Source organism: Marmota flaviventris, chromosome 1 (genome assembly GCF_047511675.1).
Source record: "Marmota flaviventris isolate mMarFla1 chromosome 1, mMarFla1.hap1, whole genome shotgun sequence".
NCBI lineage: Eukaryota > Metazoa > Chordata > Mammalia > Rodentia > Sciuridae > Marmota > Marmota flaviventris.
This window is the reverse complement of record NC_092498.1, coordinates 207,070,436-207,140,943: the sequence shown is the minus strand read 5'-3', so window position 1 is coordinate 207,140,943 and position 70,508 is coordinate 207,070,436. Positions and strand designations below refer to the sequence as shown.

The 70,508-nt window shown below is 45.9% G+C and overlaps 3 protein-coding genes, 2 long non-coding RNA genes and 1 pseudogene across 6 annotated transcripts; 4 read left to right on the top strand and 2 right to left on the bottom strand.

Annotated features, from left to right (window-relative positions):
* The first annotated feature begins 1,170 nt into the window (after window positions 1–1,170).
* LOC114090371 (zinc finger protein 709-like) lies at window positions 1,171–13,154 on the top strand. 2 transcript variants are annotated; one of them, XM_071601538.1, is made up of 4 exons: window positions 1,171–1,252; window positions 9,377–9,503; window positions 9,704–9,761; window positions 10,475–13,154. In XM_071601538.1, exons 2-4 carry the CDS (start codon window positions 9,452–9,454, stop codon window positions 11,970–11,972), a joined length of 1,608 nt encoding a protein of 535 aa, XP_071457639.1. In that variant the 5' UTR covers window positions 1,171–1,252; window positions 9,377–9,451; the 3' UTR covers window positions 11,973–13,154. The 2 variants fall into 2 exon arrangements, with proteins under 2 accessions (XP_071457639.1, XP_034491203.2); XM_034635312.2 differs by having other exon boundaries at window positions 1,177–1,333.
* Window positions 13,155–15,252: 2,098 nt separating this feature from the next.
* Window positions 15,253–15,939, bottom strand: LOC114090165 (protein-L-histidine N-pros-methyltransferase pseudogene; annotated as a pseudogene).
* Window positions 15,940–23,329: 7,390 nt separating this feature from the next.
* On the top strand, window positions 23,330–30,823 carry LOC114090282 (zinc finger protein 14-like). The gene is made up of 4 exons (XM_027932427.2): window positions 23,330–23,440; window positions 27,005–27,131; window positions 27,338–27,398; window positions 28,460–30,823. The coding sequence occupies exons 1-4, from the start codon at window positions 23,438–23,440 to the stop codon at window positions 29,667–29,669; spliced, it is 1,401 nt and encodes a 466-aa protein (XP_027788228.1). The 5' UTR covers window positions 23,330–23,437; the 3' UTR covers window positions 29,670–30,823.
* A 15,601-nt stretch (window positions 30,824–46,424) lies between these two features.
* LOC114090348 (uncharacterized) lies at window positions 46,425–51,825 on the top strand. The gene is made up of 4 exons (XR_003582326.2): window positions 46,425–46,960; window positions 47,435–47,685; window positions 50,127–50,291; window positions 51,430–51,825. It is a non-coding gene; the product is annotated as an uncharacterized lncRNA (long non-coding RNA).
* A 778-nt stretch (window positions 51,826–52,603) lies between these two features.
* On the bottom strand, window positions 52,604–55,020 carry LOC114090386 (uncharacterized). The gene is made up of 2 exons (XR_003582330.2): window positions 54,928–55,020; window positions 52,604–52,867 (listed from the first exon to the last, which is right to left on the bottom strand). It is a non-coding gene; the product is annotated as an uncharacterized lncRNA (long non-coding RNA).
* A 9,524-nt stretch (window positions 55,021–64,544) lies between these two features.
* On the top strand, window positions 64,545–65,588 carry LOC114090164 (olfactory receptor 2Z1-like). The gene has a single exon (XM_027932235.2). It carries the CDS (start codon window positions 64,545–64,547, stop codon window positions 65,586–65,588), a length of 1,044 nt encoding a protein of 347 aa, XP_027788036.2.
* Window positions 65,589–70,508: the final 4,920 nt, after the last annotated feature.

Here is a 70,508-nt window from a genome sequence, read left to right as displayed (position 1 = left end):
CTGAGGATTGAACCCGGGCCGCACGCATGCCAGGCGAGCGCGCTACCGCTTGAGCCACATCCCCAGCCCTGTTTTTCTTTACAGAAATATTTTTAATCTTCTGAATCTAAGCTTTTCTTATGGCCTCATGTGGAGCAGGCTGGTTTCTGAGTTCAAATGTTTCTTCCTATTCCCTCTTGATTCCTTTGTAGAACGTTGCTTCCATATAGCTCCATTGCCCCCTGAATTGAATAACTGTACTTCCCTGTAGGTATGTTTTTATATTTTTAGGCGAAAATGGGTAGATAGACAGCAAAGGCATACGAAAGCCTTGGCTGTGAAGCCAGCTGTCTCATCCCAAATGTCTGACCTCTGACAATACGAGGCACTACCTCACTCCCTTCTGTTCCATTATGTCCTGGCAATCTGAGTAGATGACCTTTTCTTTTTTGGTACCAGAGATTGAACCCTGCGTTGCTTAACCACTGAGCCACCTCCCCAGCCCTTTCTTTCTGTTTTTATTTTGAGACAGGTTCTTGCTAAGTTGATGAAGGTGGCTTGAACTTGCAATCCTCCTGCTTCAGCTTCCAGAGCTGTTGGGATTCAGGCGTGTGCCACCGCTCCTGGTAAGATGTCCTTTTCTGAGGTGGGGTCTTATCTCATGGGACATTGCCTCTGGAACTGCCTAAGTACACTTGTTCCCTCAATTACAGGGGCAAAAAAACAGGAAGAGCCCACCTAATACAGTGAGAAGACAACACCAGTTTTGAAAGGCCAGGATTGAGATTTGCTTAAACAATTAAATCCCAATTTTTCAATTCTACAATGAATTTAATTTAATTATAAATAACAATTAATATCAGTTAATACTATTAATATCTTATATGGTTACATTTAAAGTGCTCTTTTATAAAGTTATATTACATATCATTTACCATATTCAGGTGTTCCCAGACCTGGGAGGTTGGATCTAAATGGATACATGCAATTATCCCTCACGTTAAGTCAGGTCCAGGCCCTGGGAAGTTGCTGGGGCTGGGAGGGGCAGGAAACCATCTCTTGGGTTCCATTCAGCCAGGTAGAGGTTCTATCCTGCTGTCACTCAAGATTCAGGGGCGGGGCCTGGATCGCTAGCCAATCAGAGACATGGGGTGGGGCCGCAGGAACTGTCCAATCAGCACCGCAGCTGGAAGAAGATGGAAACCTTCCACTTTTGTGGAGCTTCTTCTAGGGATCGCCATAGAGTGTCCAGAGGGTCTTGTGAAGAGAACTTGTAAGTGGCTCAGCCTCCTCGCTGTGACCTCCGCCCTATGCGGGCTGAGGCGACCCCGGGAACCCTAGAAGGCGGGGAATGGTGAGTGTGGAGGGCGCCCTTCCCGCAAGGGGAGCGGGTCGCGGTGAAGGGGACGGGTGAGTCGCTGTGGAGGGACCCGGGCCTCCGGCGGCAGCTGCGGCGACTGCGGTCGGAGTCCGGCCGGGCCCCGGGTCCTGCGCGGCGCTTTGCCGGCCGGAGCGGTCTGTGGGCAGCGCGGCCGCCCAGCCCCGCGTCTCCCCCTCTGCGGTGGCGGCGGGAGGGTCGCGGGGAGACTCCCGCCGCGGGCGAGGCGGGGACTGGGAGGGAGGTGTGCGCGTCCCAGCCCCCCTGCTCCTCGGGGTCCCCTGGTTACTCCGAAGTCTGCAAAACTGGGGAAGCCGGTCCCCAAATCCGCGACTGACCCTCATCCCCGGGGCTTGTGGGCGCAGGAGGCGGACAGATCTGTAGACCCTTCTGCCAGGGCCCCCTGACTGGAAATCAGCCCCCGCTGGACATTGGTTTAGAAAATGCGGATCGAGGAAGGCACAGCTGCATTTAAGAGAACCGCAAAGCAGGGAAGCCCAGCTGTGAAGTCTGCAGACCTCTCAGTGGTTGGCAGAAAGGACTTTTCTTTGAGAAGAGGAGCAAGCGGGATGCCAAGAAGGCGCTAGTGATGGGGGACAGGAGAGGTTGGGCACCTGGAATTCTTGGGAATTTTCGGGAAGCAGGTTTATTGACTGCGGGGCCCAGAGAGGCCGTTGCCTAAAGCATTCTGTGGGCGTTAGAGTCTGGAGTTCTTGACTTTGTCCCTCTGAGAGGAGGGGTTTGAAGGTTTACAGGACAAGTGCTTTTTGTTCCATTTTTTGAGACTAGAGGTTTCACAAATTTTTTTTTTTTAATTTGCAAACCTACAATTTCCAAAAAGAGGAAACTACCACCACAGTGCTGCTATATGCCTCTATGCAGAAGTTTGTTTTTGTTTTTGTTTTGTGTGGTTTTTTTTTTTTTTGTTTGTTTGTTTGTTGTTGTTGTTTGTTTTTGCTGACATCCTGTTTGAAAGGCTTTCTGAGAAGAATAGGAATCATATGTTGTATATATGGTGGGGGTTTCTGCTTAAATATGGTAAGGGTTTCCAGGGTGGGAGGTCTCTGGCCTGTTTCCCTAGATTAAGGGAGGATGGAGGGTGGCAACCTAATTATACATCTGAGAATGGTTCACCCTGCTGTCAGCCTTCTTTGTTACCTGGTTGTTGTTTGTTTGTTTTGATACTGTCATTGAACCCAGGGTCCTTAAGCACTGAGCCATATCCCCAGCAACAAACCTTCTTCTTTTTTTTTTGTATTGGGGATTGATCCCAGGGGTGCTTCACCACTGAGCTACATCCCCAGCCAATTTTGTTTTTATTTTGAGACAGGTTCTCACTAAGTTGCTGAGGTTGGCTTTGAACTTGAGATGCTCCTGCCTCAGCCTCTTGAGCCATTAATATATATCTTGCTTTTATTAATTACCTCTGGCCTTGAGCATTTTTCTTTAGTGTCCTTCATTTTTGTGAAATTGTTTATCTCTTTGTCCAACTTCTTGTTCTGTATAAATAGTATTGTTTTAAATTTAAAATTGATTTTTTATACTTGATATATAGAAAAATGATGGATTTTTGCATATTAAGCTCATGTGTGTGTTGCTACATTCCAGTATTAATTCCCAGAGTTTTTGTTGGTTCTTTGGGGTTTTGTAGGTAGGCCATAATGGCATGTATGAAGAGTAATTTTTTATTTGTTTCTTCTCAGTCTGAATGCCTATCATTATTATTTCTTATGCTTTCTCTGTACCCATTGATTTTATCTTAGGATTTTGTTGTTTAGCCGGTTGAGGTGATCAATTACATGAGTTGACTTTTAAATGTTTGGTCGTTTTTAAATACTTACAGATTGTGGATCAAATGTAGATGCTTCGTAGGATATATGAAACACTGGGTTTGATTCTCAGCACTGCGTTTCAATAAATAAAATAAAGGTCCATCAACAACTAAATTATTTTTTGGAGGGGGGTTCTGGGGATTGAACACATGCCCTTATGCAAGGCAATCACTCTACCAGGTGAGCTACAATCCTAGCCCAACAACTAAATATTTTTTAAAAACTACTTATAATTCCTATTTGTTTTTATTGGATCATTCTGTGTGTTAAAGGATAGATGTAATTTGCCATTATTCGTTCAATATTTTTTCTTTTTTCTTATTTATTTATTTATTTATTTATTTTTGCAGTGCTGGGGATCAAAGCCAGAGCCTCACACATGCTAAGAAGATACTATACCACTGAGCTTGAAAATTCTTTCATCTTTATTCTTAGAAGCAGTTTGTCTTCTCCCACCCCTACTCTGTACTGGGATTGAAACTCAGGGCACTCTCACTGAGCTATGCTCCTTTCCTTTATTTATTTATTTTTGTTGTTTCTTATAATGTCTGTCTCATTTTGTTTCTTGGCACTGCGGACCTCATACATTATGAAGTAGTACTTTTGCATCTCTTACCTGGAAGACATTGTAATGATTGATGTGCTTAAATGTTAGAATAAGCCCAAAAGACAAGGTGGGCCTGGTTCTCCCTGTTTTTGAGTTGCTATTGTTTCAATTTGTGTAATGCATAGAGCCTTATTTACATTGTTTATCTTTTCTCATGTGAGTTTTTCTGGATTGTTTCTTTCCAGAAATTGTTTGACTTCTTCCAAGTTATTTTTCTGTGCTTTATTTAAAATTATCTTGCTCTTGTTCTGCCAGTTATCCAATGTGGTACACCAGACTGTTTAGTTGAGGTCTTTTTTATTTTCTAATATGAGCATTCATTGTTGCAAATTTCTCCCTATGCACTGCTTTTTCTGTGTCTCACAAGAGACATGTTTGTTCATTTTCACATATTTTGAAATACTTAAGTTCCTTTGATGTGTGGACTATTCAGCTATGTATTGTGTGATTTTTGGACATTTTCTAGCTATTTTATGCTATTGATGGCTGGTTTCTTTTCAATATGGTCTGAAGGTGAGCAACTGATTTCTTGCTGAGACCCATGCAGCATCAACAAAGGATCTCAAGTTGGCAATGGGAGATGGAGAAAAACACAGATACAAAGAGAACAGAGACATTTTTAAGCACAGCTGGGGCCAAGTTGGACACTGCCCTCTGATAGTGGAACAGTGACCCAGAAGTACCTTGGCAAGTTGATTATGTAGGGTTTTCTAATCAGGAAGTTTAGCTATCAGGGCACTGTAAATTGTTCAAGGCTTGTGAGTTATTAAGAGGCTTCTTTGTGCACTAAAAAGTTATAAGCTAGAAACTCTTTGCAGCTATCCTGCTGTGCCCAGAAAACGCACTGTACTGGAACATTTGATAACTGTTAGCATCAGAGCCAAGTTTCAAGGCTGTTGACATGCATGCGTTTTGGCAAGGAATGTTTCCCAGGCTTGGCTTTTACCAACCACACAGGATAAGAAATGACCGGGGCTTGGCCATTCTCCACAATTTATGTTCCTTTGGTTTGTTAAGGTGTGTCTTTTAACATGGTCCATGTTGGTAAAGAGCAAAATGGGAACTTTGGCAGTTTAGGAGCTGACAGGCTGTGGTTTTGCCTGTGGACACACAGAAACTGTCTTATTGACATTTAAACATAGAGGCATGAGGTGGCTAACAGGTACCTGTAAATCATAACTGCAGTAACTAAAGCAGTAAACCAAGCAACAGGGACAGAACAATCCTATTTTAGGTTTAATGCAGTAAAAGTCCCTAAGCAGTAAGAGCTAAGAGTCCCTGGGATATTGACAAGCTTGCATCCATATAAAAAATGTAGAATGCACCTTCCAGTAGGATTGCACCAAATCCCTTGCCTTAATGTGCCCCAAATGTACTTATGTAAAAAGTAAAAGCCCTGCTGTGCTCAGGGCTCAGACTTTGGGAATTATCCCTCTGGGCTGTGGCAACAGGAACAATGTATTGCTTCCAGATCTCAGTATCCTGAACCTCATTTCCCACTATAGTGTGATCTTGACAAGAATTTGTACTGAGGCTTGGGATGGGGTGTAGTGGTAGACACACATAGCTAGTATTTGCAAAGCCTTGGATTCAATCTCCAACACTACAAAAGGAACAGGCAGAAGAACGTGCACTCCATAGTGGTTCTACCTGAGCAGATGTCTCTAGTTGATGTCTGATGCTGTTGATTTCAACTATTCCAGTACTGATTTTCTGACTTCTTGATCTGTCCCTTGCTGATAGAGATGAGTTGAAATCTGAAGGTACAATTGTGATCTGTGATTTTCCCTTCAGTTCCATGTTTTGCCTCATGTTTAGGAGTATATATATATTAAGGATTGTTATGTTTTCTTAGAGAATCAACTGTTCTATCATTATTTAGTCCCTTTATTCCTTATTTTGTTTGAGATACAACTTGATTAGTACAGCATTAAGAGAACTTTTAAAGTTATTTTTGGATCAATACAAGAATGGGCATAACTTTATAATTAATTCATCTATGTTTTCATATTGATCTATTTTGAAAATATCTATATATTGTTAATAGATAAAAATGGAATTTATTTGTAATTTCGAACATGGTGCTTTCAGTCAGATGTCATGGGGCATACCTGTAATCCATCCACTTGAATGGCTTAGGAGGAAGATAGCAAATCCAAGACCAACCTATGCACCTTGGACCCTGTCTCAAAATAAAAATTTAAAAATGGCTTGGGGATGTAACTTACAACTGAATGTTCCTGGTTTCAACCCATGTAAACACCTCTCCCCCCGCCTCTCTTTCTCTCTCTCCCTCCCCACCTTCCTCCATCTCTCTCTGACACACATACACAAACACACACATCCACACACACACACACAATGTATCCTTTTTTGTGCATGTGTGAGATGGTAGGCATTGAACCTAGGGCCTTGTGCATGTGAAGCAAGCACTCCAGCAGCTGACCTATATCCCCAGCCTTTAACCATTGTTGAATGGCTAAATTGAGCTAATTACCAAATACATTGCTTCACATACATTTTTTTGTGGGGGGGGGGAGTGAGGGAACTGTAAACATACTTCTCTAATGATTACTCACAATACTAGATTTCTTGAATTTATTTCTCATATATAAGAAAAGTTTTGACTCTTGACCTGATGTCTTGATAGTTAAAACTTTTTTTTTCATAAAGTGCACAAGGGTGGATCTTGTTTTCTACCAGTCTGTCTGTAGAGCATTCACATTTAAAGTGATTATTGATATGGTTGGATTAATATATACCATATTTGTAAACTACTTTCTGTCGTTTTACATCTCTGTTCCTACATCTTTTTGCTTCTCCCTAAAGAACTTCTTTCCAAAAGGTAGACAAGGAAACACACTGGTAAAACAGTCTCTAAATTTTTTTCTTGTTCTTCTTCAAGAAATTTAAATCATTTAACTTCATCTTAACTGATTCTTTGTTCTCTTTGCTCCAGTATGCCATGGAACACCTATAATGATGGTTTCATATAATTGTTTTAATTGGAACCTGCAATTTACTCTATAGTCTTTTTTGTTTGTTTGGTTGCTTTTTTGTTTGGTGGGACTGAGGATTGAAGCTTCATCATAGAGCTATACCCCCAGCCCTTCTTCATGTTTTGTTTAGAGTTACAGTGTTGCTGAGTTGCCAAGGCTGGCCTTGAACTTATGATCCTTCTGCCTTAGTCTGCTGACTCAGTGGGATTACAGGAGTGCACCACTTGCCCAGTGAATGTCTTTGTCTTCCAAATTGTGTGGCTTCGAAACTTGAAATTACAGTGTCAGTGATATGCATCAATTTATCCTCCATTTATGTATAAACCTCTGTTGTTTTGCTATGATCTTCAATATTTATATGTATTTGGCTTTTTCCTCAAACAAGGACACAGCTCTCTTTTTGGTGTTTTATATTGAGTTAAAATGTTTACTTTATGTAAACAAAATAAATGTATTCATTTATTTTTGTTCTGCATATCAATCTTATGTCTATGTTCATGGTGGTGTTAAGTGGGGACTGAACCCAAGGCTTTTCACATGCTAGGCAACTGCTCTCACACTGGCCTAACATAACATCTCCAGCCCTTTTTCTTTTTGGGTGGGGATATCAGGGATTGAACTCAGGGGCAGTCAACTACTGAGCCACATCCCCAGCCCTATTTTATATTTTATTTAGAGACAGGGTCTCACTGAGTTGCTTAGGGCCTTGCTGAGTTGCTGAGGCTGGCTTTGAACTAGCGATCCTCCTGCCTCAGCCTCCCAAGCCGCTGGGATTACAGATTTGTGTGACTGTTCTTGCCCCGCTTTCATATTAATTTTGAAACAGGGTCTCCCTGTGTGCCCAGGCTTCTCTGGAATTTGGGCTCCTCTTGCCTCAGCCTCCCAAGTAGCTGTGATTACAGGTGTGTGCCACAAAGCCTTGGAGCACGCTGTCCTTTTTCATGCCATGTATTGCAAAAATTTTTGTACGTTGTTGTCTTTTACCTTCCTCTATTTTCATAGATGTAAATTGTTCCACTTATTTTTTAGGAAATATTACTTTTTAAATTTGGAAACACTATTTTCTATGTTTAAAAGGTATTTGTGGCTTCTCAAACTATTCCAGTATTGTTTTTCTGGTTTTACTGTGTAATCTGTATTTCATCCTTGGAGTAGAGGGGAACACATTGCCTGTCCAGGTAAATAGATAACTTTTTGTCCCTGTCTCAACTATAGAGAGAATGAGGTGTCTGCCACAGTTGTGCAACGCCTGCTGTGTCATGAATCAGTTCTCTGTTCACATGTTGGATGACTGACTGTTCTTTTCTTTTTCAAGATCTGTTAGGTAATCTTTCTGTTAATAGTGTAGTCTTCCAAATTGTGTGGCTTCAAAATATTTTATGTATATTAGCCAAATGATCAGTTTCTTATTCTAATGAGTTTAAATGTTGTTAGACATTAAGTACACCTAGAGGATTTGATAAGCTGGTTATTTTCCTGTTTTCTTTCCACTTTTTTTTTTTCCTTCGGTTTGGGTAATGATTGCTACAGGCCCTAAAGCACTGAGCAATATCCTTACCCTTTGAAAAAAAATCTATTCATTTTATTTATTTTTAATTATTTAAGACAGGGTCTTGGTAAGTCCAAGTTGCTGGGATTATACATGTATGCCACTGCAGCAGGCATGAACTGTTTTTGGTTGTCCTAGTAAAAGTCTTGTTATTGACATTTTGCAATTTTATACATTCATTTACTAGTTACATCTTGGTGACAGTGAAATCTTTCTAAGAACATGTACACTTTTCCCCTTATTTTATTCTGCTCTGAAATTCTCCAACCAAAACTTTAATGATTACCTATTAGTCTACTGAATTATAATTCATGAGTCTTATTTAGTATTTAATTCTGACTGACATACAGAACCTAAGGTACAGGCTTTCAGTTGTGGTCCCTTTGTACAATCCCAAGGATGTACTGGATTCCCTAAATAATGAGTTGTAAAAAGAGGTTTCAAATTTGATCTGACATACCAGTCCACTAGAGATTCATCATCCAGAGTGTGTTTTGAGGACTGATGAGATGGACAACCTCTGTCAAGCATACAGAATATTGAAAACATGTAGAGGACCAACAGGACTTCCTGGCTGCATTTTGTTGGGACAACCTGCTTGGGAACCCCAAATCCCTCCTGCAGTTAAGCTGGTGAAGTCCATCCCAACAGTAGTTCCAGAGAGCGACATAGATCAAAGTTTGTTCCCAAGTATTTCTAAGAATATGCTGTCTCAGGACAGCTACTGTTATTATGTGCAGTACATGTTGGACTTTGATGTGAGAGGTACTGGAGACCATTGTACAAAGAGAATTGGAGAGACCCAGCAGCACAGCCAGTGTTCCTGTTCTCCTTGTTTCTCTACCAGTAGGTGCAATTCAGCACCAGAATTGCTGTGTGAGAAGATGTGAGCCTGGCTGGAGAGTAAGAGTGTGATACCAGGTGATGGAGTATTGGGAGGACATAATATCATGTGAAATTCTCACACAGTGAGTGCAGGTCTCCAGTGCTGTGTGTGTAACCTTCCTCCTGGGAATATCTGGGATGTTTTAGGAGTCAGTGACCTTTGAGGATGTGGCTGTGAACTTCTCCCTAGAAGAGTGGGCTCTGCTGGATCCTTCCCAGAAGATGCTCTTCAGAGATGTGATGCAGGAAACCTTCTGGAACCTGACCACTCTAGGTAAGGGTGACATTTTTTCCCTCACTTTGTCAATCAGAGAACTGTTATTACTTGCTTATGAGTTCTGTTCCATGATCTGGAATATGGAAAACCCACATGCTATACTAGCATGGTGACATTATACAACAGATCTGCAAGACTCTGATAGTTTTTTCTGTAATGTTGAAATAAGTCATAATGTTTCTGGGTCTGCATTTTAGGAAAACAATGGAAAAATCAGGCCATCGATGATCACTACAGTTCCAAGGGAAATCTAAGGTAATTGAACTCACAAGTGAAGGCAATGTTCCTCACAAATCTGGGAGTAACTTATAAAAAAAAAATCATAAAAAGAAGGAAATGATACATGCCAAGGTTCAAATTAATTTAATCTCCATTTTCTTATAACAGTCCATATAGGTTGAGCATGCATAATTGGAATGTTAAAAATCCAAAATGTTCCATTGCAGGCAGCATCTGGAACAGACTTGATGTCATAAGTGACACTTTCTGGTAGTTTATCGTACACAGACTGTTTTCCATACACAATTTATTAAAAATGTATGAAATTACCTTCAGGTAGGACCCATTTTGAAAATATTTTACTGTGTATATGCAAGTATCACAAATCCAATCTGAGTTTTGTCCCATGCTTTTCACATAAGTAGTAGCCAGTTATATTCACAAGTGATAAACATCTTCAGGGTTAATAAAATCTTAACTTGACAGGATTATTTAGAAACCTGAACTTGGTGGTGGTGCAGACTTCTAATCCCAACAACTTGGAAGGCTGAGGGAGAAGGATCACAAGTGGAATGCTAGCCTCAACACTTTAGTGAGGCTCTGAGCAACTTACTAAGATGCTGTCTCAAAAAAAATTTTTTTCAAAGGACTGAAATGTAGCTCAGTAGTAAAGCTTACACAGCATAAAGCCAATTCTTCTGCTAAATCATTAAATAAATCCTTAGTAATGTTATTTTCATTCTTTGCAGAATTCAAGTGTTAGAGAGATTCTATGAACAGAAAAAAGATGGTCAATGTGGAGAGGTCCTCAGCCACATCATAGATCCTCTTGAAAACAAGATACGTTCTTCTGGAGTAAAACCAAGTGAACATCATGTGTGTGGAGAAGTCACCATTGCTGATCCATCCCTAGTTGTGCCCCTGACAGCTCATACTGGACACAAAGCACATGAGTATCAGGAACATGGAGAGAAGCCATATGAATATAAGGAAGATGGGAAAGCCTTGCATGATCCCCAATGTTTCCAGAAGCATGAAAGAACTCACACAGGAGAGAAACCCAATGTGTGTAAGCACTGTGGAAAAGCTTTGCGTTGTCTCAAATCTCTTAAAAGACATGAAAGAAATCACATAAGTGAGAAACCCAATGTGTGTAAGCACTGTGGAAAAGCCTTTCGTTCTTCCAGCTACATTAAAATTCATGAACGAATTCACAGTGGAGAGAGACCATACAATTGCAAACAGTGTGGAAAAGCCTATCGTTTTTACTATGACCTTCAAATTCATGAACGAAATCACAGTGGAAAGAAACCCTATGTGTGTAAGCAATGCGGAAAAGCCTTTAGTTCTTCAAGCCGCATGAAAGTACATGAACAAATTCACAACAGAGAGAAATCCTATGTGTGTAAGCAATGTGGGAAAGGCTTTAGTACTTCTAGATACATGAAAAGACATGAACTAATTCACAGTGGAGAGAAACCCTATACATGTAAACAATGTGGGAAAGCTTTTCATTTACATAGATCCCTTCAAATGCATGAGATAACACACAATGGACAGAAACCCTATGTATGTAAGCAATGTGGAAAAGGTTTTCTTTCCTCCAGCTCCATTATCAAACATGAACGAAATCACAGTGAACAGAAACCCTATACATGTAATCAGTGTGGGAAAGGTTTTCCATTTCTCAGTTCCCTTCACATGCATGAACTAATTCACAGTGGAGAGAAGCCCTATACATGTGAACAATGTGGGAGAGCTTTCACTCATTCCTATGCCATCAGAAGACATGAAAAAACTCACACTGGAGAAAAACCCTTCATATGTAAGCAATGTGGAAAAGGCTTTAGTTCTTCCAGCTCCGTTAGAATACATGAGCGAATTCACAGTGGAGAGAAACCTTATACATGTGAACAATGTGGGAAAGCTTTCAGTCATTCCAACGCAATGAGAAAACATGAAAAAATTCACACTAGAGACAAACCTTACATATGTAAGCAATGTGGAAAAGGCTTTAGTTCTTCCAGCTCCATTAGAATACATGAGCAAATTCATACTGGAGAGAAAATCTATGCCTGCAAACATTGTGGGAAAGCTTTCATTCACTCCTATTTAGTCAGAAGACATGAAGTAATTCACACTGCAGAAAGACCCTACATGTGCAAGCAATGTGGCAAATCCTACAGTGATCCCCATACCATAAGACAACATCGAAGAATTCACAGTGCCATGAAAACATGCATGTGAGCAGTGCGGGAAAGCCTTTAGTCATTCCTCCACCCTTAAAATACATGACAGAATGCACACTGGAGAGAAACCCTGTGTGTGTGTGTGTAAAGAATGCAGAGAAGCCTTCACTCCATCCAGGTACCTTCTTAAACATCAAGGAACTCACACTTGAGAGAAACTCCATGAGTATAAACTATGTGAGAAAGCCTTTCCTGGTTACAGTTCCCTTTCATACCAAGAAAACATTCACAGTTAGGAGGAACCTTAATGATGTCAGCAATGTGGGAAAGCCTTTATTCTCAGGTTCTTTCAAGTACATAAAACAGCACACTGGAGAGTAACCCTGAATACAGAAAAAATGAGAAGTCTTTATTATCACATGAACTTGTGAGCAAACATAATAATGCAGCTGCAGTAACTTGTATTTTTGCGATAGATATGGGGACACTTGTTGCCATCTTGGTTCAGTGGGCCCATATAAATGAGCACAGTATGCAGTGGAACCTGCAATAGAAGACCTGTGAAATGATCTCTCTTTGGTTCATATGTAAGAAATTACAGTGGATGAAAACCCTGTGAATGTCTGTAATCCCAGTTTCTTGGGCAGCTGAGATAGGAGGATTGGGAGTTCAGATCCAGACTCAGCAATTTAGTGAGGCCCTAAGCAACTCAGTGGGATCCTGTCTCTAATAAAATGTAAAAAAGGGCTAGGGATGTGGCTGGGTGGCTAAGCACCCCTGGGTTCAACCCCTGGTACCAGAAACCAAACAACAAACCCTGTGAGGGAAAAATTCTTAGAAAAGAGGTGACAGTTGCACATAGTTTCAGAGGAGTATGAAAATTCCTCATATAGCAGAATCCTTTTTTTAAAAAAATATTTTTTTAGTTGTAGATGGACACAATATCTTTATTTATTTTTTATGTGGTGCTGAGGATCAAACCCAGGGCCTCATACTTGCAAGGCAGGTGCTCTGCCACTGAGCTACAGCTCCAGACCCATAGTAGAATCCTATACATGCAATTAATATGAAGAGCATGGTGTAAAGAAATTTGATTAGAAGTTTCCAGAAAATGTAGTACTTGGAGGAAATGTCCCCAAACTTATATTGTGTTCACCAGTAATTCATTTTTAAAGTAGATCTCTGCATTGTGTGTTTCTGATTTGTATTCTTGAAAATAAAGATTGAGGTGAAACACTTGTGCAAGTTTTGTTTAGGCTGTGCTATCTGAATTTCCTAAGTAGTGTATTCTTAATCAAATCAGGTAGTGAACCCTCTAACACTTTGAACCATGTTGGATCAAAAGCAAATTGAATTTTATTTCTAATATGCAATTAGTCTTAGTTTGTATGTTGTTTTTCAATATTTGTGGCTAACATGCCACTGAAGAATGAGTCTTTGTTCATTGTTGCCAACATCCTACTGACCTCACATGATGGGTTATGCGTACCCCCTTATTTATATATACATACACATACGTGTACATGTATACATGTGTATGTTTCTTTTCAGGGGAAAAATGACATTTTTACATGGATTTTATATTTTTCACAGTGTGATGGCATATTTTTCCATCTTATTGCTGCATCATAATTACACGTAATGGTGAAATTCATTTATACATATTTGTTCATGCCCATGATATGACAGTAGATGTATATTTTCAAATCAGATTTCTGTGCATACATTTTTAGTGTTTGTTAAATGTTTCAAACAAATTATAGATTAACACATATTAGCTTTTTCTTTTAAAAATTTTTATTGGAAACATTGAAAATATTGTGATGAATACAAGTTTTTGTAATACAGATCAGCAACTGAGAAGAATGAAATTCTTTTTCAGTGGGATAGCGATTCTCTGTAATTGGAAATTCATGCTAGACTTCCCTATCAAATTAATTACAGTTATCATCTCTACAACATTTTTTTAAAATATTTATTTTTTAGGTGTAGATAGACACAACAAATGCCTTTATTTTTATGTGGTGCTGAGGATCGAACCCAGGTCCTGCCCGTGCTAGGCGAGTGCTCTACCGCTGAGCCACAATCCCAGCCCACATTTCTTTTTTTTATATTTATAAAATATAAATATTATTTATATTTATTTTTTTATTTTAGACATATCTTTATTTCATTTATTTGTTTTTTTGTGGTACTGAGTATGGAACCCAGGGCCTCGCACGGGCTAAGCGAGCACTCTGCTGCTGAGCCACAACCCCAGCCCTCTGCAACATTTCTTACAGCTAAGTCCAAGAAAATCAATTGCTGTGTCAGGCCTGCAGACTAGTTCAGGACTCAAAGAGACCTTTTCCTTTCTTTTACAGTTCTGGGCATTGAACCCGGGGCCTCACACTTTCTAAGTAAGTGCTCTACTGTTGTGCTGTATCCCCAGCTCCATTTATTTTATTTTGATAAAGAGTCTAAGTTGGTCTAAGTACAAGGACAATGAAATATGAGGAACGATAGCACATGAATATATAAAGAGCCGAATTTCCAGATTTCCCTCTCTCCATGCTTAGTACATCCTGTGCCTTTGTTTCCTCTGCAAGAATGCTGTTCTAACACTGCTTGGGGTGGTTGTGGAGGTACACACCTGTAATCCCAGCAACTCAGGATGCTGAGGCAGTAGGATCCCAAGTTCAGGGTCGGTCTCAGCAACTTATAAGGCCCTAAGTAACTTAGTGAGATTCTGTCTAAAAGGAATCTCAATGGTAAAGTGTCTCTGGGTTCTATCCCCAGTGCCAAAAGAAGAAGAAAAAAGAAAACCTGCCTGGGAATCTCTTTGTCCTTCAAAATCGTCTAGGGAAAGTGCCACTTCTTCTGTGAGCCTAGTCAGTTTCACGATCTTGTGCTTTATATTCCTTTTTTTTTTTTAATCTCCAAAAAAAAGTTTATTAGCATGATTAAAAACATTTTCTTGAATAACAGAGTTTCTAAACATGAAAGAATATCAGTGGCTATACCTTACAAGTAATATTTGGAATTCAATGGACAATTTTATTACCAGCCTTCATTTTATTAAAAACGATCCATTTATTGGCTCCATGAAGTCATGACTATTGCTTTGTCTGGGAGTGAGTCCCAACTGCAATTAAATATAAAAAATATCTTCCATCATAACTGGAGTGTGACCTGCATTGAAGAACAGCTCTAACTGAGTAAAGAGTTGATAAAAATCCAGAGTTGGGTTTTTGTTGTTTAAAAACATTCCTTTTACACACTACAGAGAAATAATTAGTATTTTGGCTTTTTAAATTCCTACATACTGTTTAGAATGGCTTTCCCCAAAGGTCCTCCCATCACATAACTGTGAACCCTCTTCTGAAGGATAGATCCTGGGGCAGATTCTGCAGACTCTGGCCTCCGCCATTCTGTACTGGTTTGAGAACAAAGTAGTCATCCAGAACATAGTAGTTGTTATACATGTCACCTTTGCACAGGTATGGCAGTCTGGTGAAAGCTTCGATAATAAAACCAGCTTTTCTGAACACCCCAGGCAGGCTGTTCACTTGTTCTTCCCAATTCTGTCCCTTGATTTCCAACATTTTTGATGGTTTCTCCCACTTGCCGCCATTTTCCACATAGGGGTGAAAAGGAAGGACAAGGGCAAGAATGACTCTGCCTCTAGTTGGTCCAAGACGCTTCTGATATCTTTTAACAAAGTCAGGGGCTGATCACAGTGGTCCAGCAATTCCAGCAGTTGATGACATCATACTGAAACCCCTGTTCTGCCATTCATTGATTCCAAGCACTCTGCATTTCTTCTCCTGAAGTTGCCATATCATAGTTTCAGGGAGTTCAGTGGCATAGATTTCTTCAAAATGAGGGCTCATGATTTTTGTGACTTCTCCATCTCCAGCACCTAAATCAAGAAGTCTGTGGGTTTTCCAGTCTGGATTGATTTTAAGCAGTCTCTGAAACTGATCTGGTGAGAATGCAAACATTGAACCTCTTCCTAGCAACCCACTGACGGATGTTCTAGACATCAACAGGCTCAAAACGGATGACACAAAAGAATGATGTAATTGGATAAATAGCCAGCCCGATTTCTCAATGCTGCTGTTAAGAAGATCTGTGTTCCTTGATCAAGGTGACTCTGAACGAAGACAGCCTGGAGTCATTCACAGGGCCTCTCTGTCGCACACCCCCCCCCCCCCCCCCCCCCCCGGTGGTTGTCCTTCCTGCCGCCCAGGAGGCAGGACCCGGAGCGGGACAGCGGGCTCCGCAGCGTCCTCACCCTCCGCGCCAGCCGCTCGGACTCCGGCTCAGGCTCAGCCAGCCCACCACAGGCTCATGGGGGCCGCGGCCGCTCGCCCTGACCACCGCCCGGATGACCGCCCGCGCCGGGGAGGAGGAGGAGGAGGTGCCGCAGCCTCCAGCCACTACCGCAGCCTCCAGCCACTACCGCCGCCGCCCTGGCTCGAGCCACCGCGTCCATCCAGCCCCTTCAGGGCCGAGGCTTGTGCTTTATATTCTCATGACATCTTGTCCTCTTTTTCTTCACAGAGTCAGCACATGTGTCTTTCATGACCACTTGATATGGAAACGTTCTAGGTGCTGAGAGTCAGCAATGACCAAAAACAAAGTATTGTGCTGCTCTCAGGTTCTCATGGTTGTTTAGGAAACTCTTATATTCCCGGTTGACACAGTGGTCAAGAGTATGTTAAGGGAAGCCAGGGTTCTTCCAGAAACCTGTAGTGGAAGGCCTAGAAGGTGTCTGGAAGTGGTGAAGAGTGAAGTCAGACCTGCAGCATGCTCAATTGTGACGCAGTTGAGGCGTGGCTTTCCAGGTGAAAGGAACAATAAGTGTAAAGGCTCAGAGTGACAGAGGCATGGTGTGTTCAGGCATGGTGTTGTGTCTGCTGACCCCTGGCCACTGAGAATGGCTGAGGGAGTTTGGGGACATGAAGGCAGACAGGTGGGAGGACAAGGGAATGCAAGATTAGGAAAGCCATTTGAAGAATTTGTTCCTAGGGCAATTCCAAATAGTTTAGAACAAGCTGCATGATCTTCCACGGAGTCAATATATTCATAGATATTTCAGTCATTTTCATTTAGGGTTCCCATGAATCTCTAGTACAAGTCCACACAAGATGATTTTTATGGATTCTTTTGTGTCTACACTTAGGGGTATAATTTTGGGGACATAGAGATGGCTTCCATCAGCTTGAATAGATACTGCCAAACAGTTTTCCAAAATGTTTGTAACAATGTCTTGGTTTTATGCATACCCTATGAACAGATTCTGTGAGTTTTCTTTGCTGATATGACATCAGATTGTGGAGGATAAGGGTGGGGTTCAGAGACTAAGGGAAGGTGGAGGATGGTTCTTGGAGTGGGGTGGGATAAGTGGTCAGATTTGGGACTAACTCCATGGATGGAATAGACAATCTTACATTTTTCACCCAGGGAGAGAGGAAACAAATTGTTTTTATTCATGAAACTTCTGATACCAAATATGGAGGCTCTTTGCACACCTATGACCAGTTCTCCAACTCTAGAAACCAAGTAATGTTCAACTCCATTGATTCTGACATAACCTGAGGTAAGTGTCTCACTCCACAGGATTAAGGGTGCAGTCCCCCAAGATGGCCCTTACATCAGATGCCAGTCAAAATATTGGGTGTGCAAGGTACCCATCTTTTTTTTAACAACTTTGCTACCAAGTCAAGTTCCCACAGTCTCTCCATCCCTTTATATTTTCTTGTATGCTGATGACTCACAGGACTCCAGAGACCACATTACTTACTATTACTTTATTATGAAGGTACAACCCAAGAACGCCAAATGGAAGAGGTACATAAGGTTGAGGTATGGGGTAAGGGGCTGTTGGACCTTCCATGTCCCAACTGGAGGACCCACAGCACCTCCCTGTGTTCATGACCTCAGAATTTCTCCACACCTGTTGCTTATGATTTTTCATGTAGGTTTCTGGAATGTTCACATGATTGATTAGTTCATTGGCCCTTCATGATTTACTCAATCTCTATACCTACTTCCTGCCAAGAGGCCCAAGGGGTAGGTTTCCACATTTCAACCTTTTTGTCAATTACAAAAAAGAAATATTTTTAAAAATGTTCATCAGTAATCATGTTTGGGTCTTTCTGGGTGCCAGAATCTACTTAGGGGTCCCCAGCAGTCATCTCATTTGCATGCAAAAGAAAGTATTTTCATTTCAAAGATTCTAAGAGTCTTAGAAGCTTTGGGGTCAGATACCCTAGACTACCCCAAGAATGTAGTTTTCCATGTGCCTTCAATAAAGAGGTGACTGGGCAGGTTATGAAAAATCACAAGACACAAAATGTCATTAGTACTCACTCAAAATACCACCATCTATTCTGTGAGACCATTAAAGTGTTACATGTGTGCAGCTGCTGAATTTGGTAGGTTGGGTTCAACAGACAATAAAGACACTCTTTATACAATACTAGATAGCATTTATTTTAGTAAAAATATGGAAGCAAAAGCCAAAGTGATAGGCAGGAGAGAAAGAGAAAAAAATACGTCACCAGATTGGGGAAAACACTATAAAGGGACAAATAGGTGAGGATGGTGAGAACACAAGGTTAATTCTGTAAAATGAGCCCACTGTACTGACTCCCCACATGCTTTCTTTGCCAAACAGCAATCTGCCTGCAGCCCTGCCCAGTCTGAGGAGACAGGATATGTCACATTCCTCAACAAACTGAGGCGGAGGGCAAAGGTCTGGCAGTCAGTGGAGATAATGAATGAAGGCGGATGATTACTGGTTAGCAAACAGAAGGCAGTGAGTTGCTGATAGCTAACCTTCAGGATCGGGATTGGTTTGCACTTCCTGCACAATATGCTCCTGCTCCTTCCTGCCCTTGGGCACTGATGTGGAGAAGAAAGAGAAGGTGAATGATTCTGGGGTCTATAAAAGAGCAAGGCGTACCCACAGCCGCACACTCCCAGCTCAGGGCCCCTTCTCTTTGGAGGAGTCTGTTGCTATCTCTTAAATAAAATTTGCTTTCTACACTTGCCTGGGCATTTCTCAGGTATTTAATTTTCTTTTTTTTTTTAATATATATATATTTTTTTTAGTTTCAGGTGGACACAATATCTTTATTTTATTTTTATGTGGTGCTGAGGATTGAACCCAGCGCCCCGCGCATGTCAGGTGAGCGCGCTACCACTTGAGCCACATCCCCAGCCCAGGTATTTATTTTTCAACACTGGGGAACAAGGACCTGTTCCTGATCTCTGAGACTGGTATCAGCTTCAATATCATGTAGCTCCCCAGTTATGTAGGTGGGGAGTCCTGGGGCAGCCTTTCAGGGTCCCAACTGGGAAGTCCCAGGCAGAAAGTCCCCTCCACAGGTGAGATTCCAAAGTCTCATGCCCAGTGGGGCTCCTTAAATGCAAGTTAGAACAAAGAAACCTCCATTCTAACAACCTGCATGACCTAGTGATCCCCTCAAGGACACTTTAACCCCCACAAGGACTGGCTAGATTTCCAAAGGAAGGGAGTGAGAGACATGAGATAGGTGAATGACTCTTAAATTCTTGTGAGTGAGCCAAGCCCATGAGAAGTCAGCATTCCTTCGATGTTCCATTAAGGATGCGTGAGATCAGGCAGGCAAACGGACAGGGAAGACCTTTAATATTTTCCTTAGCTCTCTCTTTTTTTTAACTATTTGTTTTATTTTATTTATTTATTTTAGTTGTAGATGGACACGATACCTTTATTTGTTTATTTTTATGTGGTGCCAGGGATCGAACCCAGTGCCTCATTCATGCTAGGCAAGCGCTCTATCACTGAACCACATCCTTGGCCCTTTCCTTAGCTCTTAAAATGGATAACTAAATGGAGAGGTGTGAGAGGGGCTTAGGAGGGTGCAACCTGGAGCCAGATAAAACTCTTGAAGGGAAAAGTGTTCCTGGCATGCTTAAGATGTAGCTGTGGAGTAGAGTGCATGGCTTAGTGAGGATGGGGTCTGGAAACAGCTTCAAAACTGTAAACAGCACATGTCAGTCCCCAGGCACTGATTACCAGGTTGCACAAGGGAATGAGAGTACATGGGAAATGCTGGAACAGATGCAAAAGGGGCTATAAACTTTGATTGATTGGTTCCATGTTTGTTCACATGAAAATAAGTTGGCGGGCATCTTTGCTTTCTCAGAGAAAGTTTATAAATGTGTATGAAGTATCTTAGTGTTCTCCTTGCCTCCTAAGGATTCCAAGCTGAGGTCAGACTTTAGCCTGCCAGGGAGAGCAGTGAAGTTCCCCTTAGTGCCGCTGGGTAGCTGCCTTCCACTATTCCTGACCAACCTCCTGGTGCTCAGTATGAAATACACTGTATTTTGAAGCACCTTCCCTTCTCCATGTTAGGGGAGATACACATGCTAGCCCCAGGAAGTGCCAGCTCCTTTTGATGTGATAAGGATGGTTCCTGGATACAAAGGAGTCACAACCCGTGAAATTCTTTTGGACTTTAATGACTATGAAGGGAAACCTGTGAACTTTGTCCTAATGCACACTTCCTCTTTTTAAAAGCTTTCCTCCTCTCAGAGCTTTTGGGAGATGAAACTTTCAAAACTATGAAGAGCCTTTCATTTTCCTTCAAAGCTGACTTTGAATAAGACCTCTTTTCATACCAATTTGACTCTGAATTTTTCTGGAACAGAGAGCATTATGTCCAAGCCTCTTTTCTTCCCAGGTAGGATCTTTTTTTTTTTAATATTTATTTTTTAGTTTTCAGCGGACACAACATCTTTGTATGTGGTGCTGAGGATCGAACCCGGGCCGCACGCGTGCCAGGCGAGCACGCTACCGCTTGAGCCACATCCCCAGCCCCCCAGGTAGGATCTTGTACTGTTATGCTCGAGTTCGGGACCCCCCACTGACCACCAGAGACCAAGATCGATGTAAGCAACAAAGAGACGTTTATTGCAAGCTAGCTGGGTCCTCCGTGCACACAGCAACTGGTGATGCTGAGAGGCCCGAGCTCAGGGTTTGCAGAAGTTTTATACATTCTTTGGAGAAGGCAGGGACCCCACATATAGCATAGCATCTCTTAGCAAATCATCACACACTGCGGGAAAATCATAAAACAACTCTAAAACATGATTAGCACATTCACTGGCGGGAACAAGTTGGGTAAGGGTGATTGGTTAGTACAAGAGGGGGATTCATTTGAACTGATTGGTTTAAGCCAAGAGGGTGTTCGTGCTGAACTGCATGGTTTCCCAACATGTTATCAACCACTACTGGGAGGGTCATCTGGCACCCCAGGTATTTTCCCTGTCTCATGCTGATTGGTGGTTGCCAGAGGGTTGCTATGGGTCCTTACCTAACCCTAACCCTAACCCTAACTCCTAACCCCTAACCCCTAACCCCTAACCCTAACCCTAACCCTAACTATGCTATGGGTCCTTACCTAGCCTGACTGAGTCAGGGACACCTGGCGCCACTGATCTCTCTTATTATTTGTAGATAAACAATTCAGCAGGGTGAGTATATGCCTAGGAGTGCTCTGTGGATTTTTCCAAGGACAAAGGTCACACCCCCTTCCTTGGACAGGCTTTGCTCTGAGGTAGAGAGGCTGGTTTCTCAAAAATGGAGTCACATCAGTTTCTCAGTACCACCCAATAACTAGAACAGCTGCAGAATTAGTGTCAACAGTGAGCAGCTTCAGAGCAATGGAAAGCAGGAGACTCACATGCAGATGAATTTGGGGATACTGTCCTTTTGTAAGGGTCCGGCCAACGTCGGAGGAAGAGACCACCAAGAGACCGCGGCTCATGCAACAGCAAAAGGGGTTTATTGAGGATCCAATCCAGCGCGCTGGGGATCCATGCTCACTCAAGAAGGGAGAGCAGCCCAGAGCCCCGAGCAGGGGCTGAGCACTGCTTAAGTACACTTTTTGGGGAGGGCGGGGACTTTACATACATCACAGTCTCCTTTAACAAATCATCATACACCGTGGGAAAATCAAACAACAACTCCTAAACATGATTAGTTCATTCATTGGCAGGAACAGGTCAGTTGGGAGTGATAGGTCAGTTCTAAGGGGGGAGGTACATTCAAACTGATTGGTTTAGGCCCTGCGATGTCTAGGTGCAAAGTCATACAGGGTCCTAGGTTATCAAACAACCAGGCCATCAGGGGAAATATTTACTGGGCGGTTCCAAGTATTGTCTTAACAGCTACAGGAATTTCAGGTTTTGCGTGTAGCATAGGAACTTAACAATACCTGGTCCTTTACATTTTAACTCAGGCCTTGCAGCTTAGAAACTTTACAATGCCCGGTCTTTTACACTTTAACTTCTTTTACCCTTACACTTTTAGAGGTTGGTAAGTTTGATTGTTAGGCAGCTGTTTTATGAAGAATGTTTTGGTTTGTGGATGCTATAGAGGATTGCTGTGCTCAACCTGTAATTTCTACATATAAGTAAAATCTGTGCAAGTCAGGCTTAGAGAAAGACTCATTTAGGCAGTCTCCTGGAGACAGAGTTTATGAATTTGACATCTTGCTGGCACCAGGTGATAGCTCCTGTCTGGTGAATATCAAGGTGTTGAAGTACAAGGGTTTCCATACTGGCAATAGGAGATATCAGGGCATTAAACTCCCAGAGTTTAATCCTTAGGTGTACCTTCCTCAACACCAAGTGGTGTTCCATTATGGCCCTGAAATATGGGGATATGTTTAACTTATGAGTTCAGGTTCTCCTTGTGACCCCAGACAAAGCAGTGTTCTTGCCTGAGGCACTCCAGATGTTTCCTTCACTTCTATCTTGATTTCTTCGTAGAGTATTGCTGCCATATGGTTCCAGGACACTCCTCACCCGCCTCCCTCCCGTTTAATGATGCTATTCTCTTACTGGCATCTTATTATAGAGTGAGAAAGCCTTGACCATGAAGTCAGTTGTCTTATTCCAGGGTCCTCTCGTGTGACAACAGGCCCTTCCTTCGGTTCCAGTGAGGCCTGTCCTGGCCTGTCCTAGGCACCCCTCCTTCTTGAGAACAGGGTTGTCTGCATGGGACACTGAGTTTGGAATCCCCTGAGCACACCTGTGGCCCCATTTCCAGGAGGAACAAGAAGGGCCCACTGAAGAAGCAGCCAGAGCCGCCGTGGAAAGCCAGGAGCAAGTTGTGCTTCTGTGCACCGTCTTCGGGCTGCTGCTGGTCGAGGCCTGGGAGCAGTGTGGCCTGGGGAGAGCTCTGGTTGGAACTCACCGAAGTTCCAAGCAGAGAGCGAAGGGGATCTCCGCTCGGTTCAGGCGGCGCGCTCAGGGCGGGTCTTTGACGGACAGCCAACCGGGGGGCGGGGCGGGGCTGCAGAGCGGTCCAATCAGGAGCGCCGGCGGGAGGCGGGTCCGCTCCGAACCGCGGGACCTTCCGTTCTGGCTCCGCCATCTTTGGGACCCTGTGGGCTCCCGAGGTTGCTCTTCCTGTTTGGCCTTGTGACCTCTTCTGACTTCGGCCGCCGTGAGGCGGACAGCAGGACACCCAGAAGCAGGGAGATGGTGAGTGTGCGGGGCCCAGGCGTCCCGGACTGTGACGGGGGCCCAGCGAAACCCTCTCCACCTGGCACCGCGCTCGGCCCTCGGTCCCCTGGTCCCTTCTGTCCCGCGGGGCGGGTCCGGCCGCGGGGACCTGCGCGGCGCCTTTACCTGGTCCGAGCCCTGTGCGCGGCGCAGGCCGGTCTCCCCAGGCTGTGCGGTGACGGCGGGGGGCGGGGACCCCCACGTCTCCTGGGACTCCCCACGTTCTAAGCTCGGTGGCGAGGGCGTCCCGCGGACTGGCTGGGAGGGGAGTGCCCTCCCGTGTCATTGTTATAGACGGTTCCAGACGTTGTTTTTAAAAAGGAAACGCTGACTGAAGTTGACATAAAGTTAGTCCGTCCACAGGCAGCTGGGAGAGGTCCGGGGACGGGAGGAGGAGGAGGAGGAGGGGACTGGGAAATCAAGCTGCTGACCCCAGCTCGTCCTGGCCTCGGGGACAGCGCCTTAACTACCCTTAGCCATCGGCCGCACAATCTCTGAAGCACGTGAGGCAACAAACCCCAGCCCTCCTTATGTTAAGGCTTGAAAACTACTCTCCCCAGTTTTGTCCAAAGAAGACAAAATAGAAATGATTGCCCTCTTTCTAAATCCTATATTTACATGCCATCCCACCAGGTTCCTATAGGGACCGATCAAGCCCATAAAAACCCCTAGAAGACAGGCCAGCCTTTTTTGCTTTACATGAATCTTGCTACTCTCCGCTTGTCTGTGGATTTCATTCTTTGAACTCGGGAGACACAGAATCCACCTGACACTACTCCCCTTGTTACAGTGGGACATGACTTCATTTGAAAGGAGTTTGCAGTAGGGGAAACCAACTGTAAGATTGTAAGCTAGTCTTAAGGGTTAGGAAGAAAAGAACCTTGAGAAGCCTGAGGGAGTAGAAACCAGGTGGGCGAGGAAGGGAGGGTGGAGGGTTGCTTCTAGAAGCAACCTTTTCCCCTCAGGTTCCCCTGTTCTTTGGGTGATTATGAAGGAGAGATTTTGTCCTGGGTCAGGTTTATGGTTGGTCAAAGATTTCAGGCCTGGAGGAATGAGAAATTTTAGGGAAAGTTTGCTGATTTTTACTGATCACTTGAGCTGATCATTTTTGAGGCAAAAAGTGGGAATTTGGAATCTGTGTGGTCACCTTTGTCATAGGTAACCTAAAGGGAGCATCAGGTTAGTGCAATGAGTAGGACGTTGATTGCACTAGGCTGCTGGAGTTTGTTAATCACCACTGATTTCTAGGATTACATGAAATTGAACCTTTGCAACTACATAGTTGGTCTTGTCATAGTATAATTTCTGACAGAGGCGGTCTGGGAGATATCTTTGAGTTCTTCCTGCTGGAGAAAAGTTTTAATGTGTTTTAGGGTTTATGAATTCCACTGTTTATTTGGATGTATGGCAGAATTTTTTTTAAAAATTGGTCTTTGTCCATAATTTTGGCACAGAGAACCTAAAACCCTTGGAATTTCGTGAGCAGTAGGAGAATCTCTGGGTGCTTATCCTCAACCTCTTTTAGGCAGTACTTGAATTTGTGCCCAGGAGTTGACTCAGGCTACCATCCCTCTATCAGTTCAAAATAGAGACTGTTGATCACACAAAGCAAACACCTGCTTTGTATTCACATCTGCAGGGGGGTCAGTGTGCTGGGACTGACGCCTGAACTTGCAGGGACTCTAAGTCTAGGTGGTATAAGAATTGTTTGACACCCAGTTGGTACTGAAAAATTGGGTGGTGTTCAGCAGACACCACAGATTTAGTGTAAGATAATTTCAGAAAAAGATACTACAGATCACAACCTTCAAATGACTCTGGATAAGTGCTCACTAGAATTGAGCCTGTGCACAAGGGATCCTTTCCATAGTGGGAAGAGTGGAAAGTCAGGTGTGTGGAGGTCCCAGGATTTATTTTTCTGCCTATTCAGATTTCTCTGCCTCACTTCCTGCCTGTGAACACCTGGGCTGCATCTGCAAAGTGACAGTGTTCTGTAAGCTTAGGGATGTGTTTGACCTCTGAGTAAAGATCTCCTTGGGAACTGTGGGTGAAGCAGTTTACTTCCCTGAGCTGCTTCTCTTTTGTTTCATTTGTAGATTCTTGTTTCTACAAAATAGCTTTGGAGCTGGGTGTGTTGGTGCATGCCTGCAACCCAAGCAACTCAGGAGGCTGAAGCCAGAAGATCACAAGTCTAGGCCAGTCTCAATATTTTAAAAAAGGGAGGGGGGCTGGGGACATAGCTGAAGGTAGCATGCCACGGGTTCAATCCCCAGTACTGCAAAAACAGAACAAAGCAGTGAGTTGGGTGTGGGGGCACACCTTAATCCCAGCAGCTCTTAACACTTAACCACTGAGCCACATCCCCAGCCCTTTTTTGTATTTTATTTAGGGTCAGGATCTCACTGATTTGCTTAGGGCCTTGATAAGTTGCTGAGGCTGACTTTGAACTCATATCCACCTGCCTCAGCCTCCTGAGCCACTGGGTTTACAGGCTGGCATAATATAATGTTACTTACTATAACTACATTATTTAATAGAGGTTGTGAAATAATTTATCCTATTTAATTAAATTTTATAATCTTGAACAATATTTCCCCCAATTTCCCCCACTCTCTATGTTTATCTATGTAATAGTTTTTCTTGGAGAGAACACAAAGTTGAGTCTTCCTTTTTTCTCTACGCAGTCTTCCAAGAGATGTATGCAGATTATTTACATTAAAAATGATTTGATAATGTTTGGATGAATAAGTACCATATTTGTAACATTTTTGTTGTTCTGGGTTTTTGTATAAAATTCCCATATTTTCTGGCTTGTCATTTTAGTTGTATATTTGATATGTGTGAGAGGTGGCATTGTGCTCTTTCCCTATTCATGAATTTTATTTAGTATTTGTTCAAGTTTGGTCTGTGAAAAAAAAGTGCAAGCTTGCAAATATTGTCTCTTAGTGTAGTAGGAGAGGATGTGCTCCATTCCCAAAGAAACAAGTTGTGACAAGTGATATTAAATTGTGTCTGTCAGAGCAGCTCATTAGAGATTCATTATCCAGAGTGTATTTTGGGGGCTGATGACCATTCAGAATATTGTAAACATTCAGGGAGACCAACAGGTTATGAACTAAGAGCACAATCTTTGGAAACCCTAAGCCCCTCTCTCCAGTTAGGCTGGTGAGGTTCATCCAGGAGCAGTTCTGAGAACCAGCATAAGATAGATTTGTCTCAAAACAGGTGGTACTTACTGTCTTGGGTGCACTCAACATTAAGACTTTGTTCTGAGAGGCATTACAAACCCTACTGCACAGCAAGATGTTGGTGTGACCCAGGAGCACCATGTGTGTTACTGTTCTGCTGTTGTGTAAACAGTTCCAGACTAGCATCAGAACTGCTTTGAGAGGATGTGAGTGTGAACGGGACGTTCAAGGTGATGACAAAACATGGAGTGAGTGTGGAGGCACACAGCATCGTGTTGGCTTTTGATGAAATGATTTCCCATCTCTGGTACTGAGTCTTACTCTTCCTCTTGGAAATATATGTGGGATAATTTAGGAGTCGGTGACCTTTGAGGATGTGGCTGTGAACTTCACCCTGGATGAGTGGGCTTTGCTGGATCTTTCCCAGAAGAAGCTCTACAAAGAAGTGATGTTGGAAACCTTCAGGAGCCTGGCCTTTCTAGGTAAGAATGACATCATTTCCCTTATTTATTTAATCAAGAAAAAAAGTTTCTTCCTCATAATGTTTCCTCTATACATGAAATATGGAAAGGGAATGTTTGGTGATTATACCAAGCATGGTCACGAAACACCAGGAACCTAGCTAGAATGCAGTAATTTTTCTATATTGTTTAATTATTCATACTGATTTTCTGGGTCTGCATTTTAGGAAAAGGAAGCGACAACCAGACCAAGGAAGGTGTGTACAAAAATCTAAGCAGAAATCTAAGGTAATCTATACTCAAAGGAGAAAGCCATGTCACTCAAGAATTTTGGGATGACAGGAAATTTTTAAAACAAGCAAACAATGCAAATAAACCCAGCTTCAAGTTGATCTGATCTAAGGAAATTTTCTCTAAACTTGAAAAGATTAACGACCTTAATCAGAATATCAGAAATCCAAAGTGTTCCAAAAATGAAAACATCTTGATCACTAATATAATGTCTTACGTGGCACTTTTCTGATGGCTACACACAGAGAGACTGTTCAGTGCACAAAATTATCAAAAATGTAATTTAAAAAATTTAGGGTTTGGAAATAAGGTGTTTATGATACAAAATTGAGTTTTGTGTTTAGATTAACACCCAGGCTATCTCATTATATATATGAAAATATTTCAAAATCCAAATGCTTTTGATCCCTATCCTCTCACATAGGAGTATTCAACTGTATTTAAATTGAATATACTATTGTATATCACATTGTACATATAATACTATATTCAGTATTTGTCAAATAGTGTCGTTGGAAACAATATTAATACTTTGATAATAGTATCATTGTTTTGCCAGGCATAGTGATAATTCCAGCTATTTGGGGGAATGAGATGGGATGATCACAAGTTTGAGGGCAGCCTCAGCAATTTAGTGAAGCCCTCAGCAACTTAGACTATGTCTCAAAATAAGAAATAAAAAAGTCTGGGGATGTAGCTCAGTGATAAAGAGCTCCTGGGTTCAATCCATAGTATCCAAAGCAAAACAAACACAGAAACACTGTCTTGATAATATCTCTCTTTGATCCATCCTGCAGAGCATAAAATCATTTCATGTTCAAAAATTCATACAAGCCATAAAACCAGTGTTTCTCTTTGTAAGTCATTAAGAATTAAAACCTTGGGGCTGGGATTGTGGCTCAGAAGTAGAGCGCTCGCCTAGCGTGGGCAGGACCCGGGTTCAATCCTCAGTACCACATAAAAATAAAGGCATTGTGTTGTGTCCATCTACACCTAAAAAAAATATTTTAAAAAAAAAGGATTAAAACCTTAATAGTATGCTTCTCATTTTTTTCCAGAAGTCAAGTGTTAAGGAGACTTAGTGAATGTAAAGAAGGTAGTGGATATGAAGAAATCTTGAGTCAAACTCCAGACTGTATTGAGAACAGTGCAGCTCTTTCTAAAGTAAAACCAAGTGAAAGCTATGAATGTGGAGAAGTCCTTATTGGTGATTCATCACAAAATGTGCTCCTCAGATCTCATGCTGGACACAAACCATATGAGTATCAGGAACATGGAGAGAAACAGTACAGGTGTCAGAATCCTGGCAAAGCCATCAGTTATCATCAGAAGCATGGAACGTCCCACATTGTAGAACACAAGCAACATGGGAGGATCTTAACTCGTTCTAGTTCCCTTCGAATACGTGAAAAAATCCAGAATGAAGAAAAAGAATATGCATCTGTGCAATGTGGTAAATCTTTCACTGATCACAGTAGCCCTCCACACCATGAAGGGATTCGTGGTGGCAGAAAACGCTACGGATGCAAGCAATGTGGGAAAGGCTTCAGTTGTTTCAGGAGCTTTGAAAGACATGAGCAAGCTCATGGTGGAAAGAAACCCTATGTATGTAAGCAATGTGGAAAAGCCTTCTTTTCTTTAAAATACTTGCAAAGACATGAACAAACTCACCGTAGACAGAAACTTTATGTGTGTAAACAGTGTGGGAAAACCTTTGATATTTCTAGTTCCTTTCAAAATCATAAAAGATTTCACACTAGAGAGAAACCCTCAGTAGGCAAGGAGTATGGAGAAGCCTTAAGTTCTTCCTGTTGCACTGAAGTTCATGAAGGAGCATACAACGGAGACAAGCCCTATGTGTGCAAGGAATGTGGGAAAGAATTTCGTCAATCCAATCATATTCTTACACATCAAAGAACTCACACTGGAGAGAAGCCGTATGTATGTAAGGATTGTGGGAAATCCTTCAATGACCCTAGTTCCTGTCGCAGACATAAAAGAACACACACTGGAGAGAAACCATATGTATGTAAGGAATGTGGGAGAGCCTTCAGTGACCCTAGTTCCTGTCTCAGACATAAAAGAACTCATAGTGGAGAGAAACCCTATGTCTGTAAGGATTGTGGGAAAGCTTTTGCTACTTCTAGTTCCTGTCACAGACATAAAAGGACTCACACTGGAGAGAGGCCATATGGATGTGAATGTTGTGGCAAAGCATTCAGGACCTTCAGTTACCTTAAAATTCATAAAAGAATTCACACTGGATAGAAACACTGTGAACGGTGGGAAAACATGCACTTGTCTCAGTTCCCTTCAACAGCATAAAAGAATTCATACCTCAGAGAAACCCTATGTATGGATGCAGTACAGAAGAGCCTTTAGTCATTCCAGTTCCTTTTAATACCATGCAAGCACTCACACTAGACAAACCCTATATTTATAAGCAGTGTGGAAAGTTTTAGTTTGAAGTTCCTTTTGAAACCATGGAGGAACTCACATTGGAGAGAAGCCCTCTGTTTTTATGCAACATGGGAAGGCCTTCAGTTTTTCCTTTTCCCTTCAAATCATCAAAGAACCCTATATATGTATGAATATGGAGAACCCTTCAGTCAATCCAGTCATGTTCTCAGACATCAAAGAACTCACACTGGAAAGCAACACTCTCTGTGTAGGGAATATGTAAGTCAGGCATGCCTATAATTCCAGTGACTTGGGAGGCTGAGGCAGGAGGATCACTAGTTCAGAGCCAGCCTCAGCAATTTAGCAAGGCCCTAAGCAACTTAGCAAGACCCCGTTTCAAAAGAAAAAATCAAAAGGGCTGGGAATGTGGCTCAGTGGTAATGTGCCCCTGGATTCGACCCACTGCACCCCCCCAAAAAAAGAAGAATGAAAAAGCCTTTATTTCTTCCAGTTAAACATTCATTGGAAAGTAACCCCGACTAAGGAATGTGGAAAGACTTCATTAGCACGTGAACTTTCTGTCAATCATGAGAGTGGACACTGGAGAGAACTTGTATTAATGGATAGCATATGGGAATGCCTGCGGTCATCTTGGTTCAGTATGCACAAATAAATGAACATGGTATGGAGAGAAACCTGGAATAGAAAAGATGTACAGAAGCCTTCAGTAGACTCATGTATTATAAGTATTTGCACTGAATCAAAAGCTTGTGCATGTGAAAAATATAAGAAACTTGTAATTTATAAAAAAATATTTTTAAAATCTTCTGAAAAGTCCTTATTACTGAAATTTATAGGATTTAATATAGTATTTCATATAAAGATCTTGATGCAAAATAATTTGTTTGGAATACTTGAGAAAATGCATTAACTGAAGGAAATGTGCTAATTATAAATATGTGGGCTCATCAGGTGCTCAGCCTTTCTTATTTATAAGGGTAGGGTTTATTTTCTCAACTGAATGTAAGCTGTGAAGGGCGTGGTCATGTTTTATAAATATCTCTGCCACCTCAGTTCCAAAGCCTGCTCACTCTGGAGGGATGAGAGTGTATAGCTCTGAACCAGGCGTTGGGACTCTGGTCTGAGTCGTCTCTGCCTCTGCTGACTGCAGCATCCAGGAGTCTATTAACTACCTTTGGCCTCACATGAAATAGAGGTGAGGCTTTGTCCCACCAAACTCTCTTAAACAACAAGGTGAATAAGAAAGCTCTGGGGGTTGTGAGGCTAGATGCAAAATGAGAGGAGTTGATATTGTTCTGTTTCCATCAGAAGGCGGTGGTTCCATACAGAGTTGGAATGCTCTTAGTGGAAAAGGGGTGACGGTGCAACTTGTGAACTCCAAATGGACGTTCAGCCTTTAACCAAAGAGCTTCAACTGTGGGTTAGAACACACAACACTGTACTCTGGCTAACCAGGAGACTGTGTCTCCTTTAATGAGTGTGGACTTCTCCACGGGTAAGGTAGAAGAGGCCACATTCTGAGTGTCAGTGACTACAGGTGATTGAGGATTCCCTTGGGCCCAGGTGATGAGGGCCAACCAACTGTGAGGACCCTGTGCTCCCTCTCTCTTTCTTTGGCTCTAGCTTAGGCTGACACTGACCTGGGTGAAGTTGGCTGCTCTCCACTGCAGAGAGGGTGCTGCCTCTGGAATGGTGAGAGCCAGAGGCTGAGCGGCCCTTTCCACTGTTCCCATGTCTGCTGGGAGCAGCTTCATTGTGGGATTGTGGTGCTGGCATGGGGGAGCCATAGCTGAGTTCCCTAGAGTGGCCACTGCCATGGTGGTGTGACTCTTGTCTACTGTGTGTGTCTTGTGAGAGTCGGGCAACCATAATATCCATATTGTCCACCAGGAGATCTCTGATATCCCCGCTGGAGGCATTGCTGGACATTTTGAAGGTCTATTCATCCTCGTTACCTTGTGGACTGTGGGGCTGCCCTTAGCATGGCCATAGGAGACCAGGCTCTAGGGGAGGTTATAGCTGTCATCTCTGAACTCTGTTGTGCCACTATGGCAACAGGAGGCTGCAAAAAACTCAGATTTGACACAGACACTGGCATAGTGCCCATGGCCCTGGGAAACCTGTGTGGCCACGTCACTCCTCAAGAAGAAAAGGGTCCTGGTGCCCTGATAAACTGGCCCTGCAATTTCTTCCCAGGCTCATGCACTGATGAAAGCAGAGGTGCCCCTGAGGGCCTCTGCCTCTGTCTGGGCTGTGCGTCCTCCCACACAGGGATCTGATGTGAATAAAGTGGGTTGATTGCAGTGTGACGAGGCAGAGCATTCTGTGTCTTGAAGAGATGGTGATTGGAACTGCTGAGCTCACCTGAAGGGTAGGGAGTCCTGAATGACTGAGGAAAGGTTTCTTCGGGAGTTCAGCACCCCAGATACTTCGCAGGCAGCAGTTTCTTCAGACAGCTAAGAACACTGTGGCTGGTGCTCGGGCTTCCGTAGGTGAGCACAAAACTTAGGGGCAGGATCCCAAGCCAGGAGGTGGTTTCCTGTCCAAGGGCCTGACCACACAGCTAGGACCAGCTGTATTCCCAAACACAGTTCCTGACTCCCAGGCCTCTGGAAGAATGCCCGCTCTGCCCCAGGCTTTGGAAACCTGAGGCAAATTGTGAAGACCACAGAAGGCCCTGGTCATCCCTGGTAGTGTGGCATAAAAGGAGGCTCACTCTTCTTTTTTGTTGTGGTTGGTGGTAGCAGGGGTGGTGTTACTGGGAATTAGATCCATGGATGCTTTACCATCCCCAGCCATTTTTAACCATTTTTTGTTGTTGTTGTTGTAGATAGACAAAATATCTTTATTTATTTGTTTTTATGTGGCACTAAGGATCGAGCCCAGTGGCTCACATATGATAGACAAGTGCTCTACCGCTGAGCTACAACCCCAGCCCATAACCCTTATCTTGAGACAGGGTCTTGCTAAGTTTCTTAGGGCTTCACTAAGTTGCTGAAGCTGGGCTGGCTAGCCTTGAACTTGTGCTCCTCCTGCCGTGTGGCCTCCCAAATCGCTGGGATTACAGACATGAGCCATTGCAACCAATAGCTCTTTTTTTTTTTTTTTTTTAACATTTATTTTTTAGGTGTAGATGGACACAACACAATGGTGTTGAGGATCCAACCTGGGTCCTGCCCGTGCTAGGCAAGCGCTCTACTGCTGAGCCACAATCCCAGCCCCAAGCTCATTCTTAATGTAGATCTCCACACTATGTTTGTCTAATTTTTATTCATGAAAATAAAGTTTGTGGTGACATACTTATGCAAGTTTTATTTAGGTAATAATGGATGAATTTAAATTCTATGTAGTTTTAAAATAACTATGGTTAGTAGACTAATGAAAAATTAGTTTGTATTGTTGGGATTTTCCTATTGGTCTCATGTAACAGATTTTTACCCTTTTATTTATATGTGTATATATATATATATATATATATGTATATGTATATATACAAATATATATGTATATACATATATACACATTTGTTTGGGGGCGACAAAAGACTTTTTACATCAGTTTTGTATTTTTTACTTTTTTTTTTGGTACCAAAAACTGAACCCCCAGGGATGTTTAACCATTGAGGCACATACCCAGACCTTCTTCTTTTGAGACGGGGTCTCACCAAGTTGCTTAGGGCCTCAATAAGTTGCTGAGGCTGGCTTTGAACTTGAGATCCTCCTGGTTCAGTCTCCCAAGCAGCTGAGTGTTTGTCTCCACACCAGCTTATAAATTTTTCACTTTTTGATGTCCAGTTTCCTCGACATGATTTCTATACATGATTTTTAGAGTTTCCTCAGTGTTTCAAACAGCTTATAGATTGAAAAATACCATCTTTGGGCTGGGGGTGTGGCTCAGGGGTAGTGCACTTTCCTGGCATGTATGAGGCCTTGGGTTTGATCCACATTTCCACCAAGAAAAGAAAGAAATATTGCCAGGTACAGAGGCGCACGCCTGTAATCCCAGTGGCTCTGGAGGCTGAGACAGGAGAGTTGCAAGTTCAAAGCCAGCCTCAGCAAAAAGCCAGGCACGAAGCAACTCAGTGAGACCCTGTCTCTAAATAAAATGCAAAATAGGGCTGGGGATGTGGCTCAGTGGTCGAGTGCCCCTGAGTTCAATCCCCAGTACCCAGGGGGGAAAAAAAATTATTACTTCAAGAGCCTTGCAAAATCAGATGGCTAGATTTGGCCTGCAGACCACAGTTTGATGACTAAGAGACTTTTAGGGAGGCCATGGAAGAGTTAAAAAACAAGTAGCAAAGACAAGGACTATTAGACTTTGTAACTTTTTGCTGATTTACATAGCTTTTTAAATTTCAAATTCCATTTTATTTGACCTTCATGTTGGTGTACCAAAGGTGTCCATTTGCTTGGTGATTGATTAGAATTATTTAGCAGAAATGAAAATAGAGAGAACCTATGTTTAGGGCTGGAGCTTGGGCTGTAAGTGGTGAAGCACTTGCCTCACATGTGTGAGGTACTGGGTTCAATCCTCAGCACCACATAAAAGTAATTTTTTTTAATATTGTTTAGTTGTTAAACACACATATATTGTGTCCATCTACAACTAATATTTTTTTTTTAAAAAGAACCTACATTTAGTTATTGCATACCAAAATAAAATTATTTAGTTCCAAGTAAGACCAGAGTATTAGAATCAAACATAAGAGAGTTAAACCTTTTTTAAACTATGTAAAGTCCTATTTATATATGAAAAGCCAGTTAAGGTGACTCACACTATTGGTTTCACTAAGCCAAAGAGACTTCAGCATCTTCAGGATGTCTTTTAAATTTTTTTTTTCTTTTTTGGCTTGTTTCAAATGTATTTTGCTTTTTAAAATTTTATGTGGGGTGCACAAAACCATAAAAATTATACACATGAATGGGGTAACGTAATGTCCCAATGTGTACACACTGTATCATATTAAAATCAGGTTAAAACATGTTCTCCCCTTACAGGTTTTTTATATTTGTGGTGAAAGCTTTCAGTATCCTTACTTCTAGATTTTTGAATCTAGTGTGTGATCATTTTCAGTAATTACTGTACTGTGCATACAGCATCCCTACGGCTTCTTGCTCATCTCTGCCTTAGTGCCTGTTGGTCAGTCTCCCCATGCCCACTAACATCCCCAACCTTTGGTGGCCTCCACTTTCGTGTCAACTTCTATGAGATCAGCTTTTTTTAATATATATTGTTTAGTTGTCAATGGATCTTTATTTTATTTATTTACATGTGGTGCTGAGAATCAAACCCAGTGCCTCACACATGCTAAGCAAGTGCCCTGAACCCCTGAACCCCAGCCCCAGCCCGAGATCAGCTTTTTTAGAATCCATGTATGAGTAACATTGTGCAGCACTTGAGTGTGCCTGCCTGTTTCACCCAGTGTCATAATCTCCATTTCAATCCATGTTGTTAGAAATGACAGAAAAATTAATTTCTTCCTTCCTCTTTTTCTATCTTCCTTCTCTCTCCTGTCTTTCCTTCTTTCCCCAGCACCTCCTGCATGCTAGGCAAGTGCTTTACCACTGAACTACATCCCCCAACACTGATTTCATTCCTTTAATGGCTGAATAGTCTGCCATTGTAAACATGTACCACATGTGCCTTACCACTCATCTGTTGTTGTTTCTATGTCTTTGCTGTTGTGACTAGTGCTGTGAGGAATATGGTAGTAGAAATGTCTTCTGAATTCTCATTTCATTTGGATATGGAGGCAGTAGTGGGGTTGCTGGTATATAGGTAGTTCTCTATTTTCAATTTTTGAAACACCTCCACCTTTTTTCCCGTAATGACTCTACCAATTTACTTTCTTACCAAAAGTTTAGAAAGATCTCATTTCTCCACATTCTGGCCAGCACCTACTCTCTTGTCTTTTTTATAGTAGCCGTTCTTACTAGGGGGACCTGCAGTTCTGTGACGGCTGGTAACGTGGAGCACTTTTTCATGTACCCTTAGCCACATGTAGGTCAGCTTTTGAGAAATGGCTATTTAGATGGATTGACCACTTTTTAATTGGGTTTATTTTTGCCTATTGAGTTTTGGAGTTCTTTGGGTATTCTTTATCTCAGCTCCCTGCGAGGTGTGTGTATTACCAATATTTTCTCACGTTCTCTAGATTGTTTCTCTACTATGTTGAGTGTTTCATTTGTTGTACAAAGGCTTTCAATTTTAACCAATCCCATTTTTCTATTTCTGCCTTCATTTCCTGTGTTTGGGTTCTTGTCCAAAAAATGTTTGCCCCCTCCAGTGTCCTGAAGCATTTTTCCTTGGATTTTTCATTCCACGCCACTCCTTCTTTTTTTGTACTGGGAATTGAACTCAGGGGCACTTAGCCACTGAACCATGTCCCCAGCCCTTTTTTTTTTAATTTTATTTAGAGACAGGGCCTCACTGAGTTGCTTGGGGCCTCGCTAAATTGCTGAGGCTGGCTTTGAACTCATGATCTTCCTGCCTCAGCCTCCTGAGCCACTGGGATCACAGACATATGACCCAGCCCATTTTCACTCCTTAGATCCAGCTCTTAACATTTAAGTCTTCACTCCATTTTGAGTTGATGTTTATAACTGGTGAGAAAAACAGGTCTAGCTTCATTCTGAATTGAAAATCCAAATTTTCCCACTAACCTGTGCTAAAAAGACAGCCTTTTTCCAGTACAGATTCTCAGCACCTTTCTCATAAATCAGTTGGCTGTAGATTTTCATTGGTCTGTGTGTCTCTGTGCGCCACTGCCGTGCTCTTTTGATTACTATAGCTTTCTATATGTTTTGAAGTGAGGAAGCATTACTCTTCCTGCTTTGTACTTTTTGTCAAAATGTCCCTAGCTATTCATGTTATTTCTGATACCATAAACATTAAAATTGTTTTTTTTCTAGATCTGTGAAAAATGCCATTGACTTTTGATCTGAATAGCATTGAATTTGTAAATCATTTCCGGTAAAATGGACTTTTAAACAATATTGATTCTTCTGATTCAAGATGACACAAGATGTCTTTTCATTTTTTGGTATCTTCCCCAATTTCTTTCATCAGTGTTTCATAATTTTCATTTTGGAAAATTATTCCTAGATATATGTTCTTTATTTTCTTGTAGATATTGTTAATAAAATGGCTTTCTTAATTTTTATTTCAGATAATTTACTATTAGTATACAGAAATCCAAATGGTTTTTGTGTGTTGATCTTGAATCCTGCATGTTTGCTCAATTCATTTATTAGTTGTAGTCTTTTGTGTATATGTGGTTTGGGGGTTTTGTTTCTTCTTTTTTTATACCTAGGGATGCTTTACTGTGAGCAATATCCCCAGCCATTTTTATTTTATATAATGAGACAGAGTGTCACTAAATTGCTTAGAGCTTTGCTAAATTGGTAAGGTGGGGCTTGAACTTGTGATCCTTCTGCCTCAGCCTCCTGAATCACTGGGATTACAGGGGTTTATCACCATGAACAGCTACTTTTGGGTTTTCTGTGTGTCATCTGCGAAGTGACATTTTGATTTTTTTTTTTTTTTCCTAAATTGGATGCACTTTATCTTTGTCTTCTCTAAGGACTCTGGCTAGGACTTCCTTCAGTATGTTGAGTAAAAGTGAAACTGGGCATCCTTGACCTGTTTCAGAGTTTAGGCAATTTTCAGCTTTTCACCATTCAGTATAATGCTAGCTATCAGCTTATTTTAAATGGTTTTTATTATGTTGAGATATGTACTTTCTGCCTAATTTGTTCAGCATTTTTTGTGATGAAGGAACGTGCAGTCGGATTCAATGTGCTGGTGTTTTGTGGAGGATCTTTACATTTGGGTTCTTAAGGACACCAGCCTGTAGATTTTTTGTTTTCTTCATTGTGTCCTTCTCCTTCTTTTGTTTAGGAATCAGGATAAAGTTGGCCTCACAAAATGTCTTTGGGAGGATTCTATTTTATTTTTTGCAGTAACTTAGGAGACTTGGGAGAGTCCCCACGTATTTGGTGGAGCCCAGCAGTGCGGCCCCTCTGGTCCTGGACTGTTCCTTGAGTTCAGGCTTTTGATTGTTGATTGGATATTGTTTGGCGTTGTTTTCCCGAAGCCGGGGACTGAACTCTGGGCCTCGCTCACGTCAGGCTAATGCATTACCACTGAGCTGCATCCCCGCCCCATCAATCTCATTACTTGCTTTTGCTCTGAGTTCTTCCTGGTTCTTCCTGATTCATTCTGGGCAAGGTGTTGTGTCTAGGAATCTGTCTGTGTTTTCTAGGTCATCAGGTTTGTAGTTTTTTATAACATCTCTAATGTCCTATGCTTCTGTGGTGTCAATCGTCATGTTTCCCTTTTCATCTCTGGTTTCATTGGCATTTTCTCCTATTCTTAGTTTAAACCGACTAAAGGTGTGTCTTTTCTGTCAGTCCTTGGTGAAGAACCGTCTCTTTGTTTCAGTGAGTTTTTGTATTCTTCAGTTTTTCCACTTCCTCGAGGTGCAGTAATAGGTGTTCATCTGAGTTCTCCCTCCATTTTTGATTTGGGCTTTCACGGTATAAACATTCCACTTGGTACTGTTTTTGCTGTGCCCTGGAGGTTTGCTATGTAGTGTCTCCATTTTTGTTTGTTTCAAAAGAACTTTTAATTTCCTTCTGAGGCAGGAAAAAGAGTTCAAGTGGACAGGCAGGAAACTCGGGCTCCTTCAAGTTAGGCTTCTGTCCAGCAGCTGAGACACAGACACCAGCCGGCCTCATCAAGGTCAGACTGCTCCTGTAAGGGGAGAAACTGACAGTGAGACTTCTGTGGTCTGGTACCCTGGACCCCCATCAAAAGGGGGGCACAGTAACCTCACTGGACCAAAGAACTTGTGGACACTGAGTGCCTTACCCAGGGTTGGGCTGGGGGTTGGCTTCCTTAACCCTGTAGATCCATGGAAGCCCCCAGACAGCAGCCACTCTGGGGGATCCCTCCGCCTTAGGGAGCTCTGCTTGGTTGCTTTCTGTTGCTCTAATAAATCCTGTTACTTTGTGCACACCATTGTGTCCATGGATTTCATTCTTCAAATTCTTCAACACAGAACCCAACCCCCTGCTCCGAGCTGCACTCTGACACCAAGAGCACCACTGTTTACTGATCATTCACTCTACTCTGGGGGTTGTTCTATAGAAACTTTGCATGGAACTCATGAAACAATCTCTTGAGATTGGCACTGTGCTGATCACCACGTCATTAAGACTGAGTAACAGGTTGACAGAAGTTCCTACCCGTAGGATCAGGTTACACCCCGTAAACCCATCACCATGTTAAAAATGCATTTAACATACCTCATCTACTGGACAGCACAGCTTAGCCCTGCATACCTTGAACGTGCTCAGAGCACTTCCATTAGCCTCACCTGGGGAAATGATCGAACAGGCCCTGATTTCTACAGAAGTGTTGAGAATGTCATGTAACTTACTGAATATAGTAAGCACAGACTCATCAGTTCTTCACCATTTCCTGATCACAATGCTGACTGGGAAGAATGTCATACTGCATGATCAATTCAGGAAAAGACCCAAATTCAACATTCTGGTACTCCACTCTGACAGTGGGACGTGTCTCTGGGCTGAGAGACTGAAGATCCTCCCAGTATCTCCTTGGGGCCTGAGCCTTCTGCAGGTCTCTTCCCAAGAAACCCACCACGGGCTCATCCTGGGAATCTCCAGTAGCCATTCAGGAGGTATGTGCCAGGGCGCTCCTTATAAGCCTGAAAACCACAAAAGGGACGTTTGGGGTCCAGCCAATGCCAGCCAGCCAGGTTACAGAAGCCGGAGAGTGCAGTCAGGAGGAGGGACACTTAGCCAGTCACAGTTAGCCCAGTCACCCCAGTTCCAGAAACACAGCCCCGTTACCCTAGTTACAGAAACAATGCCCCATAGGTAGTTCCGTGTTCTTAAGGCTTTCTATAGCAAAAGGAAAAGAACATCTTGCCCCAGTCATGACCTTCTACTTGGCATGGCTGTTTACAGGATGGAGTCACTAAGCAAAATGGAGTCACCTTGGCTTGACTGTCACACTTTGTTCTTTAATAAGACACAAACCTCTACATTTCCTCTCTACCTTAACAGGTGCTGAAGTCTGAGCATGTACAAGTGAGACCTGAGGACAGCAAAATGGACTTTAGGGCTTTGTGGGTCACCGAAACAGTCTTCCAGCTGCGCTTACAAAAGACATTGGAATTTTCCCACATCCTTACATGGATGTGTCTAAGACTTTCCTATACTGTGTAGGAAACTAACTCCTATCACCCAGCAGAACTGTGGGATAGAGTGCTCAGCTTTTTTTTTTTTTTTAATATATTTTTTAGTTGTAGATGGACACAGTATCTTTATTTTATTTATTTATTTATTTTTGTATGTGGCTCCAAGGATCGAACCCAGTGCCTCACGCATGCGAGGCAAGTGCTCAACCACTGAGCCTCAGCCCCGGCCCATGCTGCAGCTTTATACTAATAATTTGCAGACTTAGCTGACATGCATTCACATACAGATTATTAAAAGCTTCAAAATGTAACTGATTAATCAGTATTTAGCCCATCTTTGTGTTGATTTTTTTTATTAGAATGTATATTTCTAATATTTTTTAAAGCTGGGAGAACTGGTTGAATACTTATTTTCCTGAAGGTATTTTTAGGTCAGAGCGCATATGGCCTAGAAGCTTTGCACACATAAGTAATTTGAAACATATTACTGCATTCCAAAATCCTGTGTATTGTAACTGGATTTATCCAAAATACTGAATAGTGAAAATTGTATAATTACAACCATGTAATTAAAAAGTATTAACCAAAAAATAAAGTCCCCATCTTGTGACTACTGAATATACCCCCTTTCCCACTAAATTACTATCTAACTGAAACACATGAGCTTTGTCTGTTCTCACCTCAGTGTTTCAATAAGAAAGTTTAAGACATTCCTACTTTCTTTGGAGTTTCAAGGGAGAAATCACACGTGGTCTCACCCTGGATATAAACCCAAAGGCACACCCCAGTGACCTACTACCTCCAGCCATACCTACCTGTCTACAGTTACCACACAATGATTAATCCACATTGGTGGGTTAATCCACTGATCAGGTTACACCTCTCATAAGCTTATCATCTCATCTCTGAAAATCCTCGCATGTCTCACACATAAGCTTTTGGGGGACCACTCATCTCTCACCTCAGAACACTGTTTAATTCTCAACACCAGCACTAACAGTGCGAGACCCAGGACGGTTGCTTGCTCTCCTTGATGCTCCCTGCTCACCTGAAGAATGGAGTAGTGATCATCTCTCAGCATCCCCTGGGGTCCCTGTTGTGTTCACAGCACCTACATTTTCCTTACCTATGGTACACATTTTGGAAAATAATGGGGGAGGGTGTGCAGGCTGTGAGACCCCCATGGTCAGGGCCCAGGGGGAGGAGGTGCTCTGATGAACTTTGAAAGGTCGGCAGGAGGTCCCCACCGTGCCATGGGGCCTCTTCCAAGGTGTGGATGTGTCCCCTCCAGGCCCAGGTGTAAAGGCTTGGACCCAGGACAGTGCCAGGATGGGAGATGGTGGCACCTTCAGGAGGTGAGGCCTTGTTGGAGGTTCTCAGATCATTGGGAATGTGTCCCCAAAGAGGATTTGGGGACCCTGGTCCATCCAGTCTTTTTCTCTCTTCTTCCTGACCATGGGGTGAGTAGTTTTCTACTCTGTGTGCTCCCTGCCATTGCTGGAACCTCCCAATTGTTCCCCAGTTGGGGATAGGGATGTGGCTCAGTGGCAGAGCACTTGCCTAGCACGTATGAGGCCCTGGGTTCATCCCTAGTATCATTAAAAAAAAAAAAGTGTTTTCTCTTTATCAGTGAATTATCTCAGCATTTTGTCATGGAAAATCGACTAACACAGTAGCCCAAGCAGAGGAACCAGCATGACAGAGCCACGCAGGAGCCCTGGAGTGGGCTGGGGGAAGCTAGGAAACCCGACTGCGAAGGGCTGGAGTCAGGGAACCCTGCTCTGGTGCTGTGTGGGCAAGGAGAGAGGGCCCACTGGAAAAGAGGACCGGAAGCAGCTGGACTCCCAACCCAGGGGCAGTGCCGCCAACACTTTCCTCTAAGCTCTAGCCCTGGACAGCAGAAGACCCAGAAGGATTTGGAGGGATTGGGCTGGGCCCCAGATATTCTCCTATGAGGCACTTCTCAACACAGTCCACACCAGGAAGGGAAGTTAGAGGAACAATCAGCCAAGAAACGGAGCCAGGACTTAGGAGAAGTTGCTGCTTCTGTGAGCCCAGAGATATGAGGACACGGGGCTGAGTCACTCAGGACAGCCAAGGAGTGGAGTGGGGGGGACCAGATCTCAGTGCAGCTGCATCTTGGCCCTTCCTGGTGGGCTGCTCTGACCGTGGGCCAGTGGATTGGCCTTTCTGAGCTTCATTTTCTCTTTAAAAATTTGGCTGATGCCACGCTTGGGAAGCTGAGGTAGGAGGATCACAAATTCAAGGTGGTCCTTGGCAACTTAGATCCTGTCTGAAACTAAAAAATAAAAAGGGCTGGGAGTGTGGCCCAGTGATAGAGACCCCTGGCTTCAATCCTCAATACAAAAGAAAGAATAAAGGAAAATTGGGCTGAGCTGGTAGGGTGGCACGTGCTTATAATCTCATCTACTGGGGAGGCTGATAGGAGGTTTGCAAGTTCAAGGTCAGTCAGGGAAACTTAGTAGACCCTGTCTCAAAAATTTCAAGAAGGGCTGGGTGTGTGGCTCAGTGGTAAAGCACTTGACTAGCATGGGCAAGGCCCTGAGTTCAGTTGCCAGTACCATGCACAAAAAGTGGGACTGAATTATTCTTATGCGACACATTAGTTGTAAGGAGCCTGGCACAGAGTAGACACTCAAGTAGAGTGAGAGCCTTTCCTATCCCATTTCAAATTTTTCTTTAATTGTGGGCACTGTTCTTTCATTCAACCCTCAAATATTTCTTGAGCACCTACTACATGCTGAGCAGTTGTTTGTCCAACCACTGGAGAAACAATGGTGAATAAGCAAAATCTCTCTGACCCACAGCCGTGCAGCATCGCTCAGTTTGCCCGTGAATATTCTGGGTCTCTGCACTGGGCCCGACCCAGAGGATAAACAGTAAACTTAAGTTCAAGTCATCTCACTCCCTATAGGTGCAGCAGCCCTTGCTGTGCACAGAACTTGCACTCAGGGCTGCAGACAGGGTGGGTCAGACCTCACCAGAAAGAGCCCCAGCCCCTCGCCTCCACTGCACCCTGCCTCTCAGAGAGGAGGGAAGATGTTGACCAGGTAGCTGGCCGGCAGCCGGTCAGCACCACAAGGCCAGGGGACGCCTCCGCTGCCCTGGGGGAGCTGTTGGTGTGCACAGCTTGGACGGGCAGAAGGGCCATGCTGGACTCCAGCGCTTTGCTTGGGTTCCGCTGATGGCCGCGGTGTCTGCTGCAGCTTCAGCCGACCAGAGCTGGGGAACCTGTGCCCGGGCGGGGAAGCCACCTCTAACTCCCACTGACAACTCTCGCTGCTCATCAGACCTAAGATGGGTCCTGAGGCCGCGCGGTGGGTGTCAGCCTCGCTCTGAGGCTGTGCCTCCGGGACTTCATTTGCACAAATGAAGCAGGGACTGAAAGCATGTGTCAACTTTTAATGAGGCCCCAGGTGTCACTGGGAATCCTGTGGCTGTTCACTATCAAAACTCGGAATTGGCTTCCTGGGGATTGTTATGGCAGCAGTTTGGCGGGTCGTGCTGGCAGGTGACTCATGAGGCCCTTTAATGGCAGTCGGGGCTCTTAGTGTTGTTCAGCTCCGATGTCCTCCAGGAAGGAGGCTGAGGGGACTTGAAGATGGGCACCGAGAGCCGTGGAGAGGAGCCGGGGTGGCAGTGCAGGTGAACCTTACCCACTGCCTGGCACAGAGAACCCTGGCATCACCCCAGGTGACCCACGCGTCTTGTTTTCCTTTCTCCTTTCTCTCTGTCCTCTCTCCCTCTCCTGTGCTCTGCTCCTCTCTGCCCTGTTTCCTTGCTGAGGGTAGAGCCCAGGGCCTCAAGTGGTCCACCACCGAGCTACCCCCAGCCCTGTTCTCTTTATATAAAAAAAAAACCCACTTGGGGTGCAATTCATCTCTCTGTGTTAAAAACACAGATTAATTGATCCTCAACACACATTAATAGGCAGGGGAGACTTGCACAGTAGCCTGGATGCATTTGTGTCTTGGGGCACTGACTCACCTCAGACCAACTTGGATTCAAATCCTGGCCAGTCATTTTCTGGCTGTGAGAACTTAATGAAGTGAATTGACCTCTCTGAGCCTGGCTGCAAACAGGGAAACTAATCATATCACAGCACAGCATGTAAACTTGCCAACAACTGGTAAACCCTGGATTGTATTATGTCGTCCTTCAGTGGAGTCCGGTAGATGTTTGGGTATAGTTGACTTGAGCCAGATAATGGCTTCATCGACTTTACCTCCACCTTTACAATCCATCCATTCATTCATCAAACACTTATCAAACCCTTCTGTGTTCTGGGCTCTAGGAATTCCAACACAAGGGCAATAAGATGAGGTTCTTCGGCTTCTTGGTACTCACCTTCTCATGGGGAGAAAACTCAAAATATGAGTTAATGAATCAGTATACAGAATATTAATTTTAAGAAGATGGATTTGTGGTCGTGGTTATTGGGCCAAATTTAGGATCAGAGTCAACAAATAAATGGCAGCAGATTGCAGTCACAGTGACTGTGACTAAGAGACTTTCTGGGACCTGGCCCTGTCTCCCATGAGGATCCAATACCACTGTTGTATATCCAGTGTTTGGTTAACCGCCCCTCCCATTGGCAGACTACAAAGCCCCTGGAGGGCAGCAGGTGACAGTCCCCTTGGCTCTTTACCACTGTGTCTGGCGTGCCACAGTTACATGTGAATATTTACTGAATAAACTGATCATAAAGTGCATCCAGAGAAAGCACAGGTTTGACCTCCTTTGCTAAATCATCGCGGGACAGCTAGTCGACCTAGAGTTTTCCAGTATATAGCTTCTTAGCTTTATGGTGCCATGAGAAAGTACCAGAGTCTGGGTGACTTAAAACACACATTTATTTGTCACAGTTTAGAAACTGGCCTCCATCAGGGTGCCAGCTGGGGTGGGTCCTTGGTGAGGGCTCTCTTCCTGGCTTGCAGATGGCCCCCCGCCTGCTCATGTGAGCTCACGTGGTTGACTGAGGGCTCCTCTTGTGAGAACACTAATGCCATCTTGAGGGCCCTGCCCAGAAGGCTTTATCTAAACCTAATAACCTCCCCAAAGCCCCATTTCCAAATATCATTGTCCCTCAGTTTCCACTGGAGGTTGGTTCCAGGACCCTCGCAGATACCAAAATCCTTGGATGCTCAAGTGCCTTATGTAAAATGCACAGTATTCACAGAGAACCCACACCCAGCCTCCTGTGGACTGTGAGTTTCTCTAGATGACTTAGAATAGCTAATGCAATGCAAACCCTGCTACGCCTTGATTTACTGTATCATCTGGGGAATCACGGCAAGAAAACAGTCTCTTCGTGTTCAGGACAGATGCAATTTTAAAAATCTTTTTTATCGAAAGTTGGTTGAATCAGTGAAAGCAGAACCTACAGATATCGAGGGTGACTGTACTATCACCTGGGAGCTAGGGGGTCGGTACATGAACAGGTGGGCAGTAGGGGAAGCACACATTTGGTCCATAGCACTGGCCTGAAGCTAAAGTTTCTGGACCAAGAGCAAAAGGTGACTCCTAATTCCTGATACTCAACTCCATGATCCTGGGGGTGGGGGGGGCAGGAAACCCTGTTATTTCTCCTCTCTGCAGAGGGCAGAGAAGACAAGAGCTTTATCTTTGCAGTTTCAGCCCTCAAGTTCAGGGCAAGAGCAGGGACCAAACCAAGTTCCATTTGGCCTAATTTGAAATGACAGTTGTTAGCAGGGCATGGTGGTGCTCGCCTGTAATCCCAGAGAAGAGACTTGGGAGGCTGAGACAGGAGGATCACAAGTTCAAGGCCAGCCTCAGCAACTTAGCAAGGTTCTAAGCAACTTAGTGAGACCCCGTCTCAAAATAAAAAGGGTGGCCCAGTGGTTAAGCACCCTGGTACCCCCTTCTCCACAGAAAACCTTAACTAAGCTTCTCCAGAAATCTTCACCATGACTGATTTTAGGACTATCAGCAAGAGTCTCTACAAGAGAGTTCAACGTAGGTAAACTTCCTATTTGCCTGTAGCTCTATTTTATTTGGCCACTGGCCTGGGAGAGATCATCACTCCGGGTGCTGAATGCCCCTCTAATAGTTTTTCATAAACATTTATCCAATATAGTACTGTGTAGAAGTGTGTTTGCAAATGCAAAATGTGATTAAAAGGAGAGAGAGAGAGAGAGAGAGAGAGAGAGAGAGAGATCCTTTAACAAGGCCTCTGGCCCTGAGCTGGGCTTCACAGAGATGTCTGCATTTCTGAGATAAGAAAAGTTAACAAATGGGCTCCCTGGTAACAGCTGGCAGGGAGAGGAGAGAGGGGACAAGAAATTCTCCCCTTCTCAGGTGTTGTCCTTGAAGGGTTAACTTGCCCAGAACAGTGACAGAAAAAGCTGCTTTTATGTGAACTTCTGCAGACTGTGAACTTCCGAGCCCCTCCCCTTACATGCTGGGTCTAAAACTCTGAAACTTCTTGAACTCAGGGTTCAGGGGGTTGATTGATTACAGCAAAAGCTGCGCCCTCTGAACCTGGCTGCAGCCAAATAAAACTGTTTCCTGCTGTCCTTGGTGCCCTGCCTGTCTGTCCCTACCACCCCTTCCCCCACCTGTGCCGGGCTGTGATGATGACCAGGTGAGCTTGCTTCTGTGCACAAGACTCAGGGGCCTGGGACCAGGTGAGGTCGCTGAGGAGAAGCTGAAGCAGGAGGCAGGAAAGGCCTTCCCTCCTGCAGGCAGGACAGGCAGGGGCCTGCGGGATGGAGCCACCAGCAGAGTGGGATTGTCACCCACCGCCTGGTCACATTCCCAACAGCCTGCACTTGACTCCACCGACGACAGGGACTCTCTCCGCCTCCGGTTAGTGCTCCCTGTGACTGGACCACATCAGAGCCACAGAGGGAACTGCCACCACCCTCCAGTAAGTTGGGACACGTGACTCAAAGTCGAGTGGGAATCCGGGTTGATGTTCCTAGTTCGGAATACACTCGGGAGCAGTGGTTCTCAATCAGGAGTGATTTTGCCCTCAGGGCACATCTGGGGACATTTTCCCCGCCCCATGCCCCTACCTAGAATGAGCGGCCCCCCAGACCTGCAGTGCCAAGTTTGAGAAGTGGGGCTCCGAAAGGGGCAGGGGACCCCAGGGTCACGGAGGTTGTGCGGGAACCTGGCAGGGAGCGGCCAGGGGTGCAGGGCAGTGGCGCCGGGTCCCTCTGCCCGCGGGGACACCCTCCGGTCACCCCCAGCTTCCCATCTGCGAATCCGCCTGCTGGTTACACGGTACGGCGCTCGGGCTGTCCCCAGGGTGGGCTCACCGCTCCCCCTCCTCGCCGCAGGTCCGCCCACCTGGGAGGATCCTTTTTGTGCCACATTTTCCACATCTCGGTGCTTTCAGCTGGCGACTTCTGTTGAGAGCGGGGACGACGCTAAGTGCTCCTGAGTGTCCCCAACACGGGACGGCTGTGCGCGCGCTGGGGAGGAACCGCGTGTGTCCCTGCGTGGGGGACGGTGCTGCTGGCCGCGAGGCAGAGGTCGCGAGCTGACGATCTGCACTGGGCAGAGAAGCAGCCAAAACAAGTTTGTTACCGGTGGGACCAAATGCGACCAGAGCTGCCCCAGCTGACCCGCAGGAACCCGGGAGCCAGGGTGGGTACTGACCGCAGGGTGACAGCAACTGTGTGGACTGCGGGCGGTGGACGGGCCCCTCCGTGCTGGGCGGTAGCTCATGTGGTAACATTATGCTGAGAAAAGAAGCCAGGCCCAGAGAGACACCAGGTCTTCTCCCAAATCCAACTCAGAAGCAGAGGACAGGACCGAGGTTGCCAGACTCTAGGAGGAGCGCGGGGGATGGGCAGATGTTGGTCAGAGGGTACAAAGTTTCACTGGGGCCCAAGGAATGACCTGTGGCACCCCATCCTGACCATGGTCAGTGAGCACATCTAGTATACTTCAAAATTCCTGAAAGTAGATTTTAAATGTTCTCAGCACAAAATAATATGCGAGGTGAGCCGATAATTAGCCTGATGTAATCATTCATTCTACAATGAATGAGTACATCAAGACGTCACATTATATCCCATGAAGGAGTGCAATTATTATTTGTCAATTACATTTAAAACATTTTGGGGGATCATGGGGGATTGAACTCAGGAGCACTGGACCACTGAGCCACATCCCCAGCCCTATTTTGTATTTTATTAGAGACAGGGTCCCTCTGAGTTGCTTGGCATGTAGGTCCTTTGCAAACACTAGGCCATTTTACACCAGGGACTTGAGCACCTTTAGATTTAGGCATCTCCAGGAGGCCCTGGAACCAACTCTCCACGGCTCCAGAGGGACGGCTGTATGCAGGACGTTGCTATTAACTACAGCTACCGTGTTGCACAAGGGGCTCCTGAGCCTCTTCCTCCTGTCTAACTGGAACTTTGTATCCTGTGACGGACCTCTGCCCAGAACCCACCCCTCAGCTCTGGCAGCCACCATTTTACCCTCGGCTGGTCCACGCTCCACGGTTGAGTTTCCATATAAAAGTGAGACCATGCAGTCTTTCTGTGGCTGACTTATTTCTCTTAACATAATGTCCTCCTGGTTCATCCACATGGTGGCAAAGTGACAGACTTCCCTTCTTTTTAAAGGTGGACTAGGGCTGGGGCTGGGCCTCAGTGGCAGAGCGTAGCCTAGCCCATGGGAGGCACCGGGTTCCATCCTCAGCACCACATAAATAAAATAAAGGGATGATTCCCATCTAAACCACAACAAGCATTAGGAAAAAGATGGCGCAATGTTCCATGAGCATGTATGCCACATGCCCCTCACCCACTCCTTCTTGTTTGGGTTTGACCCCAAAATCTCAGGAAATAAAAAATGATGGGATTATATACAATTAAAAGATTCTGGAAAGAAAAAGAAACAGATAACTTATGGAATAGAAGAAAATATTGGCAAACCATCCATGACAAGGGTTCATACCCAAAATATATGAGGAACTCAAACAACTTGATACCAAGAAAACAACCTTATTTTTAAATTGCTTAAAAGGGACAGACTGGTGCGTGCCTGTAGTCCCAGCTACTTGGGAGGCTAAGGCACGAGATTACTTGAATCTAGAATTTTATTTTATTTTATTTTTTGGTTTTGGAGATTGAACCCAGGGATGCTTAACCATCAAGCCATATCCCCAGCCTTTTTATTTTTTATTTTGAGACAGGAACTTGCTAAATTGCTTAGGGCCTCTCTAAGTTGCTGAGGGTGGCTTTGAACTTGTGATCCTCCTGGCTCAGCCTCCCAAACCTCTGGGATTACAGGGTGTGTATGCAAGACATCGCTATTCACTATAGTCACCGTGTTCTATGGTGTCAGAAGGGTAGGATTCTGACACCACAGCAACAGAGCAAGACATATCTCCATAAAAAGAAAGAAAAAAGCATAGTCAAAGGACATGAATAAACATTTTTCAAAAGGAGAAATAAAAATGTCAAACAAATATATGGCAAAAAGCTCCACATCATCAAGGCAATACAAATCAAAAACCACAATGAGATTTCACCTAACACTTGAAAATGGCTATTATAAAAAAGAAAGATAGCAAGTGTTGGCAAAAATGTGGAGAAAATGGAACCACAAAAGGTTGTTGGTGATGATGTAAATTAATATAGGCACATGGAAAATAATATGGAATTTCTTAAAAAACTAAAAGTAATTAAATGATCCAGTAATCCCAATCCAAAGGACTTGAAATCATTGTGTCAACACATAACGACACACCCGTGTCTACTGAAGCATTGCTCACCATGGCCAAGATGTGGGATCAATATAAGTATCTGTCAATCAGTGGACAGATTTTTTTTTTTTAATGTGGGTATGCACCGTGGAATACTCGAGATACCGGTATCTTGAGGGCATGATCCCCAATAGAAAGGAGAAAGAGGGCTGGGGATGTGGCTCAAGCGGTAGCGCGCTCGCCTGGCATGCGTGCGGCCCGGGTTCGATCCTCAGCACCACATACAAACAAAGATGTTGTGTCCGCCGAAAACTAAAAAATAAATATTTAAATTCTCTCTCTCTCTCTCTCTCTCTCTCAAAAAAAGGAGAAAGAGACCCCTGGAGGACAGTGTTGGTAATGCACAGTGAGAGTTCCCGCAGAGGAGGTGGCCAGGTAGTGTTCACACCAGCGCCCAGTCCTCCTCCCACACTTCTGCTTCCTCTGAGGGCAGGTGAGATGCAGCCACCAGAAGCTTTTGGTAGAGATACCGGCGAGTCTCAGCACCACATATAAACAAATCAAATTAACGTCCAACAACAACTAAAATATATATCAAAAAATCAGGGATGAACAAGACAGGCAGGGTCTGTGTCAGGTGGCGCTTGCCTTTTTCTTTTCCTTTGAGCTTGAATCTTGATCAGAGAAGACAAACAATGAACTAGAAGACAATGTGAGTTCAGAACAGGGCAGTGCTATGGCAACAGCGGATAACAGGTGGGAATGGCCGGGGGCACGGTGGTCCTTACACAGTAGAGGGAGAGCCTCTGTGACCAGGTGACACCTCAGCCAATCCCTGAATCCTCACAAAAGAGTGGGAGAAGAACAACCCCAGAGATCAGAATCCAGTGCATGGGGAAGAAAGTGGGCTGGAGAGGAGGGGTCAGCGAGGCTCTGCAGGTGGAGACCCCGAGGCTAGGGCGGGAGATGGATTCTGTGGCCAGATGTCATTTGGGCACATTAACCAGTGAGGGTCCTCTCATTTTTTAACTTCCTTGCACTAAGAAAAAAAATGCCTCTTGTATGCAGAACTGTTGAAGTGGGGAAAGCTGATTCGGGGAGCCCAAATATTAGAATGTTTGGGTTTAAGACACAGACGTAGGTCTTGAAAGGCATGCTTTTGATTTGCCAGAGCCAAACTTTCTGGAAGAAGTAACAATGGCCCTGTTTACTGAGCATTTACTATGTGCCAGGCATTCTCTAGGTCCCTAGCATTTGCTCTTTTACTCCTTGGGGCAACTCAGGTGGTGTTGCTGTCCCCGGTTACATGGCTGAAGCACAGAGAGGGGAATCAACTTGCCCAAGTCGCGCAGCAGAGCTCAGACTTGAGCCCAAGCAGTTTGGCTTTGTGTCCCATGCTCTTGAGGGTGATTTTTGTCACAAAAGAACTTCCAATGGGAATGAAGGAGGAACTTGGAGTTAAAGGGGGAGAGGGATGAGCCCTCCTCCTGCAGGGGCACCCCGCACACAGTGAGGGCTGGGTGCCTGGAGCCCAGAAGAGGAAGAGGGGGTCTTCCTGAAGGCAGAGGAGGGGGTTACGATGGGACTGAGATAGGGAACAGGAAGCAGCTGCTCTGCCTCACACAGAGGTCCCGCTACAGACTGGATAAAACGGCATTCCACCTTCCCAGGGCCACTGTCCCTGCGGATGTAGCCGTGTGTCCTGCGACCCGACGCTTCTGCCCTCAGCGTTGCTTTTGGGCTCGCTAAGGCGGGCTGCCGTCTGCACCCACCCAGCCCTCAGCTGCGTGATCCCAAGCGAATGGAACCGAGTGCGCTCCCCGAATCCTGTGAGAATCCCATGAATATCCACCACCACCTACGAATATTCATCCCCCTGAAAGAGAGAAGCTGGCCAAGGACCTCTGTGTTGGGGACCCGGGCACCCCAGAGGAAGGGATCTACTTTTAGGGGCTCCATAAAGCTTCAACCTTGCCCCTTAAATTCGTCCTGAACCCTGGTCCTTTCGCGCTCAGCCCTCTCCCTATGAGCCATGGCCGCAGAATAAACTTCCTGCTTGGGCTCTGGGACAGTCCACCATCAACGCCGGGGCCCTGGAGTAGCCAGAGGGGCGTCAGGGTCTAGGATTCCAAGACCCCAGCCCCGCCTCGCCACTCACAGGCAACCCCTGGGTCCCCGCTGTCCCCCGCCCCGCGCCCCCTGCTGGCGCTCGGTGAGCCTCCAGCGCGAGTGACAATGGTTTATTCCTGGGAACCTGCAAAGGTAGGAGGGTGGGGCCAGGTGGGTCCCAGGTCAGATCCTGGCGGGTCACTGCGCTCAGCGGCTTCACCTGCGGCCAGAGCCCGTCCCCTGCGCGCAGATCAGCCCGGGCTTCCTGCGCTGCTGGGTGTCCCCGGGCAGGACGCGGAAGCGCAGCAGCGTCAGCGCCAGCCCCACCTTCATCTCGCTCATGGGGAACGTCTGCCCCGTGCAGATCCTGCGGGCGGGGTGGGGACTCTCACTGTGTCGGGGACCCCCATCCAGGGCCATCCCCACGCAACCTGACCCGGGATCCTCCCCCTGACCCTGATCGGGCTGAGGGCCAGCGAGGGACGCTGACGCGCCTGGACCACTGTGGGCGTCCCCATGTCCCGGGGCCTGGCCCAGACTCCTGCCCCAGCTCGCACCAGCAGCAGGGAGGGGAGTCTGCCACACACACCCCTTTCCTGGGATCCCGTTCCAAACGCGCCCCACAATCAGGCACGGGGCGTTCGGACGAGGCCCCTCTGCACACCCTCACCCATCCCGCCTCCATGCCCGCTGCCCTCACCTGGGCCCCGCCGAGAAGGGAATAAAAGCCAGAGGTGACCTCTTCTGGGTTTTTCTGGGTCGAAGCGCGAGGGGTCATAGACCTGGGGACAGGGCAAGAGAGGGCTGCTGGGAGATGGCACACCAGCCACCCCGGGGGAAGTCGTGCAGGTGCAGTAGAGGGACGGCGTCTGATGTCCCAGGTCAGGTCCGGGCCCCATCACCAGGCCCCAGGAATGGGGAGGAGGAGCAGCACCTCAGGATCTGGCCAGACCGATGGATTGTGATGGATCCCAAAGATGCTGATAGCACAGACGTTCCCTGTAGGGAAAGAGGGGACAATCAGGATGAGGTCCGTGCTGCCCCATGAGACCACCACCGTGCCCAGGAGCCTCCTCCCCCTGCTGCTGTGGGGACCTTTGGGGATGACCCGGCGGTCGGGGAGGACAACGTCCTGGGTACAGCAGCGGAAGATGACTGTGACTGGGGGGTGCAACGGCAGACTCTCCTTTCTTGGGTGGGGGGGGCTGCTGGGGATCAAGCCCAAGGCTTTGTGCATGGGAGGCAAGCACGCCACCAACTGAGCTATTGTTGCAGGGGCCAAAGAGGCAAGACACCAAATAGGAATCAGGTTTATTTAGCTATACCAGGTTCAGAGGGCACAGCTTTCGCTGTAATCAATCAATCCCCTGAACCCCAAATTCAGGAAGTTTCAGAACATTATACCCAGCATGTGAGGGGAGGGCCTCAGAAGTTCACAGTCTGCAGAAGTTCACAGAAAAGCAGCTTTTCCTTGCACTGTTCTAGGCAAGTTAACCCTTCAAGGACAACACCTGAGAGGGGGGAGCTTCTTCCCTTTCTTCCCTCCCCCTGCCAGCTGTTACCATGGAGCCCAACTGGTAACTTCTCTATCTTAGGAATGTAGACATCTCCGTGAAGCCCAGCTCAAGGCCAGAGGCCTTGTTAAAGGATCTGTCTCTCTTTTTTTTTTTTTTTAATTTTAATCACATTTTGCATTTGCAAACACACTTCTACACATTATTATACTGGATAAATGTTTGTGAAAAACTAATAAAGGGGCGTTCAGCACCTGGAGTGGCTGATCTCTTCCAGGCCAGTGGCCAAGTAAAATAGAGCAACAGACAAACAGAAAGTTTATCTACGTTGAACTCTTTAGCAGAGACTCTTTTGCTGATAGCCCTAAAATCAGTTATGGTGAAGATTTCTGAAGAAGCTTAGTTAAGGTTTTCTGTGGAGAAGGGGGTGCCACTACACTACATCCCCAGCCTGAAGGCTCTTCTTGATACACGTGGTCAGGAAGGGCAACTGGGCTGGGATGTCCCTAAGGAACCGCACCCCCAAACAGTTATCCAGGGAGCAAACAGAAAGAATACCACCCAGCCTCACTGCCGCCCCATGAGACCCTCTTGCCGCTGCCCTCTGACCCTCTGTCCTAATCCCAGATGGATCAAAGGTTTAAACGTTAGAAAATAAAAGTCACAAAAATACTAAACAAAAACTTGATCTGGTATATTTAGAAGCATTTCTCAGCAAAACACAACATTCAAAGGGTGTAGAAGTGCTGATATTTACATAAAAAAGTTTTAAAACATGTATAATGAGTTAACAAAAGTTGAAAATCTCCATAAAGTTTCTCCAAGTTTATTTTAATAAATAAGATCCACTCAAGACTCCAGGGTGGAATGACAATACTATAAAAATATCATGTTTTTCTAAATTAATCAATATATTCAATGCAATCCAATAAAAATCTACCCGAATTTTTTTTTTTAAGAATTGATAATCTTATTCTAATTGGAAGAGTTCAAGTTGGTCAAGCACTAATTTAATATAAAAATAACTGCTGGGCATGTGGTGCGTACTTTTAAACCCAGGTGCTTGGGAGGCTGAGGATCTCAAGAGAAAAATTTGAGTCCAGCCTCAGCAACTTAGAGAGGCCCTAAGCAATTTAACAAGACCCTGTCTCAAAATAAAAAATTAAAAGGGCTGGGGATATGGCTTAATGGTTAAGCGCCCCCCAGTTCAGTCCTCACTTTAAAATGTGTGTGTGTATGTGTGTGTGTGTGTAAAGGAATAAAAATGGAGAACTCAATGTGGCAGATAGGAAAACCTGTTACAAAAGCATAGTAATGAAATGAAATGAGAAATTTTAAAACTGCAGTACTGCAGCAAGAATAGGAAAACAGACCCATTAAGCAGAGTGTCAAGTCAGACTCGAGAATAGGTGAAACTTAGCATCTGATGAAGGAGGTTCCGCAGACCCCGTGATGTGAACCCAAAGAACCACATCCTTGTCCACTGCGTGCAGAGAGGAGTCCCTCTCCCTGTGAGAGGTGAAACTGTAAAGTTAATCAGCATACCCATCGGTGCGACCTTTAGCATTTCTTTGCAGTGAAATTATTCAAAGTCCTCTCTCCTAGCTCTTTTGAAGTAAACAGCCCGCTATTGTCAACTGCAATTGGTAGTCGCAGGAGAACACTGGATTGTTCCTTCTCACTGTGACTTTGTACCTGCTTATCAACTCTTTCTACTCCTCGCCCCTTCCTAGCCTGATAAAGTTCCAAGAAGATAACATTGCATTTTTGTGACTTAGCAACAGGAATTCGTAAAAGCTCCAAATTATAAACTGGAAGACAAAAAAAAAAAAAAAAACAACCCACAATCATAGACCAAATTCACATTCAGATGATTCAGTGAAAATGTCTACAATCAACATATTGATCTAGAACAATATTTTCATTATCCAAGGAATTCCTGCAAATTAACAAGTGAAATGGCAGGTGACCCAAGAGACAAGTAGACAAGGGAGTTAACATAGGAATTCCCAGAGGTTTCCCAGAGGATCTTATGTATTCAAATAAACTTATAAACACAAGAGATTTAAGAAGAGATGCCCAAAGTCATGGTTTATTAGAGAAATGGAAAGTGTTAACAATGGGATGATACTTCACATCTCAGGTAAGAATCAACAAGGACAGGAGTGTTTAGGGTCGGCTGAGGTGTGGGGGGGTGGAGGGATCTCTGCTGAGAGTTGGGGTGTGGGCAGGGGCTGCCAGTGTGCGGCCAAGGAATGATGATGTGGTTTACAACCCTGCAGACGCCCCCAGCTATAGATCCCAGAGACAAGCGCAGACGGAGACATGCTCCCTGCCCTAGAGAGACAGCAGCCCGGGTATCCAGGACTAGGGAACTGCAGAGGGAAACACCGCTCGATGGTTCGATGCAATTGGCTGAATGTACTTAAACCGTGGCTAACCAGCGAAATCATGGCTCCCATTTCTGAAAAAGGTAAGACTCAGCATGAGAACTGTGAAACAGCAACATATATGTGATTTTTAACATATATCCACCCCAGTAACAAATTTTGCAAATTAAAGGATCAGGCTCTCTAGAATCATATGGGTGGAGAGTTGGAAGAAGAGAATTGGGAATAAGTAAGTAATGCGTGGAAAAATGATAGAATTAGTCAGGAATTGAGGAGCATGGTTAACTCAACCCTTGTCACCCGAGTTTCAAAAGAAAATGAATGAATTAACATGTTTACCAGGTGCGGTAGTACAGCTATAGCCCCAGCTGTTCAGGAGGCTGAGGCAGGAGGATCATTTGAACCCAAGTTGTGGGCAACACAATGAGACCCACCTCAAAAACTAACACACAATATTTCAAGAGCATTTCTTCAAACGAGCCAACCCGATCATGGAGTTCAAGTGCAAAACTTAAAGACTCAAGAAGAAATTATTAAAGCAATGAGACAAGAACAACTTTATCAAATATATTTTCATCAAATATAATAACAACTTTATCAAATATAATAACAAAGACTTCTTGGTGCTTATTTATGACCACAGAAATAAATGGAACTGAAAATAATCCAGAAATAAACCCAACTGTATAAATAAATTCAGCTAACTGTGAAGCTACTAGTAGTATTTAAAGTCATAAGACAAGTAAAAAAAAAATTCATTAAATTCTTTTGAGATAATGAGCCATTTAGAGAAAAAGATACCAACATAGGTTTCATAGGAAAAGTAATTAAATATAAAACACTTTTGTAAAATGTTAAATATTATTTATTTTTAAAATACTAAATAACCCCATTAGAGGAAAACAAACAAGAGCTTTACATTTTAATATTAGAATTTGAACCACTTTTCCAAGTATTATTTTAAAAAGAAAAAGAAACAGTACACAGGGAATAGCTCAGTGGTACAGGACTTGTATAGTGAGCTCAGGGATTGGGTTAAGAGTCTTACAGCCTAATCGCTTCTCCTCTGCACCTTCTTGTATTGTCTCACGCATGAGCTTTTGGGGGACACCACATCTAAACCATAGCAGTCTCCATTTTTATTCACCAGCTTGGCCCGGGGTGCATACATCTTATTAACACTTTCAAGTATTGAAATATGGACTTGTTGGATGCTATCGCCTTTTTGCAAATTTGTTTTTATATTTCATCAAACTTCTACAGTCCACTTACCCCTTCAGAGAATCCCTGCTTCTCACCTGTTCCTGTGCGGACACCATCGCACACGGAAACCAGTTGCTCATGGGTCATCTCATCTCTCTCCTATTCGCCAGTCAAGTATCCAGCGGTCAAGGTGCCACTCTCCCACCTGTCTGAACCCTTGCCAAGGTTTGGTATCTCCAAGGAGAGGGACTCTCTAGTTCACACTTGGACTTTGGGAAGCATCTCCTCATTCTCCAGCCTCCCCTTGAGCAGCAGAGTTTTGCTCTCTATAAACATAGGTCATACTTCAGGAATTGCAATTTGGATTATCCTTACAGTAAGAAGAGGCCCGTTAGGGTCTACTCATGGTTTGTGACTCCCAGCAGTCTCTCTGGTGAGGCGAGAGCAAGAGCCACGGGACCAGTTACGAGGGAATCATTCCTCTGTGATTCCCAGAAAACCCAGCCTGGGATTCCTGCCAACGCCTGTCTGTGAAGTCAACTTGCTTCTCCTCATCTCTGGCCTCCACTTCTGACCCCCAGGCTTCATCTTCTCCTAAGTCTCCTTCGTGGGCATCTCTTCACCTCCACCATGGTCCCCAAATGCCATCTGTCATCCAGAAAGGAGCAGTTCACATCAGATACACACATGGTATCACCAGAAAGTCTTTTTTTTTTTTTTTTAGTTGTCAGTGGACCTTTATTTTATTTATTTATATGTGGTGCTGAGGATGGAACCCAGTGCCTCACGCATGGTAGGCAAGTGCTCTGCCGCCGAGCCCCAGCCCAGGAAATCTTTTGTTGATGCTCTATTTAGTTGTACATGACAGAAGAATGTATTTTGACATATTATACATACATGGAGTAGAACTTCTCATTCTTTTTTTCCCCTGGGGGTGGGTACTGGGAATTGAATCCAGGGGTGTTTAACCACTGAGCCATACCCCCAGCCCTTTTTAATATTTTATTTAGAGACAGGGTCTTGCTGAGTTGCTTAGGACCTCACTAAGTTACTGAGGCTGGCTTTGAACTCTAGATCCTCCTGCCTCAGCCTCCTGAGCTGCTGGGATTACAGGAATGTGCCACTGCACCTGGCTAACTCCCCATTCTTGTGGTTGTTCTTGATGTGGATTTACAAAGGTTGGGTATTCATATATGAACATATGAAAGTTATATCCAATTCATTGGATATAATGTTTTTCCCATTCCCATCCCTCCTCCCTTCCCCCCATTTCCCCTGTCCCAATCTGGTGAACCTCCACTCTACCCCCACACCCCACCCCTGCCTATTGTGAGTCAGCATCTGCATATCAGAGAGAACAGTTGGCCTTTGGTTTTTTTGGAATTGGCTTATTTCACTTAGCATGATAGCTTCCAGTTCCATTCATTTCCTGACAAATGCCATGATCTCATTCTTCTTTATGACTGAGTAATATTCCGTTGTGTATGTGTACCATTCACCAGGAAATCTTTTGCAATGGTTCTAGCTGGGATGAACAGCTGTCTCCTATCTGATTTATTTGGGGTCATTGCCTCCCTTTATGACTTACGACTCTCAGTCAGTTCTGCATCTTGCTTCAATACCCTTGTGCGTATACCATTTTGTCACCTGATTTTGGCCACATTACCACATGCCCACTATTGCCTTTCCCATTTTCCCAGTGACTTTGCCAAGGTCCTCATGAGCATCAGTACGTGCAGCATTTATTTTTTCTTGGGATTGTGAGTTCATTGAGCACCCACAGAGGATATGGACTAGAGAGGGGAATGGCTCTAAGAGAGGAGACCAGAGGAGCTGGCTAGTTCCTGGCTGAATCTCCAACATCATGCTCCATTATTTCCTTCAGGAGAGATTCTCTGAAGACCAGAAATCGCATGTTTCTTTCCTGTATTCACGTGCCGGAGCTCCGGTGCGTGTGAGCCAGGGCTGTACCACCGAGCCTCACCTGCAGCTCGAGGAAATGATATTTCTGAAAGTTGAAAATTGCTTTCCGCCGTCTTCTAGGAATAATTCCAGCCTCGAGGGCCCCAACTCCCGTGGCTTTTAATTTTCTCTCTGACAAAAGAAAAAAGGAGATAATGAGCAGCTTCTATGAAACCCTGTCCCTCAGGGACTCTGTCCTCAGAGAGGTTTTCCGGTGACTCCGTGGGCCAAGGATTCATTTATCAGAGGGGCTGGTTTCCAAGGAGGTTCACCCTGAGGACACCCTGGGATGTGGAGAGACCAGGTGCACGCGGGGTGCAGCAGGGTCTCCCTCGGACCCTGAAAAGGCGGGGGGGGGGGGGGGGCGAGGGCCAGGGACTCCAGGGCCTGCTGCCGGGGTCTAGGTGTGATCAGAAAGGAGCTGGTGGCTTTGTGTTCAGGTTTGCAGTCAGACTGAGTTTATGGCCGACATTGGGAGGCAGAGGGAAGGGGCGCTCTCTTAACCCAGCTGCTGCCTGGTCCCTGCTAAGAGCCTGCCCACCACGACCCTCCACCCTCGGGAGGTTGTGTTTCTGAAGTTCAAGGTGAACTTTCCCAGAGGCTGCTACGTGGGGACACCAGAGCTCCTGACAGTTGTCCGGAGCTCAGACCAGGGACATCTTCATCTCCCCTTTTTGGGACAGTAAAATAATGACACTCTGAAGCAGTTTTCAGAGATAAAATCAGTGAACCTTGGAGAGACAGGACCAAGGAGCCTGTGTCGGTTGCACTGACAGAAAAGGGAACCCAGAATAGGGGATTTGGACCCAGTCACAGGGAAGTTCCTGCCAGTCCCTTGTCACCTTAGCCACGTCCCCTCATAGAGTTTATTCATTTGGCAAATGCTTAAGGAGGGCTTGTCACTCATCTGGAGTTGTATGGCCGGGGGTGACGGTCAACTAGTCAAAGAAAAGCAGGGGGGTGCTTTTGAGCCACGCTCTCTTTTTATTACAAAACTAGCCACAAGGCCGAGGCCAGGCTACAGGGTGACTTGCATGCACGGGGGGCACTTTGGCCTCTGTCGATCCCAACAGGAGTCACCTGTCTCACTGTTCTTTGTCCTCCAAAGCAGAACTACGTAAAGTGACATTTTATGGATGTCTATTTGTTTAAAGACATTTATACTGAGACTTGGATAGCTTCAACTTTTTTCATCTGGATTTGAAAGAAATGGAAATGCTTTCATGGGCCGCGTCCCCCGTGTTTGGTGGCCAGGGGCCTGAAAACATGACAAGGGTGGGCTGTCAGAGTCCCCTCAGGAAGCCCCGCTGCTCTTCGTCCTAAAGAACCATCTGATTTAGAACAAGGAGGCCATCTGCAGGGTTCAGCCTGAACCCAAAGCTGCCTCCGTCCAGCCCTGGCTGGCTGGCTGGGGAGGGAGTCCCTGTCCCTAAATGTCCTGAAGGAAAAATGTGTGGGCGTAACTAACAGGAGGAGAGAGGATCCTGTGGGGGAAGCCGCTGGCAGGAGGTCCCAGAGCTCATGGGGGACAACGTGCTTGTTTATAGATCCATCATGAATAAAGGGAGCACCCCAAAACTCTGGAAGGAAAAATGAGGTCCAGGGAACACAGATGGAGTGTTTGAGGGAAGGAAATGGACCCGTCACCGAGAAGACACTGAGGAGACCCCGGACGGTCTTCAAAGGCAGGAGGCCCAGCGCCTGGAGGCAGGAGCGCTGAGCTGGCGCGGGCAGGCTTCCTGCAGGAGACCGGCCTCACCCGCTGGGCATCGCCTCCAGACAGAGGCCGAGGGTGTGGATGGGTCAGCGCGGCCAGCAGCCCGAAGGCCCACCATGCCAGAGCCAGGTAAGTGCTCAGGGGAGCGCCAGGGGTGGGACAGCCAAGGGCACCGCGAACCCCAGGCTGGGGAGGTGGCTTCTGCCCCAGGACAGGAAGTACAGGTGACCGGCAGGAGAGCCAAGGACGCACTTGGGTCCTGGAGGATTTGTCACAGAGCTGGTGGCAGAAAGTGGTGACGTGAAGGGACAAGCAGGAGCCGTGTGGGCTGTGGTCTAGAGATGGATTCCACCACCACTTGCCAGGTGACCTTGGCTGCTGCGTTATTGTCCTGGCAGGGCCACTGTAAAGCACCACGGGGGGGGGGGGGGGGGGGGGCTTGGGACAGCAGGAGTCGCCTGTGTCACCGTTCTGGAAGCCGGAAGTCCTAAGTCACGGCATCGTCTGGTGGATTCCCTCCAGGGCCTCTCAGGGACAGTGCTCCCTTCTCTCCTGGATGCTGGTGGTTCGAAGGGTTCCCGGCCACACACATTGTCCCCATCTTTGACTCTCTCTTTACACAGGCCCCTGTTCTTTCTCTGTGTCCCCTCCTCTTCATGTGAGGACACAAGTCACTGGATTTAGGGTACCCCCAGAATCCAGGATGAATTCATCTTGAGATCCCAGCTCATCACATCTGCAAAGACAGTGCTTCCTAACATAGTCAGATTTTTAAAAATATATATATATTTAAACTGTAGATGGACACAATTCCCTTATTTTATTTATTTATTTTTATTGGTGCTGAGGATGGAACCCAGGGCCTCATGCGTGCCAGGCTAGCGCTCCACCACTGAGTTCCACCCCCAGCCCTAAGGTCAGATTTTGAGGTGCCAAGTGGACACAAATTTGATGAGGTGGGGACATACAGGATCGATGACTGTACTTCTCGGAATCTCTGTCCTCTCACCCCGACAATGCAGACAGTAACCCCTACTCACGGGAATTAAATTTAAAAAAAAAATGCCTGTAAAATACATGGGATTACCCAGCTCCAGATGCCAGCAGTGTGAGGGTTGAGACATGTTTCCAGGGACAGTCGTCAGCCCTGCTGGCCTTAGCTGGCGCCTGGTGTGCGGCAGGACAGCGCCCTGCCCTTCCCTTTAGACAGGGCGGAGGGTCCCTGTGTGAAGACAGGACCAGATACGTCACCCACTGGAACATCCTTTGACACGGTCCTCGGGGACGGTTAGACTATGAGTTGGCCCCAAAGGACAAGATGAAAGACTCTTCTGTAGGCAGAGATGTGCAAACAGTGGAACTCTCCCGGGAGTAAGCGGGAACTGACGTTTATTAACATTTCCTATAAAATGGAGCTGAAAATGCAATTTCTCAGCAAAATCCCCAGTTTTGCGCAGGATGGGAAGCAGCTGGCTCTCTGCCTAGGTGCTGCGACTCTGGACCCCTGACGGTCCCAGAGACTCCACCTGAGGTCAGAGATGGGTCAGCAGAAGGACTATGGACTTTGGGATCAGTTTATTCTTTGTGATGGGGACTGCCCTGTGCACTGATGCTGAGCAGGGTGACCTGTTGCCACGACAACAAGAAATCACTCCATCAATCAGTGCCAGTAGCACACCCTGCTCCTCACACCCAACAGTGTGCGATGAGCTAGGAACGGATTTAAAAAGCTATTCAACCCTTCCTCTTCCTCTCCTCCTCCTCCTTCTTCTCTCTTCCCTCCTCCTTCTCTTTCTTCTTCCTCTCCTCCTCCTCCTCTTCCTCCTCCTCCTCTTCCTCCTTTGTCTTTTCCTCCTTTCTGCAGTGCTGGGGGGATGCTATCGATGGAACCCAGGGCCTTGCACACACCAGGCAAGTGCTCTGCCAGTGAGCTGCACCCAGCCTCGGTCCCCTTGAGTCCCCTTCACGATGTGAATGACAGTCGCAACCAAGTCCCTGCTCCATGGCTGTTGCGCTGAGCTTAATCCCCAGCTGCCGTGAGGAAGGGTCATTTCTCCCCACAGGCTGATGGCCAGCTTGAGTCCCACAAAGGTCAGAGAACTGGCCCCAGCCATAGTCCAGGACGTGTCTGAGGTGGTGCTCGGATCCCGCTCTGAGCTCTGGGCGTAGTCCCCTAACTCTGTGACAATCCGCACACACCTTCCCAGAAACGATCGCACACTCAGAGTTCTCTGGGGACGTTATACTATCCACATGTGTATTTGGGCTTTCTTCCATCCATGGCTCCTGACCTTCAGCTCCCCACCACGCAGCCATGACACTAGATTTCTCTTCTCCAAGGCAGGTGAGAGGGCTCCGGTCTCCCTCCCTGTCTGTCTGGGAGCTGGTCCTAAAGAATTCTCTGGTTTCCTTGGATTGAACATCCTGACATTTAGAAGGGCCCTGCCCCACACCTGGGAGGAAGAGGCGGCCCTGGAGGGGCGAGGAGAATCTGGACGGCTGGCCCCGGGGGTACCCCCTGCTGGGTTGGCTTTCCATCTGTCCTTTTCGTCCCCATCATGTCTGCACGACTGCCTGTGCTTCAGTGGCATCTGTCAATGACGTTACATTAAAATCCCACAAACACAGGGTTCCGAGAGCTTCCAGACGGCTGAATACGCGGAGCCAGGCGGGGGCACCCCCACTCCATGCAGAGAGAAGCGCTTGTTTTGGGGACCCTTCCCGACCTCACCGTCTGCAACCCCCTCTTCCTCTGGCTGCTTATTTGAATTCTTTGAAATGTCCTTTATAAGAAACTGGTAACGTGGTGTTCCCATGGTTCTGTGATCTGCTCTGGCAAATCAAGGGAACCCCAGGAGGGGGCGGTGGGAACCCTGATGTCCATGAGAAGCACAGAGGAAACTGGGGCTTGGGATTGGCAGTGGAAGCGGAGGGGACAGTCTTGGGGACTGAGCCCTCTGCTTGTCAGAGAGGACATTGCCTCTAGATAGAGAGCAGCAGGACAGAATTGGCTGAGCCGATGCCCCAGTGGTGTCCGCAGCTGCCCCGTTCACGTGGTGTGTGTCCACAGTGACCTACGTTGTGCGCGCAGCAGGAGAAACCCAGCCCAACTCTGTTCCTCTTCCTCATCTCCCCTCCCATGGAGCTTTCCTGACCCCCTCCCCACCAGGCAAGGCAGAGCTAGACCTCTCTGCAAAGCCGTGGCACCACATTTATTTGCTCACTGCCCTGAGGTGACTTGCCCACCCACCTGCACCTGCACCAAACTCTGAGTCCTTGAGGGCAGCGCTAGAGGGTCTTCACATTTCCAGTCCCTGCATCATTCACAGAGTGAATAAATCAGACATTGCATCAATCACGAAGCTCACATGCCATTTTAGATTTTATTATTTTTAAAAAAATATATTTAGCGAGTAAAAGAAAAAGCTTGCTGGGTGCAGGGGCACACGCCTGTAATCCCAGAGACCCAGGAGGCTGAGGCAAGAGGATGGCAAGTTAGAGGACAGCCTGGGCAACTTAGTGAGGCTGTAAGCAACTTAGCAAGACCCTGTCTCTAAATAAAATATAAAAAGGGCTGGGAACGTGGCTCAGTGGTAAAGCACCCCTGAGTGCCATCCCCAGTTAGGAAGGAAGGAAGGAAGGAAGGAAGGAAGGGCTTGCAGATCTTCTAGGTGTGCAGCTTCATGCTGTGACTCACATACACACTGTGTAAGGATTGTCACAGTAAATTTGATCAACACCTCTGTCATCACCTGTGCTGTGCACTAAAGCTCCAGACCTTCTCACCACGGAAACCCTGTACCCCTTGATCAGCCCCCAGCACCCCCCCCAGCCCTTCTCCTTCTGCTCAATACCTCTCCCATGAGCCTCCAGGAAGCAGCTACCAAACCATGGCAGTTGACCTGAAAGACAAAACCGCCCCCCACCTCCCCCGCAGACCCTTTGCCAAATGCCTGCTCTTTCCACAGGTGGATGAAGCCTCCTGGAGGCTGGGGGCATCCAATCAGTCCGTGACCTCAGATTTCATTCTGGTGGGACTCTTCAGCCACACGGGGCCACACCTTGTCCTCCTGTCCCTCGTGGTCACCGTGTTCGCCACGGGCCTCCTGGGCAACACCACCCTGCTCTTGCTGATCCACGCGGACTCCAGGCTCCACGTGCCCATGTACTTCCTGCTCAGCCAGCTGGCTCTGCTGGACATTGGATTTCCGCTGGTCACCGTCCCCAAGATGGTGGCTGGCTTCCTGCAGGGGGAGAGCTCCATCTCCTTCGCGGGGTGTGCCGCTCAGATGTTCTTCCTGATGCTCATGGGCGTCTCTGAGGGGGTCCTGCTGGCCCTCATGTCCTATGACCGCTACGTGGCTGTGTGCCACCCGCTGCACTATGCCGTGCTCATGAGGCGACAGGTCTGCCTGCTCCTGGCGGGGACGTCCTGGCTCTCGGGCGTGCTGGTGGCCTCCGTGCAGACCTGCGTGGCCCTGCGCCTGCCCTGCTGCGCCTCGCGCACCGTGGGCCACTGGGCCTGCGAGCTGCCGGCCCTGCTGAGGCTCTCGTGCGCGGACACCTCGGCCTACGAGCGGGCGCTGTCCGGGTCCGGGGCGCTGATCCTGCTGCTGCCCCTCGCGCTGCTCGGCGCCTCCTACGGCCGGGTGCTGGGGGCCGTCCTGCGCATGCGCTCCGCCGAGGCCTGCCGCCAGGCCCTGGCCACGTGCTCCTCGCACCTCCTCGTGGTGGGGCTCTTCTACGGGGCCGCCGTGTTCATGTACATGGTGCCCGGTGCCTACCACGGGCCCTACCGGGACAGCGTGGTGTCCCTCTTCTACAGCCTCGTCACCCCCACCCTCAACCCCCTCATCTACAGCCTGAGGAACAGGGAGGTTCGCCTGGCCTTGGTGAAGGTCATGGGCAGGGGCGGCTCCAGGTCACGGAGATGACCTCGTGGTCCCTGTTCTCCTAGGGACCCTCCCTGTAGCTGAGGCCTGTCCTCTGTTGGCAGGCCTCGGGGTCAAGACGTGCCCCCTTCCCCTCTCAGACTTCAGTTGCATGGGGGCATGGGGGGGAGGGTCATAGGAAGCAAAAATGGTCACCCAATAAGTTAAGAGGAGGAAGCTTTATTTATTTATTTTTTTTTGTCTTAAAAAGAAGAAATTTTTTATTATACAAGTGTCAATCCAATGGCAGAGACGGACCCCAGCCTCTGGACACTGTGGTGATTTGAGTACGGCTGGTTCCCTCTGCAGTCCATGTGGGAGTTGAAGTGCCATCGGGAGGTATTCAGAGGACGGGAACCTACTCCAGCCATGGTGTTCCAGGGGGGCCCTTGGGACTGGTTAGGATTAGGTAAGGTCATTAGATGGAGCCCCAATGGGATCCTGTGGCTCTGGAGAGACACAGGACACACACACGTGCTGCCTGCCCTGTGCCACCTTGTGCCTGCCAGAAAGACACACCCTGTGCCTGCCAGAAAGAAGGCCATGGCCAGATGTGGCACCTTGACCTTGAGCCTCGGGAATCGTGGGCCAAAATAAATCTCTTCTAACTTACCGAGTCTGTGGTACTGTATTATTAGGGACAGAAAATGGACTAAGGGAGCCACCTGTCAGTGTCTGCCACACCCCCATTCTTATACCAGGGATTGAACTCAGGGGCACTGAGCCACATCCCCAGCCCTGTTTTTGTATTTTATTTAGGGACAGAGTCTCACTGAGTTGCTTAGCACTCTGCTCTTGCTGAGGCTGGCCTTGAATTCGAGATCCTCCTGCCTCAGCCTCCCAAGCCATGGTATTACAGGCGGGCACCACTGTGCCTGGCTCGTTCGTATGCCTTTCTGCAGTGAGGGCTCTAGGCTTCCATCCTGGGCAAAGGCGGAGGCCTCTGGATGGCACAGTAACCAGCGCTTATTTTCTTCCTGTGACCTCTCCTCCCATAATTTGTTCTTTTGAGGAAAACTCTATAATTCACCATTGTCCTCTATTGTTACCACTTTCTTATTTAAATCAGAATTTCTGAATAGCAGAAAAAATTGTGAGCTTGGCATCCATGCTCAGTCGTGGATTTTTGAAGCTCTAACAAGGTCCATCACAAATAGAAAGACCTACGCTCTAATGGAAAAGCACACGAGCTAAAAATCCTCATTTGATTTAAATTTGTCGAAGAGAATGGATGCAAAGAAGTCTAAGTGATTTATATTTCACAGAGGTTGATCCCTTCCCAGCCAAGCAAAGCCTGGCGGCCACTGTCACATCAGGACCTGGCAGAGTGGCCAGCTCGAGGCGTTGGACTGTTAAGAGCAGAGAGAATCTGCAGGAAGGAGATAAAATTTCCCAGCTGGCAGCAGGACCTGGACTCTTCCACCCACGCTTGTCTGCCTCGAACTGCCACCAGCCTCTGCCTTTCGCTGTCACTGCCACCGTGGCCGTCACAGCCTCAGCCGCCTCCACACAATCGCTCCTGTCTCCTGCTGGGAGATGCCACCAGACATGATCACAGTCATCTGTCCCTGCTTCTACCTTCGTCCCTTCTTTCTTTGTAATGGACACATAAGAATTGCACCCATGTGTGGACACATATACGATGTGTTAGGAGCAGACGAGGGTGAGGGACATTCCCATCTCCTAAGCGGTGGTCATTTCTTGGTGTCAGGAGCCCACAAACTCCTCCCCTCTAGTTCTTCCTAAAATATACAATACCTTGCTGTAAACTGAGTCGCCCTCCTGTGCTGTGGAGATCTAGATCTTACTCCTCCTGCCCCGCCGTATTTGGGCACCTCTGTCATCTGTCCTCCCTCCCTCGTCCCCTCTCTGACCACTCTTCTACCAGAGTTCGACCTGAGCGGGGACATGTGCTTGTCTTGATGTGCTCGGTTATTAACCTACGTTCCTCCAGGTCTATCCTGCTGCTGCAAAGGACAGGATCTCGTTATTTTCATGGCTGACTAGTGTTCCGCTGGGTCTGCCTGCCTGCCGTCTGTTCTTCACCCATTCATCCACCCACGGACCCCTCGGTGGATTCCGACCGTGGCTCTCGTGAGCAGCACTGCAGTCAACGGGCTTCCTCCCGCCTGTCACCCTGCACGAAGCCCCCACCGAGGTCCCCACCGAGGCCCCCACCGAGACAGCAATGAAGTGGAAATCAGCTGGCAGCCGAGACGACGTTAACTCAGAGAAACAGTGAGATGTGAGAACGGAATGAGAATCTGTCCCTGCTCGGGCCCCAGAAAGAAGCAGTTCTCTCTAGTCCCAGCGCCCTCTGTCCCCAAATGCACTTTCCCAAACAATGTTCGCCGGCTCTTCCTCATGCAGCCCCCCCCCTAATTCCTTGGTCTCCCCAGAGGTGTCTGAGCAGGAGACTCCAGGTCCAGGGTCGTCGTGTGCCTCCTGACATGATGTGCCAAGGAGGACACGATGCCACTTCCGTGGTCCCTGAAATACGAGGCAATACGATCCGGGATGAGGCAGTGTCTGATGGTCAGCCCCCAGTGAGAGACGTCCCATTCCACAGCTGGCCTGGATTCTTCAGCCATTCAACCCTGAACACTGGTTCAACCTGGATGGGGAAGCCAGTAGGGTCCATTGTAAAAATGTTCCCAGGGATTGTGCCATCAGTTTCAAATTAAAAAAAAATTAATTTAATTTAAAAACATTCCATGTGATGACCAAGGAAAGCAGAGGAACTGGTTCAGGTGAACAAGAGACGTGGCAATTAGATATACCCGATCCTGGTGCGGGTCTTAGACCAGAGGCGGGGAAGCCTGCTATAAATTATGGACATTTGCAATACTCACAGATGTTTGATCCATATTAGACAGTAACACAGTGTCCGTGCTGAACTTCTTGACTTTGATAAATTTACTGCGGTTATGTAAGACAATGCCCTTGGACTCAGGAGGCTGAGGCAGGAGGATTACAAGTTTGAGGCCAGCCTGGGCAACTTAGTGAGAACTTGTCTCAGAAAAAAAGGAGAAATGGGGTTGTAGCTCAATGGTAAAGTTCCCCAGGGTTCAATCCCCAGTGTCTATAAGTAAATCAATAAATAAGGAAATGCCCTTGTCTTTAATACCCAGTCAATGAGTATTTGGGGCAGAGAGACATTGCTACGGCCTCATTTGTGTTTCTGCGAAATTTACATATTGAGGCTTTAAGATCCGATGTGACTGTCTTGAAAGACAGGACCTTTACGGAGATTCTTAAATTGGGTCTTGAAGGAGGAACCCAAACCAATAGGGCTGGTGTGCTCAGAAGAGAGGGACAGACAGAAACTGGGGAAAGGCCAAGGGGGGACACAGCAAGAAGGCAGCCAGCCACCTGCAAGCCCGAGGGAGAGCCCTTGCCAGACGCCGGCCCTGCCCACACCTTGGTTTTGGACTCTGAGGCTCCAGATTCCAAGACAATACATTTCTGTGGCTGAAGCCACCTGGTCCGTGGTGTTTTGTCATGGCAGCGCCGTGGGGTGATGCATGTTGAGACTTGATCTTTGCTCTGGGGAGGTTTCAGAGGTGGGCCGCGGGGAGGTGACTGAGCCATGGGGGCTCTGTCTTTATGAGTGAATTAGGACGGTTATGAAAGGGGCTGGTGATGATGGGGGCGCACTCTTCCGCTCCTCTGCCACGTGATGACATGCGTTCCTCCTCCCAGCAGCGCAGGAGGTGGAGGCAGGAGGATCACTTGAGTCCACAAGTTTGAGACCAGCCTGGGGCAACATAGAGACTTGTTTCAAAGAACATTCTCTTTTGCCATGTAAGGACACTGCCAGAAGGCCCTGACCAGATGGCACCCTGAACTGGGACTTCCCAGCCTCCAGAACCGTGAGAAACAAATTTCTGTTCTTTATAAATTGCCCAGTCTCTGGTGTTTTGTTATAGCAGCACAAGGGGACTGAGACAGGCTACCTGAGCTGTCTCATCCAGCTGTCACCCTGCATCCTCCCCTCCAGGGGCTCAGGAAAAAAAATATTGTATATAGAGATGGAGCAAGAAAATAAATGGGGGGCAGTGGCAATTTATGAGCCTGAGTGGAGTTATTTGTGCCTTGAAACTCTTCTCCAAGTTTGAAATATTTCACAATTTAAAAAAATTTCAAGTGATAGTGACATCATCATGGTGTTTTCTGAGAGTATGTCAAAACCTATCAAACGTGCATGCTAAATATGTGTTTTTAGTGTATATCTATCAAACCTTAGGAGTGGTCTAGAAATAAATTAAATGCGGCCGGGAATGTAGCTCCGTGGTAGAGAACTTGCATAGCATGTGCAAGACCCTGGGTTCCATCCCCAGCATCCCCCCAAAATATAGGAAAAGAAAAGAAATAAAAGATTGAAGAGGGAATGGCAAGGGGGAGGCAGGTGGGAAGGGAAGGTAAGGTTGTGTCGGGTACAGGACACCGCCTTCTAGTTGGAGCTGGGCGGCAGACCTAGGTGGACTTCTGCAGCCCCAAGCTGAAGTTGGTCCTCAACCCTCACAGGGTGCGTTTCCCAGGGAGGGCGCTAGGGGGCGCCAGTGCTCCGCGAGCCACACGCCCATTTCTCCAGGCTGCAAAATCGCCCTCTGCCTACAGCACACCCCGAGCCCCAGGGTGGCTCCTGGGGGCTCTCAGAAGTCCCAGAAAACGTTTAGGACACCCAGGGAAAAGTTTTAAACCACACGTTTTCAAAGCATCAAAGCATAGCTCCGAGATCATGATCAATAAATGGAATGGAATGTCTACTCGGCCTGAGGAAGGTACCAACTATTCATTAGCTTGACTAAATTAACAGAAATCGCCCCAAGGCCCTGACACTGAAAAGTGACAGCTGGTCTCTGCAGCAAGTCCCGTAAAAGGCGCCATAAGTAAACGAGTTTTCATGACACCTCAATAATT

What these genes read in the sequence shown, in the direction of transcription:
- LOC114090164 (XM_027932235.2), top strand. Translation starts at nt 64,545, where the DNA reads ATGGCAGTTGACCTGAAAGACAAAACCGCCCCCCACCTCCCCCGCAGA.
- LOC114090282 (XM_027932427.2), top strand. An exon ending in CAGGAGCCTGGCCTTTCTAG is followed by an intron (nt 27,132 to 27,337) that starts GTAAGAATGACA and finishes TCTGCATTTTAG; the next exon opens with GAAAAGGAAGCGACAACCAG. An exon ending in AATCTAAGCAGAAATCTAAG is followed by an intron (nt 27,399 to 28,459) that starts GTAATCTATACT and finishes ATTTTTTTCCAG; the next exon opens with AAGTCAAGTGTTAAGGAGAC.
- LOC114090371 (XM_034635312.2), top strand. An exon ending in CTGGAACCTGACCACTCTAG is followed by an intron (nt 9,504 to 9,703) that starts GTAAGGGTGACA and finishes TCTGCATTTTAG; the next exon opens with GAAAACAATGGAAAAATCAG. An exon ending in AGTTCCAAGGGAAATCTAAG is followed by an intron (nt 9,762 to 10,474) that starts GTAATTGAACTC and finishes CATTCTTTGCAG; the next exon opens with AATTCAAGTGTTAGAGAGAT.